Here is a 72,089-nt window from a genome sequence, read left to right on the forward strand (position 1 = left end):
CTCCCCCTCGAAAGGAAGAGCGAAAAGCAGGCTTAAACACTCCAAACTTTGAGCCTGAAGATTTTGCAGATAACGTACTTTCCCCCCGTGGCTTGCTTTATGATAGACTCCAGTTCAGAACCAAAAAGCAGCTCCACTTTAAATGCTAAAGTCTCCAGAGCTTTCTTTGATTCGCTGTCTGCATCCGAGGCCTTAATCCAGAAGGCTCACCTAGCAGACACAGATGTGGTGGATACCTTGGACGCCATCTTAGCGCCTTCTTCCCCAGCCTCAGTGATGTACTCTGCTGCACATCTGAGTTTTTCTGCTAGTATAAATGCCTCAGAATCAGGCCGCAGCTGATCTCCCAAAGCCTAAGCCCACTTAATCATAGCTTTCTCTACCCAAGCTAAGGCAATAATGGGGCGGAGTGTATAGCCCACTCCCTCAAAAACTGCTTTAAGGCAACCTTACACTTTCTTGTCTACTGGGTCCTTAAAGGCTGCACCACCTTGGACCGGCAGCGCTGTAGCTTTTGACAATCGAGCCACAGGAACGTCTACCAATGGGACTCCCACAATTTTACATGCTCCTCAGGCATGGGGTACATATTTGCAAACCTCTTGGACATAGTCACTTTTTTATCAGGGACTTTCCAAGCTTCCCCTAACAAGGGAGATCATACCTTCATCCGAAGGAAATGTCAGATTCTCTACGCATTCTCTTGAAAACACAATGAGCCTGCACCTTGTCCTACTCTGTTTTACGGACAGAATTAAATCCTCAATGCCCAGTACAGAAGCATCAGCCTTGTCCCTTTGTTCCCAAGTTGTCATCTGCACAGACACCATCATCATCCGAGTCTAAGGACAACAGAGGAGGTGTAGCTGAAGGCCACCTGGAGGAAGGACTCTCGGGGGTTTTTGCAAACTTTTCCATAAGGGAATTTATCTTATGTATACCTTGCGCAGTGTCCTGAATGACCTGCAATAACATGGGGTCCCCTTGCGAAGGAGCAGTGGTTCCCATAGAAGTCTGGGAGGAAGAACTAGGGCCAGGAGGCTTAAGTTATCTTTTTATATAAAGAGAAGTTACCAATATATCCCCTTAGCGCTGGTTGTAAATGAGGTCCTTTTTCTCTTATTGGTTGCCCAAAAGAAAAACAGAGAAACAAAATGCACAATAGTGTATTACAGTTTTCAATGTAAATGGACTTAACTAATAAGCGGTGATTTTTCTGACTCGTACCCTTTTTTTATGTCTACTAACTTGTAGCTTTGCCTGGGAGCGTCTGGACCGGCTCCTTGCTTAGAAGGGGATCGTGGGGGAAGGACCTCCCGCGATGGCGCCATCTTGGAAGGGTTTATAGACTGAAATCCCACTAGGCAGGTGAAGTCTATTACAGGTGTCCGGCGCAGCTGGACAACTCCAAGTGATCCCATAGTGAAGTAAGGCACTGGAGGGGAGGAGAAACACTTGTGGGAGCGGCTAAAGGGGGAAAAGGAGCCAATTCTGGTTTCCTACTCCGCTGAAGCAGGGACTTGGTCCCTTCTTACTCTTTGTGCGGGCGCCATTTTCTCTCCATACTGCGGAGCTGAAATCGGTCTGTTTCTTCCAAAAGTACACAGGGTGCAGGTTCTCCTGGAAAGCGCTATCATCGCGGAAGCTGAGGTCACCTACAGTAAGCAGACAGATAAGTACAGTGTATACATTGCTTTGTGCTTTTCCTGACATTGTGCATCGTGGGTTATAATGACTGACACGGGTGATGATGATGTTGCTGTGGGGGGGGGGCGTCATGTTTATTGTACTGCAGTATTTGCGGTGTTAAATTAACATGTGAACAGATGGATCAAGGGGACCTTTGCCCTGCTTGTGAAACTGCCCAGTGATGCGCATGCCCATAGGTCTGAGCAACAAGAACCTGTGTGGGCTGCTGCTTTGGGGAGGCCTATGTATGCCGTGGCTGAGGCTCTTAATAGGCAGAAGGATAACTTCGGTAAAGATAGTGGAGTGATCTGTTGCGCTATACCTTCGCTGAGGGATATACGGGAAAGTGCGGGTCACCTACCCACACCAGATAGTGAACAATATAAAGAGAAGTTACCAATATATCCCCTTAGCGCTGGTTGTAAATGAGGTCCTTTTTCTCTTAAAGTGGTTATGAAGTGGTCAAAGTAAACCAATCTCTAATAGAAATTCAAGATCTTGAGAGAGAAACAATTTTTAAACCGAAAAACAATCAGCATAAAAGAGATGACAACTTCAAATGGTCCTTCACTACCGACTTCTCATCACAACATAAAGAAGTAAAGAAAATAATCGGACATAAAGAAGTAAAGAAAATAAATCGGTAGACATTGGGACATATTACAAAAAAGACCCGATCATAGGCAAAGAAATTCCTGCTAATCCAAAGTGTGTTTTTAGAAGAGCGCCAAATTTAAAAACAAAACTGGTGAAAAGCCTTCATTCTATTTCACCTAAAAAATCCACTATTAGCTCAGTGGGTTTTTATAGATGCGGAGTCTGCATTGGTTGTAAGAATGTGAAATATACCTTTGGCCCCAAAATCACTGAGTTAATTATTAATGGAAAAAAACACACAATTAAAGAATTTTTAACATGCCACTCTGTAAACGTGATTTATGCAATAGAATGTACGTGTTCCAAATTTTATATAGGCCGGACCAGTAGAGCTTTTAAAGTAAGAATTGGTGAGCATGTCCGTAACATTAAAAAAGGCCTAGATGCACATGCACTTTCTTCTCATTTTAAACTAGTCCATAACTGTGATATAACCTGTATAAAAAGCTTCTATATATTGAAAAAGTTGGAATTAAATAGGAGAGGAGGGGACATCAGTTCAACATTGGCAAAAAATGAAATGTCAATGATTTTTAACTCTCACACACTGTTACCAGATGGCTTGAACAAAGATTTCGAGCTTAAATGGTTCATGTAACTAGTCCTCTGTTCAGATTTTGCACTTTATATAGGATTCTGCACTTTATAACCTTTTATTGGTGAATTGGGATTTTATCTTCTTTTTTAATGTTTTACAATTTTAGTGAAATGTATAAATTCTGTATGTTTTATGAATTGTACACTAATACCTCCCCCTTTTATATTGCTTTTATTGTTTCTCCACAAATTGCACTTTATATGAGAAACAAACTTTTACATTCCATTAAAAAAAAATGGCGGAAACGGGACTTGGAACGCAAACAAACCAAAAGAAACAGGCATTTCCGCCATGAGATCTCGGCAAATGGAACGCATGACGAAACCGGAAGTACGCGAGATGGAACGCAAACGCCACTTCCGGTCTCAGTTTAGCCGGAAACCCGGAAGTCACGACCGTTTGCCGCGGGTCCAGAAGAAAATATGAAATGGACTATGAACATCTCCACATTGAATGTATAACATGACTAGCTTGTAGGAAGTCCATGTCTGGTAATAGGAATGTTTGATGGGGTATAAATACAAGTATTGTGTAATGAACTCCATATGCCTTGATAAAGAAACGGACTTGTTTCGAAACACGTTGGCGGCTGGTGTTGAAAGGCTTGGTGGTACTGGAACCTGGGAGACTATCAGGGACGCCTGAGATCCCCCACATTTAACATCTGCGTTGTTGTCTACATCTTTGTGTGTGGACCACCCGACTTGGTGAGAGTCCACCTTGCTATTTTCTGTTTTATATATGTCCATGTTATAGAATAAAAACTGTATTGCACTATCCAGTACCTTCTTTTTTCTATGGGCAAGATATACATCTGACGTATCGGTGACGTGACCGCTCCCCTATGAAACGCTATTGTCTACAAGTTAGTAGACATAACAAAAAGGGTACGAGTCAGAAAAATCACCGCTTATTAATTAAGTCCATTTACATTGAAAACTATAATACACTATTGTGCCTTTTGTTTCTCTGTTTTTCTTTTCGGCAACCAATAAGAGAAAAAGGACCTCATTTACAACCAGCGCTAAGGGGATATATTGGTAACTTCTCTTTATATTGTTCACTATCTGGTGTGGGTAGGTGACCCGCACTTTCCCGTATATCCCTCAGCGAAGGTATAGCGCAACAGATCACTCCACTATCTTTACCTAAGTTATCCTTCTGCATATTAAGAGCCTCAGCCAAGGCATACATAGGCCTCCCCAAAGCAGCAGCGCACACAGGTTCTTGTTGCTCAGACCTATGGGCATGCGCATCACTGGGCAGTTTCACAAGCAGGGCAAAGGTCCCCTTGATCCATCTGTTCACATGTTAATTTAACACCGCAAATACTGCAGTACAACAAACATGCCGCCCCCCCCCCCCCCCACAGCAGCATCATCATCACCCGTGTCAGTCATTATAACCCACGATGCACAATGTCAGGAAAAGCACAAAGCAATGTATACACTGTACTTATCTGTCTGCTTACTGTAGGTGACCTCAGCTTCAGCGATGATAGCGCTTTCCAGAAGAACCTGCACCCTGTGTACTTTTGGAAGAAACAGACAGATTTCAGCTCCGCAGTATGGAGAGAAAATGGCGCCCGCACACAGAGTAAGAAGGGACCAAGTCCCTGCTTCAGCGGAGTAGGAAACCAGAATTGGCTCCTTTTCCCCCTTTAGCCGCTACCACAAGTGTTTCTCCTCCCCTCCAGTGCCTTACTTCACTATGGGATCACTTGGAGTTGTCCAGCTGCGCCAGACACCTGTAATAGACTTCACCTCCCTAGTGGGATTTCAGTCTATAAACCCTTCCAAGATGGCGCCATCGCAGGAGGTCCTTCCCACACGATCCCCTTCTAAGCAAGGAGCCGGTTCCAGACGCTCCCAGGGCCCAGGCAAAGCTGGGGTTAAGCGCTGTGCAGTGGGTGCAGACAGCCCACCCCTGCACACAGAGCGCACTTTTGTAAACACACTGGAAAAAACCTGCACTAAAGAACTAAGTTAATAAAACAATAAAAAAAACCTAGCTATTCTAGTCAAAAATCCAGAAAAAAAGCCGGCTGCAGTAGCAGCCGATCAGCATAGCACCCACTCCTGTGGGCACCTAAAATTAACTGGAGCATGATGGGATGCAGAAGGGAGGAGCCTGCATCCAGAGGAAAGCTTTCAGCATAGGTGCCTTGGCTCCTGCGGACCCTCCTATATCCCAAGGTTAGCTGTGTCACCGGGATGGACGAAAGAGAAATGGGGATATGAAGATAAAAAAAGATACCTATATGTGTGTGACATCGACTACATTCATAAAAGTCATAGTGCAAGCATCATTTGTCGATGTATGTTTTATCCTACACTTGGAGATGGGATTAACTGAAAGATATATTTACAAGTTCACACATCATTGTTTATGTAAGATACATGTAAACAGCCTTCTACTATATGACTATCAGAGAGAAGACGTCCGTCTCATCTGACACCCCCCCCCCCTTTTACATGAAAGGGTATGGATGTTATACTGCAGAGGTTTGCTTGTGGCTTTTCATATATCTTTCCATATGGACCATTGATCGTCGTGAGGACATGAGGCTTTGAATGCACATCTATTGCCATCTTTGAGCCAAATGTAAAAGTTGTTGGACGATTTGCACCCTACCCTTGTTTTTTAGGTTTCATAAAAAGTGTGATGGCCAGCTGTCCCCAGGATCCACAGTGACGCTGTATATCAGAGACCACCGCACCAGTTGGAACGCAGTTCTTAGCTTCTCCCTCCTTATTCAGGTCTGTACGCTTGCATGCGAGCGCAAGGTTTTTGAAATGCGCATGCAGACTGTTCGCCGGGAGCATGCACACAACATTGCGGAACGGGGGGGGGGGGTATTTACTCACCTATAGCAGCGGCCAGGGCGTTCAAATGAAAATGCTGGGTGTTCCTATGGAAATGGACCGGTGATGTGGGCTGCAGGGACGGGTAGCTGACGTCACTGGATGTCAACTGCCCTCCCACTTCCTTCAGAATCTCGGTTGCAACCTTAGATATGCCTATGCCTTCCACATCATTCGATAGTCGGTGACCATCGAGTGATGTTGGTATTTCCCCCGCAGGCTGCAAATGGATGTTTGTGACAAACATCCATTCACAGCCAGTGCGTGCGAACACACGCTGCAAGTGGGTGGTGACCAGGCCACCATTCGCAAAGTGGGATTTTGTATACTCGCAAGGCTGCGAATTTGCAGCCTTGCAAATCAACCAGAACAACCGCCTGCGGGGCGTGGCCTGGACATCCATGGAGTAGGCAGCAGATCCTCTGGGCTCCCTACACAAATCCTGCAAAATATCCTGTTTTGCTGCCCCCAAAGATCCTGACCCCTGCTACGGCTGTGGGATACCCTACTCACCGTTCTGCATCCCCGCTGCTAGATCTCCGTGGCTGTGTGTCTGCTTGACTGGAGGTGGAAGGGACCGCGGCCTACATCCACGCTGAAGCTCCGGGCACTGCTGCTGATCTCCTGTGCCCCTGAGGCATAGCTGCGACACTGCCGCTGCCCCTCCGGGTGCCACAGCGGGTAGGAGACGGGTGCCGGCCACTCTCTGTTCACTGTGCGGAGAGAGTGGGAAGTGCTCCCGTTAGGGTAGTGCTGCTGCGGGCCGTGCAGGGAGAGCCGGCGCCATCTTGCCCGCGTGACTCCGGGGCTGTGGCATTTGCGGCATAGCTCTCCTGTACCCGGCTGAAGCTGCCTCTCCGGGCTTAACACTTTTCACTCAGCGACATCTAGGTGGGTGTGTGCTACGGATGCCCGGTGACTCCCGTTAACTTCGCTGCCTCATACTTCAGTGGGAGACGGACCTGGGCAGTAACATCCTATTACTGGACTGGCCACCTATCTGGACGGCCGTGAATACTACAGCAACTCTTTCCAGACCTATATGCAGACAGCACTTTCCGGTCAAGCCCTGCTGTAAGAGGTGGGTGTGTGTGGCGTCTTTCTGCTGCTTTTATACCCAGTGGCTTAAGATGGAAGCTTCCCTGCACTGTATCCTGCAGGCTATTACATCCTTTGCGGATAGGCTTTTGGTCAGATTGTCTGATATACAGTGCGACACTATTTTTCGCTCCTACATTGATGCTGAATTTGACACCAAGTCTGAATACATTCTGACTACAGGATGTGACACCATATGCCCCATGGCTTTTGATCCTCCACGGGGTGATATTGTCTCTCGCTCCTACACTGACGATGCATTTGCTGCCAAGCCTGAAGAAACCGTGACTACATGCTGCGACACTGTATACCCCATGGCGTTTGATCCTCCACAGTGTGATATTTCTCGTTCCTACACTGATGATGCTTTTGTGGGCAAACCTGAAGACACCCTGTCTACATGCTGTGACATTGTACGCTCCATGGCTTTTGACTCTCCACTGATCCGGGACTCAGGCCTACAGGGCCCTGCTCTAGTATTTGGAAATTCCTTTAAACCCCTAACCTGCTATTTCATGCTTGCTGTCACTTGCTCAGGGTTGACCCACTTTTATATGCTATACTCTGCATTGGGCTGGATATGGTCGTACCACCACTGTGGAACTTATCCTAATACTCCGTTTGAAGTTGGCGAGAATCCTTTTTCTAAAATTGCTTCTCCTCCTGATTGTGTAGACCAGGCATGTCCAACCTGCGGCCCTCCAGATGTGCTAAAACTACACATCCCAGCATGCATTGCCATCATTCTAGCATTCCCTAATAGCCAAATTGTGGCAAGGCATGCTGGGATGTGGGATTAGCACATCTGGAGGGCCGCAGGTTAAACATGCCTGGTGTAGACGGTCTAGATTAATATGGTGCACTAAATTGTAACTCGGGCCCTTCCATCCTGGTTAATACACTGTTTGTTTCTTATATTCTCTATAGATCTATAAATGGCAGTATACAGTAGTTTCATTTATATGACTCTGACTCTATGGCATATGATACTTCTACCCACACTAATATGTCCAGTATATATTTACGTATCCTATTTTCTTTGCCCATACCAGTTATCCGGCTAATATCCTACGACTGTCTGGGGAGGATGGGGGGGGAGGGTTAGTTAGTTAACTTAGCGTAGTAAGGGTTTAGGGGTAGCATGGTTATAGGGCTCCAGGTACACCTAAGTTGGGGGTGGGTAGTACAGGGTGGGGGGTTATGTGGAGGGTTGTTTTGGGTCCTCTGGGAGGCTTTTCTTTTCTGGGGTTTATTCCTTATTAATGTAGGTAGTCTATTTAAGCTAGGCGGCGATATTAGTTGAGTATTTTCTGGTGTAGATCACTGGTGCTTAGAGAATTGCTATGTGGCATGGCCGTGCATTTATACCACCCGTCTATCTCTCTGCTATTGGGAACTCGGATGGCACCTCTGAGTGCTCGATCTAATATCTGCTCATCTACACCCTGTGAAGTTGATCTCCGTTCTGTATATATCATGTAAGATGTGAATGTAAATGGCTATGGTCACTACTATATATTACATGTATATCTGGCATCTACCCCATGCATGCACCTGTTGATCTAATGCTAAGCTGCTGTCTGTAGGGTTAAATGCCTGTTATTGTTACTGCAAAATCAATAAAAAAATACGTAATTTAAAAAAAGAATAACCGCCTGCACCTCCCATTGACTAATTAAGTAGCATACACATTGTACAATATTTTTTTTGACCAATTTCGTTAATTTTGGCCCTTCTGAACGATATTGGTCAAAATGTCTATGCGACGAATGATGAATGGTGATGCACATACCACCAGTTGTTAGATATCTTTAAAAAAAAAAAAAAAGCAAATAAACTGTAGGTAGATCGTTTGTCTTTCACCAAGATCTTTCGTCGAGGACATTGATGACCAATTTCCCTTGAACCCAATGTCTTTCAATGAAATTGGTAAAAAAAAAATTGTACAGTGTGTATGAACCTTTACAAAGGATCCTGGCGGCAGGTTATACAGGAAGCTCATTGCACCCTGTATGATGTCATTATGTGGGTGTGGCCACCTTTCACACCCCAATTTTCTCCCTGCACTGAATGGGCACGGTGTACATGGGTGGAATGATTAAGCTGGAAGTTCTATTTCTCAAGGGATGTTGCTATTGACAACCAATCGGAATCTACCACAAAACAGACAAATAAATCGGGCGTCATACCTTTGAATAGAGATCAAGTTATTAAACAATTTTTTGTCGACAATTAATAGGTCGTTTACTATTAGCCGACAGTGACTAGTTTCCCCCAATCACCCACCCACCCACCCACCGGTACATTGTTATTGTTTTATGTAAAGTTGAACAGCCAGACACATATCAATGAAACTGTGCTGCGGGTATTGCGGAGATGACACAGTCAACAGCATGTTTCAAATTTATTTGCACTTCAAAATTCTATAGAAACATCTCATAAACACACATAACCTCCCAGCAGCAATAATAGAAGAAACTTCATGTATTGGTATTAATTGTAACAATTAGGAGTTGTATCTCTGCCAACCATGGTGTTCGAAATAGATAACTAGTAGAAATTGTAAATAAACTGTTATAAAAGAGAAGTTTTTCCAAAAAGTGTTGCGCTCTATACCCACTAGACCAGGACAGGCCAACCTGTGGCTCTCCAGATGTTGTGAAACTACAAATCCCAGCATGCCTTGCCACAGTTTTAACACTCCCTTATAGCAAAATTGTGGCAAGGCATGATGGGATTTGTAGTTTGACAACATCTGGAGAGCCACAGGTTGGCCAGGCCAGCACTAGACAATATAGTTTACGAATTATGTCAAAGATTTCCCTTGAACTCTTGGGTGAACAATATAGCGCATTCACTTCTTTCTTCAAAGATTTCTCAGCTCAGTGGGACTGCCTGCCCTTTATTTGCCATGGCTAATGTAAACCACCCAAAGGTAGAGCAATAATGAGATTTATGTCTTACCTGGTAAATCTCTTTCTTCGAGGACATCAGGGGCCACAGAGTTACAGTGGATAGTAAGGAGATGGGAGAGCACCAGCACCCTAGAGGTTAAACTTGAACTGCCTCCCAGGCAGCCGGGCTCCTCCCCTCCTCTACCCCGCCTCCAGGCCAGGAAGCTCAGTTTTTTTAACAAGCCAAGGCAGGAGACAAGATAGAAGGAAGAGAAGCACCGCAAAGAAACACATTCTGAACATGTTAGTACCCTCAAATTTGCTCAACTTTAGCACCACCTCTTACAGCCCAGGACACCTCCACAGATCTAATGGAATGTGCCCGAATCCCCGCCGGAACCGGGAGGGAGGTGTCCAAATATGCCTGCCAGAGCGACTCCAGCAGGCAGTGGTTTGCGTAGAGGCGGGCCACCCTCTCATCCGAACACCATATAGTACAAAGAGAGAGAGAGTCTGACTAGTGCAACAGCCTAGAACGGTGCACATAGATGCGCCCCGGCCGGACAATGTCCAAGGAGGACCAAGCCGTAGTAACAACAGACTGTCTAAATGCCGGAACAATAATGGTTCACCTGAAAGCCGGACACCACCTAAGGTAGGTGAGAAGGGACGGTAGGAAAAACCGCCAGGTTATAACCAAGAACAAAGGACTTACAGGACAGAGCTGACAGGTCAGAGACTCCCCTGGCCAAAGCTAACACAGGTCCATCAACCGCAAGGGCACAAAAGGTGGGCCCTGAAGAAGACAGGATTAGAGAGATCCCAGGGGGCAACTGGGGTAACTAAGGGAGGCTGGATATGCAAGACATCCTGCAGGAATGTACAGACATCCGTCGACGGGGCCAACCCAGCCTCCAGACCCTTCTGCAAGAAGGACAGAACCCTAGCCAGGTAGTAAGTCCCGGAATCTGAAGCATAGAGTTCGCAGCAGGAAAAGTAAGCCCTCCATATGCGATGGTACACCCCCATCTAGGAAGGTTTCCTCGCCCTGAGCATGGTGGAGTGAAACCCACTGGGTCTTACCCAGGAGGTCTCGACAGCCACCCCGTCAAAGCCAAGTGCCTCAAAGCCGAGAGAGAGAGGCGGACCCTGAGAGCATGCCTGTGCCCAGGGGTAAGCGAATAGGAGGGGCTACTGACTGCAGATCCGAAAACCAGATCCGTCTGGGCCAAGGTGGAGCAACCAGAATCAACGTGCCACCCTCCGGCTTCAGCTTGCGAGACATTCGCAAAAGGAGGAAAGTGGTGGAAAGGCGCCAGTGTGGACGGCCACGGAGCGGACAGGGCGTCTACCAGGCAAGCCCCCCCTCCGGGTCGCAAGACCTGGACCCGCACAGTGGTGGTTTGAGGGTATGGCGAGAGGCCGTCAAGGCCACCTCGGTTGGGCCCCACCGTTGTACCAGCATCTGAAACATCACCCTAAGGAGGGTCAAGTCGTCGGCATCACGGGTCTGACGGCCGAGGAAGACCGCCACCCAATTCTGGACTACCAGGATAAAGATTTCTGAAAGAGCAGGGATCATCTCTGAAAGATGCCGGATGCTTCCGTCATAGTGGGCTGACTAGTGCCACCCTGGTGGTTAACATATGCCACCCTTGTCGCAATGTCCGACTGGACTTGCACCGGCCAACCCCTAAGTTAGGGTTCCGCCAGGTGAACTGCCCGGAAGGTTGTCTTTAGTTTGAGGACGATGATGGAGGGCTGGGCCACTAGAGTGGTCCAGATACCCTGGAACGACCTTTGAGAAGTGACCACCCCCCGAACACGGGAGGCTAGCATGCATGGCTAGGAGTGTCTACTAGTGGCGAGGTCCCGTCCAGAAGCCCCCAGGAAAGGGGGGCCCTGCTGGAGACCAGGCAAACTTCTGGGCATGGATATTGTGGGAGGAAACCGGAGTACCAGGAGTAAACCCATGCAAGTCTGGGGAGAATATACAAACTCCGCACAGTTAGGGCCATGGTGGGAATCGAACCCATGACCTCAGCGCAGTGAAGCAGTAATGCTAACCATTACACTATCCGTGCTGCTCCTTGGACAGTATTGTAGAGGGTTGGCATGGAACTGAGCCTATTCTGCCAATACGAAGGCCGATGCACCAACCCCAGGGACCCCATGCAGGCATGCACAGACACCTGCTAGGGGGACAAGAGATATCTGATCCTGGACTGTAGAGCCAGATGGCAATCCCCCAGAAGGGATATCCTCTGCCGAATGGTATCTAAACCGGCCCCCATATCTGGCGCTGGCCCAAATAAAAAGGAACCCTCAAAAGGGACTTTGAGTTCAGACCTTCCAAGAGCCCAGACACCGGTATGTGTGTGCAGCTATGGCCGAAGGTGACCCTCTGGAGGCGATTGGTGTAATTTCTAGAGCCGTCACCCCCAGGTAAAGTGTCACCTGATACTCAATAGAAGGCAGCAGGGTTTCCTCCGACACCCCTTATGCGTCCGCTGTGAGAAGTTGCTCACGCAACTAAGGCCTTAGCCACCCAAGCAGATGCCTGGGGCAGCAGTGCGTCCACTTTAGGGGCAGTCTCCCAGGGGACTATGTCCTCCTGTGGAAGGGGGTAAAAGGAAGGGAAACCGCCGATGGCAAGCTAAACTTCCTGTTTGGAATCTCCCAACTGATGACTTTAGTCGAGTTCACTGATTTAAGGAATAAACCCAGAATACACCTAGGGAGACACCCAAAGGTGTAGCCGGCTCAGCGGAGTCGTTTAAGGTAAGGACCTATTTGACAGCTGAGACCAAGGTTGGCACCTCAAGACGAGGTGGGGGGGATTCACCTTATCACAGGCCCCCCATCTTCCATACCGTCGTCGACGGTCCCCTCTAGACAATGCTAATCCCAGGTGTCCTCCTCTGTGTGTCTGCTGACGGAGGAGTCTGGATGACGGGGGTATCTGCGTCTACCTGCAGGTACAGAGCACTTCCACTGTGCAGGGAGCTACACCCGCCAAGGATGGGGACGACATTTCTGGGGACCTTGTCCAGAGGCAGATAAGCACTCACCCAAGGGATGATGCCGATCCAAGGCTGCTACTAGCTGCACCGGCAACGGAGTAAAGAACGTGGCCCAAGCAGGCTCCTGTTTTCTAGAGGAGGCTGTACCTGTGGGCATCGCCCAGGCATTGTAGCAGCCTGCGTATAAGCCGCCCTGTACTAGTAATGGGGCCATAGGCCAGCATTACAGGATGTACAAGACATCCGCGCAGGAGCCCCAGAGTCACTGGCACTGGTACCCCTGGAAGACGTTGCAGTATTATAGCACTGTGAACCGGCTGCTAAAGCACAGGTAAGACAATATACTACAATTATACCAGGCATACAATGGCATAAAAATAGGCAGGTAGCCTATACGGTACCACTGCACGGTATTCTCCTGACCAGCAGAGATAGTGTTCAAGCCATACACCGTAATCTGGTACTACGTATACCTTGCGGTGACGTAGACATTTAGCCCATATGTACGGCTAACACAGCATACTTCTGTTTTATAGTTTGCATTGTGGGAAGAAACCGGAGTGCCCGGAGTAACCCCACTTAAACACGGAGAACGTACAAACTCTGCACAGTTAGGGTCATAGTGGGAACTGAACCCACGACCCGAGCTGTGAAGTAATGCCAACCATCACACCATCCGTGCTGCCCCCACAGTACGCAGTAAGCTAGTACTAGGCACATATAGCAATGCCATAGGCAGGCAGCGATAGGCGGCCCTGCATACCTGGCGCTGCTGCCCACAAACCATTTCCCTGGTGGTCCAGCGGGAGCGAGTGGCAGACCAGTCGTCCGCTTGTAAGTGCAGTCGGCGATCTGCCCCGCCGAACTGCTGCAGCCGCAATGCCCCGCAAGCGCGATTGCGCGCGCTCCCAGCAGGGAGCGTGTTACCGTGTCAGGTTCCCGGAGTCCGGTGGCGGCTGTATGCTCCCCAGTGCCCGGGGGCCACTGCAGGTCCCCACCCATGAGTGGCGATGCAGCTCCGGACCCGGGTGATGAAGCCAGCAGCACAGGGGTCTGTGCAGACCCCCAGTGCTGCTGCTCTGTCACTGACAGAGTCAGTGTAAAAGAAAAAATTAAAAATAAAATATAAAAATGAAGTTAGGCTGCTAAAATAGCAGCCCCTCTAGTCTAGTAGGTGCATCTGGCTCCTGCCAGCAACCGAAAAAACTGAGCTTCCTGGCAGGAGGCGGGGTAGAGGAGCCCGGCTGCCTGGGAGGCAGTTCAAGTTTAACCTCTAGGGTGCTGGTGCTCTCCCATCTCCTTACTACCCACTGTAACGCTGTGGCCCCTGATGTCTCCCGAAGGAGAAAAAAATTTACTGCGATTGGCTCACTGTGGCCATCTTTAATTTAAAAAATGGTGCTGTGAGCAAGTCAATCATATCATTTTTAAATAGGTTATGCATACCACTCAGTCAATGGGCAGATCCCATGGTACCAGCCACTGCATGTCTGGCAGCAGTGGGTCCTGTAAATATTTGGAGCAGCGCTTTGTTCACTGGATCAGGATTTGCAGTTTTTTTTATTTTACTTACCCTGGGATAAGACAACAGATCATCTTGGATACTGGAGAAGAGGACTGACCGGTGCTGGAACAAGGTGAGCATGTAGTGTAAGACATGCATGTATTTATATAGTAAAGCTGTACGGTCTAGGATGTTGATACTTTAATATTTATTTTACAAGAGGATGACAGGTACAAGCAGGCCCTTAAAGTCCAAAATGCTACTTGTGGTACCCATGCGGGGCAGCCTTGCTGGGATCTGTAATACCACTGTGAAGAATATAACTTTGAAATCTATTTTTCCACAAAGCTGCTATCAACTGGAAAATAGGGCCCCATATATTGGTATCCGATTTTCACCATACTGTTACAGATACAGTATTCCACTCGGGCAGAACAGGTTGGCTTAGAAACCTCTCCAAGCTGCAGGATACACACAATGCATTTGTATCCTGTTAAGATATTAAAAAAAGGGTCATACAGTTACAGAATTATCACAAAGCACCATGCAAAAAATGAATACATAACAATACTTGTTAAAATTGATGCACCTAAATTCACTGCACATGGCAACACCGTGAGGGATACTCAGATCTGATCGCAGATAACCGCCAATCTGCGTCATTTACATGTACAGGGCAGGGTGGCGATTACCTGACCACAAGGCTCTGCAATTTAACAGCCCAGAAGTCTGAACAACCCCCAATGTTAAAAGGGACCAAACAACTTAATTAATTGGTTTTCACTTTGGAAAAATACCCCATTAGGAAAGACACTTAACGACACCTCGTCGCTTGCAGCAGTTGTAATCAGCAGTTCAGGAGCAGCTGACAGTGTACAGTACATTGCTTCTATTTCAGGTGTGCTCCAGTGCAGTCCATTATACCATGCAGATCAAGGTGTGTTCTTCATCCTTTGATTATTTGCCACTCTGTTACAAAGCACCAATGGGAAACGTTGAGAAAATAAGAGATAGAAGATACAAAACTATGGAGGAACAAATAGGTGTTAAATAGGTGTATGATAAAAAATAAAGGGGCAAATGCAGATATAAGAGAAGGAAAATACTTAGAAAGTGCAGTGTTATAGGGAATCCTTTGATACACAAGATGTGTTAAAGATCTCATAGTGGGCACACACGGTGCGATTTTTCTTGCAATTCAATCCAGATTGAGATTGAATTGAACGGTACGCAAAATGCATTTGAATTTTACTATATAGTACAGATCTTTGATTTACACTACACGGGAGCATGGAATGTGCATCGAATGCTGCTAAAAGCATTCGATTTCAATTCTATTTTGCTTACCTGATCAGTGACGCTATTTTGATCGGTGATGTAAGCAGCAGGCTCGAGGATGTTCGCTGAGGTTCGGGAGGACTCAGGCTCCTGAGCACTCCCGAGTTCCCCCGACCATCCCCGAGCCTGCCGCCTACATCACTGCTGCAAATGACGGCAGTGGAGCTCCGATGTACGATCGCTGGAGCGGGCGCAGACAGGAGGGGGTGACCCCTAAAGGTAGTGCGCCAGTGGTGCTCTGCTGGAGACACCACTGGCGCGCACCTACCGCATAGTGGTATGCCCGGAAATTTTCCGGGACATACCACTCAGGTGGTTAAAGCTTTCAGATTTTAGTTGACATTTTGCTCTTTTTTCCCCCTTTTGCTTCGTTCAGAGACCCTATTCCCGACCGGAGGTAAAAATCATACTTGGTGGTTTACTTGGCATCTCACACAAATGAGTTCTAATATGTATGTACAAATGCTGCCTTTCTCATCTAGCCTCCGCACATAGGGGGAAATATACTAAAGGGAATTTGTAAAAAAATTGGTTTATTTGTATCCAGAAATACACTTATTTTTGACATTTACTATCCCGAAAATATGGCAATTCGTATTCGTATTGATAGCACATCAATACGAATTGCCGTGTCAAAAATAAGTATATTTCTGGATACAAATAAACCAATTTTTTTTTACAAATTTCCGTAAGTAAATTTCCCCCATAAAGTCTGATTCAGTATGGGTTGTAGTTCTGTGAGAAATCACAAAAGTACAACCCGCTGCAGTAGCATTTGGGAGTTGCCTAGTACAGGGCAAGGCTGGCCAGCATACCAGGTCCCACCAGGGAATCCAGTAGCGGGACAGCCATTTTTTTTGTCGTAGCAGCTGCATCAAGCAGCCACCACACGAATAGACCACTAGACCGAATGCCGGCAACACTGGTCGCCACCCCTGCAAAGCTTGATTGCCGCCCTGTAACCACCCTTCATCATCCCATAGACCGCGGTCGCATTTTTTGCAATGTGTTCGTTCACATTTTCAAAAATCCCGATTTGCACATTTTGAAAATTTAGCAGGCCAAGCTGAACCGGGGCCGTAATTTATCACCAGCTCCCACGCAACGCGGCAAACACAAAGCTTTTTCTTTCCTCAATGTGTCTTATGTGCAATGCTATGAAATAAAAAACAAAAAAACGTAACGGTAGCTAAGAATCAACAACAAATAACATGAAGACTATTCATTATTCACGATGGGAGATGGACTCCATAAAGAGAAGAGCTGGAAGCAGTGTGGTAGCATGATGTGTTTACATTGCTTTCTGGTCCAGAACCAAAAAAAAAAAAAAAAAAACAGTTTGTAACAAAGAGGCTAATTAAACAGTAACGCCCTCTAGCTTGAACCATTGATCCACAATATCCCTTCCACCTGCATCAATGACCCAGCACACCGCCTAGGAAAACCATTTCCATCCTTACACTCCAGAAATGCAACAAATGTCTACGGGAACACATACACGGGTCAATCCTATTCGGTGCAAGGGATTGAACCGCATAGAAATTCTGGCAAAGGCACCAAACTGTAGTCTTGCAGATGGGTACTTGTATATTATCACGGCGCCCATCGCATACCACTAAATGTGATTTTTAATTGTACAAGCACCCTGATGGGTGCATACAATGTTAAATGCCCCCCCCCCATTTGTCAACACGACCCCCACTATCAATGCCAACCCGAAGCGTGACGAGCGCAGCGAGCCCGCGAGGGGCGACGTTACGCGTCCTCCGACCTTTTCATATCCCCACTATCCACATCGGCATGGAGTTGATTTTATATAGTGTGGTGAGCGCAACGAACCACCGAGCCCGAATTGTGGCGAGCCCTGCGAGGGGACGCAGAATACATGTAAAGTAATCCACGCCCCCTCACGGGCTCGATGCGCTCGCCACACTATCTAAAATAAACTCCACGCCGACGTGGATAGTGGGGGTATGAACAGGTCGGAGGACGCGTACCGCCACCGCTTGCCACGCTTTGGGTTGGCGTTGATAGTGGGGGTGGCGTTGACAATGGGGGTACATTTAACATTGTAAGCACCCATCAGGGTGCTTGTACAATTAAAAATCACATCTGATCGCATTGCATCACATGCCGCTATATTGCATGCAATGCGATCAGATGCAGTACGATCAACATCGTGGGCGCAGTGATAATACACAAGTACCTGCAGATGTCTTTAAGCCCAGACAAGGGGACACACATTTAATAGGATCTACACACACACACAGCCTTTCATATACAGAAATTTTGGTACTTCTGTAGTTTCACGGCGCCGCCGCGCGCACACTCTGGCTCAGAAACTTGGCAGACTGCCAGAGGCTCTGATTAACCGTGCGCGTGCCGCTCTAGCTCAGACAGAGTGTGCTCGCGCCGCTGTAGCTGTACTGACAGCTACGTAAACAGCGTGGCGGCCGGGCAGCAGCGCGCTGCCCAGGCAGGTCACTGTGGTACTTGTAGTTCCACAGTGAAATAGGCAGCGCCTGGGCACCGCTGACAACAATGGGGGCAAGTGGACACACCCCGGGCACAACGCTGACGTGCCGGGGCTTGTAAAGTACTCACCCCGGCACACCTCTGTGTCCCCCATGTACACGTTAAATTCAATGGCTTGCAGCCTAGATCTAGGCGCTAATGCGCCTGGATTCACACTCCCTGCAAGCCGCAAAGGAGGAGGGGGGCGCCTGGATTTAGGCGCAAAACCCTCTGAATCCAGGCGCCTTGAAAGCCGCTAAGAAGGAGGGGGGCGCCTGGATTTAGGCACAAAACCCTCTGAATCCAGACGCCTTGAAAGCCGCTAAGAAGGAGGGGGGCGCCTGGATTTAGGCGCAAAACCCTCTGAATCCAGGCGCCTTGAAAGCCGCTAAGAAGGAGGGGGGCGCCTGGATTTAGGCGCAAAATCCAGGCACCCTGGGAGCCGCAAAGGTGGTTTAGCATCTAAATTTAGACGCGAAAGCGTCTGGATTTAGTTAGGTGTAGGGGTACATCTAAATTTAGACGCAAAAGCATCTAAATTTAGCTGGGTTTAGGGGTACACTATTAAAACCCATCCACAGTGGCAGTAGTCGACGCAACAGCTGTCGACTGTGTAAATCCCACTATCCACGCCCACCCGAAGCGTGGCGAGCGCAGCGAGCCCCGCGAGGGGACGCTGACACCTGTGAAGCCCGCGAGGCGACGCGGATACCTTCACAGCTATCCGCGTCCCCTCGCGGGCTTCACAGGTGTCAGCGTCCGCTCGCCTCGCTGCGCTCGCCACACTAATCTATTCTCAACTCCACGCCGACGTGGATAGTGGGGGTATGAAAAGGTCGTAGGACGCGTACCGCTGCGCTCGCCACGCTTCGGGTGGGCGTGGATAGTGGGATTTACACGGTCGACAGCTGTTGCGTCGACTACTGCCACTGTGGACGGGATTTAATAGTGTACCCCTAAACCCAGCTAAATTTAGATGCTTTTGCGTCTAAATTTAGATGTACCCCTACACCTAACTAAATCCAGACACTTTCGCGTCTAAATTTAGATGCTAAACCACCTTTGCGGCTCCCAGGGAGCCTGGATTTTGCGCCTAAATCCAGGCGCCCCCCTCCTTCTTAGCGGCTTTCAAGGCGCCTGGATTCAGAGGGTTTTGCGCCTAAATCCAGGCGCCCCCCTCCTCCTTTGCGGCTTGCAGGGAGTGTGAATCCAGGCGCATTAGCGCCTAGATCTAGGCTGCAAGCCATTGAATTTAATGTGTACATGGGGGACACAGCGGTGTGCCGGGGCGAGTACTTTACAAGCCCCGGCACGTCAGCGTTGTGCCCGGGGTGTGTCCACTTGCCCCCATTGTTGTCGGCGCTGCCTATTTCACTGTGGAACTACAAGTACCACAGTGACCTGGCAGCGCGCTGCTGCCCGGCCGCCACGCTGTTTACGTAGCTGTCAGTACAGCTACAGCGGCGCGAGCACACTCTGTCTGAGCTAGAGCGGCACGCGCACGGTTAATCAGAGCCTCTGGCAGTCTGCCAAGTTTCTGAGCCAGAGTGTGCGCGCGGCGGCGCCGTGAAACTACAGAAGTACCGAAATTTTTTTCAACTCTGCTTTCCATGGGATTGAGCCTGTTGAAATGCTGTAGATTTACACCTTATTTAAATTACACAGTTAAGGCCCCCATACACTATGCGATTTGGGCACGATTTCACCCGATTCGGGCCGTGAAATCGGCCCAAATTGCACTTTTAGACATCCGACCCCAATCCGATGCGCACGGGACCGCAGATCGGACAGGCTGCACATAAGATTTGCTAAATCTTATGTGCAGCCCGTCTCCATAGCCGTGCTGGTGACGGCAGCGGACAGGGGATGCCGCCTAATATAGAGCCAGACAGAGGGAGCAGGGGGAGACTGCATAGGGAGCCAGGCAGGAGGAAGCTTAGCTGTTGCGGTGAGGTGACAGCGGGAGCAGGGCGCCGGGCAGGGAGAAGACGCTGGCTGCCGGGCACTGGGCAGCGGCGGGAGCCGGGAGAAGCAGAGCACGTGAAAAAAAAATGCCCATACAGATGACAAAGAAGCCATTGATTGGCTGAGACCTGAGAGAGGTCTCAGCCAATCAATGGCTTCCTAGTCATCTGTAGTCTGTAGTCCCCCTGCATGACTCCCTCCTCCTGCAGCTCCCTGGGGACTGCATATGATAAATCCATTTATCATATGCAAACCTTGGCACATCAAGTGCCTAATCGTGTCCCCTCCTCCCGGGGGGCTGCAGGGGAAATGAGGTCCGACTTGTCCCTAGGACAAGTCGGACTAATGTATGGGGGCCTTTAGTCTGGGCATCACTGGGATTTGATGCAATTTACCACTCAGACATATCCCTGATGACACTACAAGATGAAATGCATCGGATTTTATTGTTTGCGGGTGACCCCTGTTCTGTTGCTTTGGTAAGGTGGAGAACAAGGTCTTTCCGAATGAAAGTCATTTCACACCATTTTATTTTGGATTCTTGGTAACAGGAAATCTAAACCGGTAAGGCTGCCAAAAATACTGTATTGTAATGCAGGGTTCTAGAATGAAAACAAGTACGTTATATGTAGCAGGAAATAGGAAGATATACCCAACTAGGGTACAAGTCTATGTAGATAGTGACTAGTAAATAGACTATTCCCTACCAATAACCCCAGTCAAGTTCTACACCAATACTTACTTTTAATCCTCATATCTCTAAGTGGGCACCTTTTAGGAAACCAGTCTATGGGATTACTGACCGTGAGAAAAAAAAAACAAAAAAACTAAATTAAACACACACCCTCTCACAATGGACAAAATCTAGAAAATGACCCTGTTGGTGGTACCTGAGGCTTAAAGTTGAGAACCACAGATCTCCAGTACCCCTTCCACCTGCAGCAATGGCCCAGCACACTGCCTAGTACTAACACCCCTATCCTTACATGCACACCAGGGTTCTCATACTGTCTGACTCGCAAAGCAATGGTTTTCGCTGCTTTGCGAGCCAACTAACACCACCAGCACCCCTGCAAATGGATGTTTTGCATAAACATCCATCTGCAGACTTGTGCTGGGGACCCAAAATCATTTGATGGTAACCGACCATCGAATGATTTCGGGAGCGCTTGCTAATCTAACTCATTCCGGTGACTAAGTTCAGCGGGGCCCTGCTCCATTAACAGGGCAGGCAGCTGACATCCGGTGAAGTCAGCCGCCTGCCTGCGCAAGGCAGGAAACTGCCCCGTTTGCATGGGGATGCCCAGCATTTTACTGGGTGCACCCAGCATTTTGTGGGTACGCACAAGAAACTCTGTGAATGCCCCCCACCCCTGCTGCAAGCACCTCTTAAACTATGCAAGCCTCTAAGGGTGCACGCAGTGAAGACCTGCAAATTTGCAGATCTACAACATCGGTCCCAGTACATAGGTGCCATAAGTACAACATACAGAAATTAGTCATAGACAAGGGAACGTACGGCTTATAGCATCTAAACCACAAGCTTTAGGAAATACATAAAATCTGAACGCTTTCTCGTTTCCTATATAGTCACAACAGGAAGAAGGAGATCAGGACTGTGACAGCCGTTATGAACAGATTGGTTTATTTTGGAACTTTTTTACAGGCACAAATGACTGCGCTGAGCAGCTGTGAAGCGTTTTATTACTAAATTTAATAAGCAATCTAGAAAAGAAAACAAGAAAATTAACAGAGTTCGCATAAGATTCACCACGTCATACAATCACTTGTCTTTACCCATGGTGGACCATTCCAGATTCAAACTCCTCTCTGATGAAGATTATTGGTTATTAAAGAAAAAAGGGGTTTGAAGGGGGAGGTGCAGAATATTACAGACGTCAGTCCGTGTTCTGACGGAGCTGTAACAGTGATTCCAATCCCAATCTGCAATTAACTTTGTGAAAAAATCAGAGATTGTAAAAGGAAATCTAGAAATTATGAACATATTGCTATTAGATTAGCATGACTGAAGCATTTGTTTCAAAATTTATACAGAAATGTAGGCAAAAACACATGATCCATCTCCACGTGCATACAGTGTGGTGCAGGACTGCTGGTTCTTGCACCATGAAGAGCCAATTCTTAGTGGAGAACGGAGAACATCTCCAGATATAAAAATTTAAATAGCTTATTACCTTTTATTGGTTGCATAGTAAGAGCGCCCATCTCCAACTCCCCCCTTGCCACCTGCATGCTGCCTAGAGGCCATAATCTTGTCATCCATTCCAATGCTCCTGGGCCACATCACCTGTCTAGACATTTGCAGACCTTTTCTTCATTTGTGGCCAGATACCTCGAACTTTCACTGTGTGAGGCTGAAAGTGGCACTGGCCATACTGGTGGGACGCATAGTGATTTTGGACCAACGGAGTCTCGATGCCGCAGAAAGACTTATTTATCTTTAGGTTAATATGTGCTTAGCCCCCTTCTGTTCAGTTTGGGCATTTTGGATTGCAGAACTTACATCTACCCTGCCCACTATATTCTGTACCCAAGTTCTAGCATGTTATTTTATTGTGCCCTGTTTAATCAAAAACGAGTTTGTTCTATTTTTACTTGCTCTAACTCTTAGGTCCTCGTATGGCTCACCTCCCAGTGTAACCTTCGTAGTGTGCCCAACATGGCTAACTCACCTGGTACACTCGTTGATGGGATGCAAAATACAAGGACCTGACTGTTGGAACCCTACTCCTAGACACAACCACCATCTATTTTGTGTCATCTTTTCTGGCCGTGACCTACTTCACCATGAGGAACACAATACAGCTGCGTCACTTGGTACATCTCATGAGGGTAGTTATTTCGCAAAATGTCGGTACCAACTTAGCAGTATACAGTCACTCTACATGCTTTATTACTTCACACTTTTGTACTAGGGGCTTTGTTTTTGATGGAGAGGTGGACGCCTTTCAGCCAGCGCTCGCCAGAATGCTCCCCGCTGGCTGTGAGCGAGCGTCTCACAGACACGCGCATGCCAGTTTTCAGGGGGACAGGAACCCTGTCCGTCCCCACTTCAGGGAGGAGTGGGTGTGCAGGGAGGCGGTGGGGACCGGCGAACAGCGACGGGGAGCTCCATCGGAAGGGGACACGCAAGCGCACACACGTCCCCTTTTGACAGCTGGCAGTTGACAATCCGACTGCCAGACGGCAGCGGCTCCATCTCTAAATTGATCGCCTATACCAGGTTTTGGAGAAAAAAAAAAAAAGTATTACAAGAGGTGGAATGGTATTACAACCACAGAATACATGTGACAAGAATATTGTGTTATTTTCAGTCTTAACACGCAGCGGAACTGTACTCGGTCACTGCATGGGTTTATTTTATTTATCTAAGAAAGGCAGGAACAAAAAGTATGCAATATTCATGGTTTGAATCTTACATGAAACACAACTCAATCCGTTTTCTGCAGTAACAGCGGAGAAACAATTACGCAACACCACATGATGAACTCAACCTAAAAACATCATAAACACAAGTAAGTTATGAACAGGTCCATACAACAGGGAACCTCAAACAAATATTTACAGAACTGCAATGCAGTTTGAAAAACAAAAATAAATGGTAAAAACCTGCCCCATGCAGAGCCATCTCCTAGTGGAGAATGTATATACGCCTGGTCCCAAGGCATGTCTACCTAAATTAAACCATTTTCAAAACATTTGAAAAAGAAAAATATGCCCTACTTAAACAAATAATATTTACAAAACAAAAAGGACTATGCTTAAAACAAGAATTTGCTAAACAGTCCCCAAATTAAAATCAAATTGCATAAAAGTAACAGAAAATTTGGAATTAAATTTAAATGCCAAAAGCGGTTTCCTAAGAGAAAATAAATCTGCAGGATGTAAGAACACAAACTTTAAATTTTGCTTGATGCAAGGCTTGGCTAGCAGTGACTGGAACATTCCCAATACATCTAGGTTTGTGCAGAAGCTTGAGAATGATCTACGGTCTCTTCTTATGTTAGGGGAAGTAGACCCTACAAATTAAACACATTTATGTTACAATTATTTTAATGTTCTCCTTCACTTTAAAGGTTTGTTTAATCAGAATCACACGTGGTTAAAACAGACAAGTCTTCAGTGGAATAATCAGTTACAGACGGGGGCTTCTCTTGTACCGGCTTTGAATAACCCACATCTACAAGAGATTTTCCATGCGCAAAGTTCATAGGCTGCTTGGCTACAGTCCCAGAGATTCGTGATGATGCGTAGGACGCAAAGCTCTGACCAAAAGGTCTGTGCTTTGAGGCAGCAGTAGAACTCCAAGGTACGTCCGGAACTTCACACGCCATATCAGAGTCATCCAGATCTTCACAAGATTCAACTGGTACAACAGGCGTCATCGCGTTAGGCTGTGCCTTCTCAGGTTTTATGGTCTTTCTTGGTTTTTCCACTTTTACTTGGACAAGAGATTCCATTTCTTGATCTTCAGAAGTGGTCAATACATCACAATCTTCTTCTGTTGCTATTAGCTTGTAATAGGAGTCCAGTTCATTTGTCATATCTTTAGCAGGACTCATTTTAGCAGACCAGTTTTTCTGCTCAACGGGCTGCTGACCTGCTGCACAATTCTCCGCTTTATTAGTAGAGTTCTGGGCTCTGGCAGATGATATTTTAATATCTTTATACCCTAGATCTGGTACATGGCTAAACAAAGAAGACGGCAGAGACAGAGGAGCACTTTTAAATTTTTGGTTCAGTTTGGTAGTAGCATGGTAAGCAAGAATTGGTGGTATCACAGCAGGAGCTGAAGGTGGTGGTGGTGGTGGCGGTGGCATCACAGCAGGAGCAGTATTTACAATAGGTTTGTTTTCTGGTGGTTTTAGGGCAACAGTTTGTGCATTGGTCTTAGTTTCCTGCAAAGGTATATATTCCAATTTACCAGTCACTGGGTTCATTGAAAGCGAGGTGAATTGGGTAATCGGTTTTGGTTCAGTAGGTGCCTTGGTTTCTGCAGGTTTTTGGACACTGGTCTTTTTATCTTTGTCTTGTGAATGGGTGTACCCAGGCTTACTAGCCAATGTAGTATTGGAAGCTTTGCTATCCTTGCCTTTTTCAGCTTGTGATGTACTGTTTGCTGAACTACTTTGAACGATCATGGCTTTAGGGGACTCCATTTTGGCAGGTATCGTGTTAATTGGAGGCTTGCCTGTTTTGACAGATGACACATGGCTAGGACTTTGACTGGAAGACTTCACACTGTGCACATGCTGGACAGTTACAGAACGTGGTTTATGTATTTGTTTGCTAGGTTCACTGGTACCTTTAGGTGAAGGGTTGGAGGAAGAGGCAGCATTACTCGGGCTGGATGTGACACTACTCTTCTGAGAGCTGGAACCCGTCGGTTTTGTAGGTGCTGCACTTTCTTTTCCTTTGTTTGCCTCAGTCTTGTGTTCAACAGTAACTGCCTTTTTATTGAACAGCATGTCATATAGCTCTTTTTTTCTAGCAACCTCCAATTCATTTTTTCTCGCCAATTCATTTTTTCTCTCCAATTCATTTTTTCTCTCCAATTCCAGTTTCTTATATCTCTCATAGTCGTATTTCTTAGATCTCTCCAATTCCAATTTCTTATTGTTCGCCAAATCAGTATTCTGCTTTCTCTCCAATTCTTTCTTTTTCTCCAATTCCTTAATTCTCTCCAATTCCTTAATGGTTTTGGAAACTGTATTATCTTGGTCAGATGTCACACTGCTGGAGGGTTTGACTGTGGAAACCGGTGCTGGTTTCGAGGTGGACTGTTGTGTTGCTTTAAGAGTCACCAATTGTCCTCCAAAAGCTTTGGAAACCAAATCTTCTGGCAAGACCCCTGTGGGTTTACCTTTCAAAATAGGAATAGCTTTTGATGATGCGCTTGAAGATTTTATAGACAAGAAGGTATCGAGAGGAGCCGGCTTGTTTACTGCAACCACGGAAGGTGTTCTTCGTTGGGTAGTAGGACCTTGCAGATTGGGTCGAACTTTAGTTTGTGTTGTGATAGTTGTAGAAGTAGTAGTAGCAGCAGCAGTAGTAGTAGATAAACTGGTGGTTGATGTGGAAGAGAACTGGGTGGAGGAAGTTGAATTTTGAGGGCTACCTTGTGTATTGCTGGGCTTACCCATTAATTTTATTTCAATTCCCTTTGCCTTCACAGAATGAACCTTCGCATCATCATCATCTTTATCCTTGTTAGCAACACTCTCTACCTTTGATGTGCTACTATCCATTTGATTTTTATTCTCTGGGGTCTTCCAGACAAACTTCCCGACCGTAGAAGATTGAACGGGCGCCTTATCAGGAGTAGTATTTCGTTTCTTATCAGACCTGGCTGGAGAAAGAGATGATTTGCGTTTCGCATTTCTTTCCTCTTCCTCTCTTTTCTCCCTCTTAGATTTACTCTCGTCAGAGGGATAATTTTTGTACTCAGTAACTTTGCGTTTTTTCTCCATTTGTTTGAGATCTGCCTCCTGAGCAGCCATCAAGCACGATCTCTTCAATGCACGACGAAGTGTTTCGTAATTGTTGTTTACCTCAATGTGTTTCTGGGGAATGCAAAAAATAAAATAAAAATCCATGTCATATATTTCAATAAAAAATAAAAAAAACAGATAAAGTGCAACGGTTATATTTATGATAAAGAGATTAGTCTTTACTTTGAAACTAGTATTTTAACAATGTCTGTTGTGTGGATGTAGGCTTCTCGCTGCTTAGAGCATGTAGAAGACCTTCTTAGTTCTAAGGGACTGTGCACTTATCTTTACCTTTCCCTGAATTTTATAGGGGACAATGACTTGACATTAGACTGTATAGGAAACTGAGCACCAAATAGTTGATACCTGTTTTCCAGCAGCTCAGTGAGGGAAGGTTTCCCTTAAGTGAGGGAACTGAACTGCACTGAGACCACTTTGCCCAAAAGCATAATCTGCGGAGGCAAAGGTGTCAAAGAAGAATTAAAGTGTATGGGCATAGGCTGCATTACAAAGCTGCTCCTCAGAGGTGCCACATCTAGCAGCCAAGAGATTTCTGTTGCCCAGGTGGAATGGGCAGTCAGTTCTTGTTAGCAAGCCCAAGGCAGAAGGAAAGGAACCACATACAAACATCTCCAGTATACTGGATACCAAACATTCTAGTCCACACAACGAAGACAACGAAACTCAGAAACCACAATTAAATAACTGAAGCAGGCACGGCAGGGAGGGATCCCTGTGTCTCCTGAGGACCTTGAAGATAGATTTAACAGGTAAGACATAGATTTAACAGGTAAGACATAAATCTCCCTTTATTCTTCTGTCCTCAGGAGACACAGGGCTGATGCTGGGACAATCTAAAGCAGCACCCTAAGGATGGAGAGGAGCATGAGGTGCATTAACAACACTGCCCGAAAGTAGAGTCTCCACAGATAGGTATTAGCAGAAGACCAAGTAGCTGCTCTGCAAATCTTTTCTGCTGTTGTACCACCCGAACAGCCCATGAAGCACCCACAAACCTAGTGGAGTGAGCTCGAACGCCTGCTGGAAATGGGAGAGATTAGTCCAGTTAAGCCTGCCAAATGACAGAATGAAGTCAGCGAGCTATGGTCTGTTTAGTCGCAGGCCGGACAAACAGCGCATCACACTTTCTAGGATCCCTACTCTGTCTGACATAGATCTGATTACTACATCCATGGAAGATTATGCAGTAGAATCCCTCCTGACCCACAGAAGGCTGAGAAAAAATTTCCTGGTTTATGAAAAGGGAGCGCTTGTGCTATAAACAATAATAAAACAATGATGTGCTTGCCTGTGGAAAAAAGGGGGGGACAGGGAGGGAAGGATAAGGTAGATATATAAAATACTTGGGCTTTAAAAAGCCTATTGTTTGCTTACAGCCCTTTCGTGGCTTGTTTTGAGAGGATGCGGGCAGGCGGTTCAGGGGACACGCAGTTGCGGCGTCTAGCTACACTTTACCTACAATACCTTAGTATCTTTTCTTGGGTCAGTGCAGCGTCCGTCTGATGTTTTTTTCTGCGTCTTCTGTCTCCCTGTTGCCGCGATGTTCCGCTGTAGTGAGGCCAGAAGTTCGGATCGCGTACTTCCGGTATCGGTACGGGACTCCCGGCGCACACCTGCGCCGGGAGTCCCGTACCGATACCGAAATTGTGGCGAGACGCCATCAGGTCAACTTCTGGCCTGCCCCAATGTCAGACCAGCATCTGGAACACCTCCGGGTGTAGCGCCCATTTGACAGTGTGAAGAGCCCGAATCCTCTTCTCCGCCCACTGAAAAATGTGGGAGGACTCTACCATAGCAGAGCGACTGCCGCCCTGATAATTGATATAAAGGACTGCCACATTGTCGGACTGTATCTGCACTGGGTGTCCCTGGGGCAAGTGTTCTGTCAAAGAGCCCGGAAAACCACCTGTAATTCCAGCAGGTTAATGGGCAGCTGACTTTCCTGAAGCATCCAAAGGCACTGATAGCTCTGCCAACAAGTGACAGCCCTTCCAACTTCTAAGGCTGGCATCCATTGTGAGAAAGACCCACTCTGAAACCCAAAATGGCCTCCCTGCCATGAGGTTCTGATCCAGAAGGTACAATGACAGCGTAAGGTGCACTTCCAGGGTTAGGACCATCACCTGGGACCGGTACCTGGCATGGGATCTTAACCACTTGTCCAGAATTTCTCTCTGCAACTGACGGGAGTGAAACTGGGCATACTCTGCCATGTCGTAGGCTGACACCCTTAACCCCAAGACCCTCATGCAAGCAAGCACTGACACATGCCTATAAAAGAGAAGATCCGGGATGAGAGATTACAGGGTCCTGCAGCGGTCCTCCAGAAGAAATTTCGATTGGCGAAGTCCAGCTAAGCTCCGAGATGCAACATGGACTGTGAGGGAACAAATCGAATACTTGGGCAAGCTGGTCATCCAGCTGTGGGCCTGTAACAACTGTACCGCTATAGTGATTCTGTAGCACCACCGTGAAATGAGTAAGTCGTCCAGGTATGGAAAAATTCAAATGCTCTGCCTCCGAAGCCTGCTCCCCATGACCTTTGTGAACACATGGGAAGCAATGGAGAGTCCAAATGGAAGAGCACAAAACTGAAAGGGTCACCACTATACTGCAAACCTCAGGAATTTTTGATGTTGCAGGCAGATGAGGACAAGCAAATAGGCATTCTGGATATTAAGGGAAACCATAAAGTCCCATGGTTCCAATGCAAGGATGATTAAGGGGCAAAGTTGCCATGTGGTAAAGTCACTTGGTAAAGCTAAGGAGAAGAGCTGGGTGGTCGACGCTGAAATGTCAGAGACACCACATCGGCCTACAGCCGGCCTCCCACGTAATGCAGTGGGCTTAGAGTCTGTGCGTCTAGTTGCCCAGGGCAGCCTGCCCTTTGGCTTGGAAGGTCTATTGGTGTAGGAACGAGACCTGGAGAAGGACTGACCTCTACCCTTTGCTTGGATCCGAAAGGACTGAAAGGTAGTGGGATAAGGCTGCTGTGCAGGCATAGAAGGAAAGGCGGCAGTCTTAGTGGCCTCTACCGTAGCCACCATTTTGTGAAGCTCCGAGCCAAAAAGCACTGACACCTTATAAGGAAGTGCCTCTAGGACTCTATTAAGAGTCCGCATCAGCCATCCAAGAATGAAGCCACAAGGATCGTCTTGGCGCGATAACTGAGGCCAACATGACCGCATCTATGGCCAGCTCACCCATATATAGGGAGGCCTGCTGTATATTGGTCACAAGAACCACCAAATACTCCCCAGTTATACCAGCTGATAATCATGTGGAAAGAGCATCAGTCCATTACCCTAAAGCTTTAGCAACCGAAGCAGAAGACCGAGCCGGCCCGGCGATAGCTTAAAGAAATCCATAATCCATTCAGCAGAATCCATAAGGGACACCATATTGGGAATAGGGAGAGTAGAAGTCCCTCACCAGTCTAGCAACGTGTGCATCTACTGGAGGGGCTGTCTCCCATTGGAAGAGGGTAAAGTGAGGGTAGGTGCTTAAGTAAATTAAACCTTCTGTTAGGCCAATGACAACAGATCAAGTTGATCAGACATAGGGAAAAAAGGGATTTTTGTAAGAACTTACCGTTCGAATCCCTTTCTCTGATATGGTCCTGGTGACACAGCTCAACACTGGGATGTAGGAGGGTCCGAAGGAGCCAGGCACCTATCCTAAAGTTTTAGAGGGTAGGCTCCTCCCCTACTGCATCCCTGGACTCTTCAGTTCAATCTTTCAAAGCCACTGGAATACATTAACTCAGTACAAACACCTGCACATATTATATGCACATTTTATAACAGAAACTGTTAACTTTTAACCATTTTAACATGAACATCATGAAACTTCTGGCATACTTACTGAGCGTAAGGGAGGGATCGCTGTGTCACCAGGACCATATCAGAGAAAGGGATTCGAACGGTAAGTTCTTACAAAAATCCCTTTTTCTCTTTCAATGGTCCTGGTGACACAGCTCAACACTGGGACGTTCCAGAGCCGGTCCTTTGGGAGGGTACGCTCAGGTCTGCAGCTCTCAGCACTGCTTGCCCGAATGATGCGTCCTCCGACGCGAACTCATGGAATCTATAGAATTTGGCAAATGTGTGAACAGATGACCAAGTGGCAGCTCTGCAAACCTGCTCAGCTGTGGCCCCATGTCGAACCGCCCAAGAGGTGGCAACTGACCTGGTGGTATGCGCATTTATTTTGGCCGGTACTGGTCTACCCACCTTGGTGTATGCAAAAGCTATCACAGACCGCAACCACCTAGCAATAGTCTGCTTAGATGCAGGCCAACCAATTTTGTGTACGTCATACAATACCAACAATGTGTCAGTCTTCCTGACACTCTTCACTCTGTCCACATATATGCGTAAGGCACGCACAACATCCAAAGTTCTCAATTTGTCCCTTTTCTTAGAACCCTCTGGGGGTTGAAACACAGGTAGAACTATCTCCTGATTTAAATGGAAGGTAGATACCACCTTCGGTAAAAACTGAGGCACTGTTCTTAAAACAGCCCTGTCATCATGAAAAATTAAGAAGGGAGATTTACATGACAAAGCTCCCAATTCTGAAACTCTTTTAGCAGATGCTACTGCTAACAAAAACACTAGCTTCCACGTGAGAAACTTAAAGTCAGCCGACCTTAAAGGTTCAAATGGTGCCTTTTGAAGGCATTCCAAAACCAGTGATAGATCCCAAGGTGCTACTGGTTGCTTGTATGGAGGTTTCAACCTGGATACTCCTTGTAAAAAGGTTTGAATTTCCGGCAAAATGGCTATCTTTTTCTGGAAATAGATGGACAAGGCCGAAATCTGCACCTTCAGTGACTGAAGGCTTAGCCCCGATGAAAAACCATCTTGTAAGAATTCCATCATTCTTGATAGCTTAAAATGAGATGTATGAGCCTTTCTTCTCTCACACCATCGAATGTAAGTCTTCCAGACTCTATAATAATTTGCCGAAGATACAGCTTTTCTGGCTTTTATCATCGTCTGTACTACTGCCTCAGAAAACCCTTTTCTTTTCAAAATGGTGGTTTCAATAGCCAGGCCGTCAAAATCAATCGATCTGAATCCAGGTGATTGAATGGGCCTTGTCTTAGAAGGTCTGTTCTCAGAGGTAGACGCCATGAGTCCACAGACAACCTCTGAAGCCTCGAGTACCAGGACCTCCTTGGCCAATCTGGGGCCACTAAGATCACTGGAACCTTCTGCCCCTGTATTTTCTTCAGAAGTCTCGGTAACATTGGTACTGGTGGGAATGCATAAAGGAGATCTCCCTGCCAGTGAATAGTCATGGCATCCACTGCCTCCGCTAGTGGATCCCTTGTTCTGGCATAGAACCTGGGCACCTGACGGTTGACCCTGGATGCCATCAGGTCCACATCCGGAGTTCCCCACATCGAAGTGATTTGGTGAAACACCTGAGGGTGTAAGCTCCATTCCCCTTCCTTGAGCTCCTCCCTGCTCAGGAAGTCGGCTTCTATATTCTCTATTCCTGGAATGAATATAGCCGATACAGCTGGAACATTCTGTTCCGCCCATAGGAAGATTCTGGACACCTCCCACATGGCCAATCTGCTGCGTGTACCTCCCTGGTGATTCAGATACGCTACAGCTGTGGCATTGTCGGTCTGAATCCTCAAAGGGAGGTTCTGTAACCTGTCTCCCGCCAAGGAAATCACTTTCCAGACAGCTCTCAGCTCCAAGATGTTGATTGGTAACGCTGATTCCTCTGCCGTCCACAGGCCCTGAAGCCTGAGATCCAGGACTATTGCCCCCCAGCCCCTGAGACTGGCGTCGGTAGTTACTATCAACCAGTCCCAGGTCTGTAAAGACCGACCCCACTGAAGGGAATCTACTTCTGTCCACCATTTCAAGGATTCTCGAGTGTCCGAAGACAGCACTATCATCTCGGATTTCATGGTCAAAGTGTTTCCTGACCAGGCTGACAAAATGTTCCATTGGAACCTCCGAGAGTGGAACCTGGCAAATTGAAGCGTCTCGAATGACGCCACCATCTTCCCCAGGAGCTTGAGGCACCTCCATACTGAAATGCTCTGAGTCCTGAGAATTTCCTGGACTAGGGTGACCAGATCCCTGGCCTTTACCTCCGGGAGGAATACCCGATGAAGATGGGTGTCCAGTATGACTCCCAAGAATTGGAGCCTTTGTGACGGTACCAACTGAGATTTTTGCAAATTTAAAATCCAGCCGTGAGCCTGCAAAAAACTGATGGCCTCTGCCAAGTGACTCTGCAGCATGGCTGCTGACTCTGCTTTGAACAGGAGATCGTCCAAATAGGGTATTACTGTGATTCCCCTGAGCCTCAGCACCGCCGCCATCACTGACATTATCTTTGTGAATACCCTTGGCGCGGTTGCTAGCCCAAAGGGTAACGCCCGGAATTGTAAATGCAGGTCTCCTATGGCAAACCTCAACAGCGTCTGATGCTCCGGGTGTATAGGGACGTGCAAATATGCGTCCTGGACATCCATGGACGCCAAAAATTCTCCCTGGTCCAGACTCAGGAGTACTGACCGTAGGGACTCCATTTTGAAATGGTCTACCCATAAATGAACATTTAGGGATTTCAAATTTAGTATTGGTCTGAAAGACCCGTCTGGTTTGGGCACCAGGAACAGCGTGGAGTAAAAGCCTTTCTTCCACTCTGCCCTGGGACTGGGAACTGGTGTAACCACCCCTTTTTCCAAAAGGGAGTGAGCTGCTCTCACAAGAGCTGTACGAAGCCGTGCCTCCTTTGGTAAGGATGTGGGGATGAACCTCTTCGGAGGCGGCCCTCTGCAAGGGATTTTGTAACCTTGTGTTATAATATCTAACACCCAGGCATCCTGGCCTAGAGAAGCCCAAGCGTCCCTGAAGAGTGTGAGACGCCCCCCCACTTTTGTCACTGTCGGGCGAAGCCCCTGACAGTCATGCAGAGGGTTTATCCTCTCCTTTTGTGGCAGGCTTCTTGTGAAAAGAGCCAAATTTTGACTTTTGTGTCTTGCCTCTAGAGGACTGAAACCTTCCCCTGAAAGACTGTCCTCGAAAGGACGCACCACCTCTAGGGGAGGGCCGAAAGGACGGCTTAAAAGCAGAAAATCTGGACGTCTGCTTTGCTGAGGAGGCCGGCAGGAATGTACTTTTGCCGCCCGTGGCCTGCTTTATAATCTCCTCTAATTCGGTACCAAAGAGTACCTTTCCTTTGAAGGCTAATGTTTCCAGAGCCTTCTTGGACTCATTGTCTGCTTCCCAGGCTTTAAGCCAAAGCACTCTCCTGGCATTAATGGAGACTGTGGACACTCTGGTTGCCATTTTAATAGCTTCCTCCTCTGCTTCCACTGCATATTCTGCAGCTGCCTTAATCTTTTCTGCAAGCAGTAACGCACCAGGGTCAGCTTGCAGCATGGTGCATAATTCACCAGCCCACTCTATCATGGCCTTAGAGACCCAGGCTGAAGCAATAAGGGGCCGTAAGGTAAACCCCACCCCTTCAAAGATAGCCTTGAGGTTACCCTCCAGCTTTTTATCCACAGAATCTTTGAAAGCTGCACCGCCCTGTACTGGTAATACAGTAGCCTTGGACAAACGTGCCACTGAAGCGTCCACAACTGGGACCTTTTCCCAGAGCTCCGCATGAGACTCTGGCATGGGGTACAGACTAAGGAATCGCTTAGGCATCTGTAGCCTCTTATCAGGAGTTTTCCAAGCCCCTTCTAACAATTCCTGTAACCCCTCATCTGAAGGAAAAGTAACAGCCTCCTTCCGCTGTCGCTTAGAAACACCTTTAACAGGAGTCTTATCCTCCACAAACAGCTTTAAAGCCTGCTTCACAGCTACAATGAGATCCTCTATACCAGCAGCAGAGTTCTCTTCCACATCATCACCCTGATCCCAGGGGATGTCAGTATACTCTCCTTCCTCCTCATCTACCACAGTAGTCAAAGCATAAGACCTTCTAGGGGTCCCTGCCACATCATCCATTTTGTCCAGCATTTCACTGAACCTGTTGATCCCTTTTGCAGTATCCTGCATCACCTGAATCAGCGCAGGATCTGCCTGGGTAAGAGGCAAGGAGCCAGACGACTGCTGAGATGATGGCATAGGTCTCTGTGATTCTACCAGCCCATCACTCTGCCTGTCCAAAAGCTGCACCAAAGCGTTAACTGACCTGCCTAGGGCCCTGGCCCACGCAGGTTCCATCTGCTCTGCCCTATGGGGTTCACTGCCCATGGGTCTCACATCAGCGCAAGTAATACATAAGCCCCCCTTGGCCATCTGCTCAGGGACAAACTTTTGTGTGCAAACATTGCACGCGCTCAGTGCACTAAGGGCTCCCTCCCCCAAAACCACAGCCTGATGCTCAGACATGATGCAAGTGATAAATGTATATCTATCAGTATACACAGTGCAAACAATGTACAAGCGTTTATACAGAGGCAATGCACCCAATCACTTATCTGTCTGTTGGTTTCAACTGCGGGGAAGCGATGCCCAGGAAATCCAAGTCACTCTGCCAGGATCAGTAAGCCAGCTCAGCTCCGCTGCAAGCGTTCTGAAAGGCGCCAAAGTCAGAGTGAAGGAAGAGACCCCAGGTCCCTGCTGCTGCGGGGTCCGTGACCTTTTGGCGCCAACCACCCCCAGCCAGCCGCTCCTCAGGTAGGATTTCCTAGTTCCAGTGTCTCCCCCTCAACTGGGGATCACTTGGAACATGCCTGTCACAACGCTGCTGTCCTCTCATCTAGGAGCTCAGCGTGTAAGCTCCGCATAAAATGGCCGCCGCCATCACGGAGCGCCTGTCCCCCATGATCCCCACCTAAATGTGGAGCCGGTTTCAGGGTACTCCGGAGCCCAGGCAGCCTTTTGGAAAAGGCTATAAGCGCTGCACAGGGAGACCAGACAGTGTCTCCCCTGTGCACAGTGAGCTGACAGGACGCGCTTCTGTCAGCTCCTGCTGCGCTAGCAGTGTGAGGATTCACTATGAGAATCCTCACACTGTGCCTACCTAGCTAGGGTAAAAGTTAATAAAATAATAAAAATCCCCTAACTACTCTAATTCTTCGGCTGCTCCTGCAGCCCTTTAGAATAGCACCCACTCCAGTGGGCACCTAACACGAACTGAAGAGTCCAGGGATGCAGTAGGGGAGGAGCCTACCCTCTAAAACTTTAGGATAGGTGCCTGGCTCCTTCGGACCCTCCTACATCCCAGTGTTGAGCTGTGTCACCAGGACCATAGAAAAAAGGTTACGGCCCTCTTTATGTTCAAGTTAGACCTGGGAGGTGGGGGGTTGTTGACCGGTGTCTTCCATGGATAAGTCCTCCCTAACCGCCTTAGCCAAAGTCTCCAGGGGCAGTGGAAAACGAAGCAGAATCTGAGGTGCATAGGGACTGAGATGTAGAACCCCCTCTGTGCGCAGTTCCCTGCTAAACAGATCTATCCTGTAAGGCAGTCATGTCCAACCTGCGGCCCTCCAGATGTGCTGAAACTACACATCCCAGCATGCCTTGCCACAATTTGGCTATTAGGGAATGCTAGCAATGCATGCTGGGATGTGTAGTTTCAGCACATCTGGAGGGCCGCAGGTTGGACATGCCTGCTGTAAGGCATGCTGTAGGCTCTGTACAGAGGCAAAGAAATCACCCACGGCAGTTCCAACGCATGGGGAGACAAATCCGTCCGCCCAAGGAAAATTGCAATAGGGCAGTACCAGTAAAGCGGCGGGGATCCGGCACTGCCACCGGCCTGCCCCGCTACTGGCACTGCCTGCCCACTGCCCAGCTCCCCTGGTGGTCTAGCGGGAAGATTGAGTGGCCTGAGGAAGAGCAACATGTTTGAAACGCGTTGGTGATTGATTGGACCTTTTAATCTTTTTGGACTCACACTATCCTAACAACATTTTGAGGACAGATCACCTTTAATCTTGTCATTCCGGGTGAGGAGACTGGAGTATGACCCTGTGCCCTGTGTCCAAATTGTATGACATTTTAGAATAAATCTGTGTATACATCTGGATTGGAGCTGTACTTCTTATTCGCAATCCACAATAAAAGAAACCTTGATGTGAAAATAGGGATCACCTTTTAGGCGAGTGTGTCTTTATGGGCAAGAAATTTGTTATCTGAACGATACCTTTACATGGTTAAACTAGGCGAGTCCCATGCGGGTTCATCTGAGGATAAAGAATCTTTTCCTTTATAACACAAGAATCTTCTTTTGTCCCTTTATGGTTGGAGATCTGGCTAACCGTCTCCTCCTAGAAAGGATCATTGGGCTTATCCTGGGAACAGCGCAGTAGAGATTAAATTTTGTTTTGTCTTTGACAACTGAAATAGCTTTAAAAAGCAAAGTTAAGTTCCATGGAGCCACCAGACGAACAAAAAAAAGTGCAGTCTGTCTCTGAAAACCTGCACTTTCAAGGAAGACAGGCTCAGGCCCAACACAAACCCGCCTGCAAAAAAAAAAAAAAAAGAGTAAAAAAAAAAAAAAAAACCCCACAAAAAAAAAAAAAAAAAAAAAGGAAATGAAGTGTATTTAATTTTAAACCCTCTAGCTGGACACCGTGTGAATTAAGTCCACCAAACATGTTGATAAACCCTGGCAGAGGGTTACAAAATTCAGCACGGTATGAATGACCATAATGGTGAACCGCTTAGCTCTCAGGACTGAAGCCACAAGAGCCACCCCATCAAAGACAGGCCAGATCTGGAAAGCATGGGCCCAGAGACAGAAGAAGGTCCAGTCATAGAGGAAGATAGCAAGGCATTCATGGAGACACATAAGAGATCCTCCACGTACCTAGACCTTTGTGACCGACCAGGAGCTATAATGATCATGGTTCAGCCCTCCAACGTACTGAGGACCGTCGGTATCAGCAATATTGGGGGGGGGGGGGGGGGGGGGGGGGGGGGGGGGGGGGGGCGGAGAGAGATACACCAAACCACCAAGGCATCCATCAGAGTTTAAGTTATCTAGATGTGGTGCCCACCAGCCCGAGTGAATGTCCAGGTGGTTTAAGAAGTCTACTTCTTAAAATATTGAACTCCAAGGATGAAGATGCCAACAAAACCAGAAGTTGAAGCTCTGACCATTTGACAGTGTGACTCACCTTCTTCGGGTTACTGCAAATGCTGTCCTGATGGTGTGGGCAACGGGTATGGGTCATTGGGTTGACCAATATTAAGTCGACATACATTGTCACCTACGGAAGGTTGACACTGCTTCGGTCGACACCTCAAATAGATCGAGGTGCTTAAGGTTGACATGGATGGAAGGTCTACACAAACATTAGGTCGACAATTGCTAGGTCAACATGGGGTTTCACTTGTTTTTTGTCCCAAATGTCGACATGGACACCTCAGAGCACCGCGTCCCCTTGCTTCGCAATATTCTATTTTCTCTCCACGCTAGTGGATGGTAGGGCTTGAAATGCCCCCCGTCGGCACATGGCTTAAACAAGTGATAAACCTTATATGTGTTGACCCAATGTCTGTATACTGTAGGCAACGGTGTATCAGAATGTTGATACTTTTGCATCGAAAATTCTCCTGTATCTACTGAAAGTTGACATTCACAAAAGGTTAGAGCATAGGCATGGGTGACTACACCTTGTACCCATGCAAATATCTCATGGGTATATCCATATCACAGAGAAAAGCAGAAGCCAAATTTTCACACTGGGGTTCCCAAAGGTTGGAGTAAGGTATAAAAGGGATACCAGGAGCCCATGCAACTTTCCAGTAACAAGCGGCAGAAACGGTGTAAAACAGCTGCTCAGCATCTCTGTGATAGAGGGGAGAAAGAGGAATTGTCGCCCTGTGATGGAATACCTACCCTGACGGAAAGAGGCAATGGGAGGGGGAGCCCGCCCCCCCCCCCCCCCCCCCTACCAATATAGATCCCAGTGTAAATGGTTGCAACCTTAGTAGTTCACCATAACCCAACTGCACCGACAGTCCGGAGGGGGTACAGGTGTTCCTCCTCACCGGCAAAGAGGGCCGCTACTGTGTTTTTACCCTTTCCCCCTGTTGCGTCTTGTAGCGACTCCTGTTGTGTGCTCTGGTGCCCAGCAAGTTGCTTGCGTTGCGGCCAACAGTGCTGGGTGAGTAGCAATGTGGGCATCATGTAGGACTCAGCGCTGCCCACGTTGTCAAAATAGAGCAAAGAAAGAAGCAGGACCCCCCCCCCCCCCCCCCCAAAAAAAAAAACTGGTTGCCTGTAGCTGGGGGCAGGTTATAGGGGAGGAGCATGGGCTGCTGGGAAAGATAAAAATAACTATTTGGTGACCAGTCTCCGACGCACAGCCTATACCCAGCGTCAAGCCGGTGTCATCTATGGAGGGCAGGAAAAACAACAATGCACGTCCATAAAATACACAATATGAAAGTTCAGAATTTCTGTAGGTAGAATTTAATAAGAACTATAAGATGCATCCCAAGATTACATATATCCAGGACTCATAACCTAAAGCAGAGACCAACCTTGTAATTCTCATTGTGGGTATAAGCTTTCAGATGCTCTCCAGCAGCATTGTGATCTGGAAAGAGTTCTTCACATAGTTCACAGTAGTATCCACAAGTTGGGACCACGAACTCAGAACCTGCAACATATTACAGCAGAGCAGACAAGTAAGAGTACATTCAAGGTGCCCCCGCTACCCACCCATTTCCAAGCCAACTAAAAGTCTCACCTCTCAAGGAAACATTGACTTTCCGTTTCTTAACCGTATTTTCATCTTTCTTTTTATTCCAGGGTGTTTTCTGCACTTTCACGTTCTATTTGAATAGAAGGGAGAATATTTCATATTTATAGTCACAAAGCTACTAAACAATCCAAAAGTTGTACACAGATAGCTAAAGCCCCTCATTCCTCAGTAAAAAGTAACATTAAGAGCGCCCATAATCATTCAGTCATACAACAAATAGATACCTATTGTTAATGCCATACCTGTTTGTGTTTTTTATCATGCAAGTGCAGGAGGAACTCAAGCAGAGTCAAAAAGATGGTGTTGCATTCCTCACACCAATGTCCACCGCTGTCATAATATTCAAATAATTCTACTCGCTTAAAGACTGCAGGTTCTTCATTCTTAGGGGAAGTCTTGGGAGGCTGTGCGCTAGGGGAAGTCTTGGGAGGCTCTGCGCTAGGGGAAGTCTTGGGAGGCTCTGCGCTAGGGGAAGTCTTGGGAGGCTGTGCGCTAGAAGTCTTGGGAGGCTGTGCACTAGAAGAAGTCTTGGGAGGCTGTGCGCTAGAAGTCTTGGGAGGCTGTGCGCTAGAAGTCTTGGGAGGCTGTGCGCTAGAAGTCTTGGGAGGCTGTGCGCTAGAAGAAGTCTTGGGAGGCTCTGCGCTAGAGGAAGTCTTGGGAGGCTCTGCGCTAGGCCTTGGGCTTTTGGACTTGTCTCGTGACTTTAAACTATCCTCAGTCTTCGAGGAGCAAGACGAGCTGCGCTCGGATTTATCTTTCAAATCAGAGGTTGATTTTGGTGGAGGGCCCCTATGCTTGGTATCTTCTTCTGACTTCACAGAACTGCTGGATGAGCTGGATGAGCTTGATGAGCCTGATGAGCCTGATGAACTTGAAGACGAGTAGCCATCCCTTGATTTAAAACCAGAAGCAGGTTTTGAGCTGCTCTTGTGTTTGTCTCGCTTAGACACTCGGTCACTGCGGTTCTTCGTCTTTGCCTTGGAGCCACCAACGGCCTTTGACTCACTATCAGAGCCCTGGGCGAAAAAAGAAAAGAAAACACATCTAAGTAGATATTGGACATGTGACAAAGCTGGAACATACGAAATGCCTAAATGTCAAAGGTTTCCTTGGAGAACACAAATGAAGCTAATGGTCAACATTTCTCCACTTGTGCTTCGTTTTTATTTATTCAATTTAGGCTCAGTATATATTATTAAATACAATTATTTCAATTCACTGAAATAAACGGAGACCATTTCTCATACGAGACAAAACAAGGCAAACGCTCACCCTTGATAACGCAGGAGAGCTGGGGCTCCTTTGATGCTTTCTAGAGATTTCAGACACTTCAGCTAACTCAGTTGGGCTGGCACCTAGGATCTCTGCCACCTTAATGAGCTTCTGCTGCTTCTCTTTTGTTTCATCAAGTTCTTGCCACAGTGAGGAAATCTGCTTACTGGCACTAGACAAAACAGCATTCAGTTCCTCTAGTAGAGGGTCCTTCTCACCAGTCTTCTCCCTTCGCTTCTTCCTCAGCAAAAGATCTGGGGGAAAACATTGTGGACAGACGATAGTTTGGGTGTGTTATGGTAATAAGAGATGTGGAAGTATTTATTACCAACCTCCTAACATAGGCTTTCCTGTCCCACTAAACGGTATAATGGACAGTTTAAGGTAACACTTACTTTGATGGATACTTAGCTGCTCCACCTTTGCACTAAGGGTCTTCAGATTTTCGGTCTTGGCTTCACGATCTTTCTTGAGCTCATTCAACTCCCCCATGACCTACAATAAATGAAAGTGTCTTTTTTTCTCCATGTCAAATTTGCATGTGTACATATTATATAGCTACCAAGGGCCCCATAGCCAGCGTTCAGACCAACAGCTGGACATCTCCAAAGCACAGTTATGATGTAGAAAGAATGGTCATCTTCACTTACCTAGAACGTGGCATGACAGCTCGGGATGCAACCTCTTCAGTGAGTGGCACCACAACATATAACAGACATCACTGGAATGTAGCACTAACCAAACATTGTCTAGGTTGTTCAAAACCAATGTAAACAGTCAGGAAAAAAAAATCACATGATGATCAGAAACACAGAGATTGTCCTTGTTGTTTAAAAAAAATGACCTGAACCATTACATACAATGCAAAACGATCTACCAGAAACCATTATTTATAAAAAAAAAAAAAAACACATGGCAATTGTATTTTTCTTGTGAGAGATTCCGCAACAGTCTGCATTACAGAAATGTTTTCCTGTATACTTTTCCCTCTTCCCCATGTAGAAAATAGAAGAGTGTGTATCAAAACAAGTGATGATGTTTGTGTAAAAGGACAAAAAAAATGTAAAGTAAAAAAAAAAAAAATTCTTAACTCTTTCAGACATACTCCAAAATCTCAGGTTATTGCACAACCCGGGATTTTGGTATGTCTGAAAGTTTCAACCCAGGTGTTAAAACCAGGGTCTCCAACCCTTCTTTTCACCTGGGTTGAGGACCTGGGATATACAACCTGGGTTTACTCTTTCAGACATAAGAAAAACCCGTTTTTTTCCTCAGCAAGTTACCAGGTAGAACTGGTTCACTCAGTAATTTGCTGCTGTGTGAAAGGGTGCAGGCTGCACCTGGGAAAATTACCCAGCAGTCAAAATGCTAAGTAATTCCCAGGTAGTATGTCTAAAAGGGGTATAAGTGTATCCAGCACAGTGTAACAATGTAAACTCATATCACAGTCTAACCAGTTGATGTCCGTATTGCACTTATTTTATCATTATATTGTTTCCTAATATAGCTCAGTTTATCCTCCTTAATGAATAAGAGGCCAATGGAGACTATTACACGTGGGAGTTTAAGGTGTGCGGACGATCACCTTGCACTCAGAAATGCGCTCCTCTGTCGTAGCAAAGTATGGAGGATAACTGTTTCCGGTACTCTTTACCTAGAAGGGCGCCCATCGCATGCACTAAAAAAACGTGTGCGATGCGACCGACGCGATTTCCCATAGGGAACAATGTTAAATGTCTCAATTGACCCGATTTTCCTGTTCAATGCCTCAATTGACCCGATTTTTCCATAGGAAACAATGTTAAATGGGCCACAGAGGCTAAATAGGCACCCTGAAGTGTGAAATGGCCCCCACAATTGTTAATGCCACCCCACGATCAACGTGAACCCGAAGCGTGGCGAGGGGCAGCGGTACGCGTCCTACGACCTTTTCATACCCCCACTATCCACGTCGAGTTGAGAATAGAAAGTGTGGCGAGCGCAGCGAGCCACCGAGCCCGAAGCGTGGCGAGCGTACGCGGACACCTTCACAGGTATACGCGTCCCCTCGCGGGCTTCACAGCTGTCCGCTCGCCACGCTTCGGGCTCGGTGGCTCGCCACACTTTCTATTCTCAACTCCACGCCGAAGTGGATAGTGGGGGTATGAAAAGGTCGTAGGACGCGTACCGCCACCCCTCGCGGGCTCGCCACGCTTCGGGTTCACGTTGATCGTGGGGTGGCGTTAACAATTGTGGGGGCCATTTCACACTTCAGGGTGCCTATTTGGCCTCTGTGGGCCATTTAACATGGTTTCCTATGGAAAAAATCAGGACAATTGAGGCATTGAACAGGAAAAAGGGGTAAATTGAGACATTTAACATTGTTCCCTATGGGAAATCGCGGGATTTTTTTTACCTGCGATGACCACGATCAAAATCGTGGGCGTCCTGCTAGGTAAAGAGTACCCTGTTTCCTATTAGATTTGCAGCACAAGATACAGAGCCCGCACGCTATGAGACCGTCCTATTGCGGAACAAGTACCCTCCCAACAGACAGGCATCTATGTCGCCTTTATCCAATTTCAATAGTTAAGTACACAGGGCACGACGGAAGCAGAGTGCTGAGTGATCTAGTTCAGCACAGCACACAGCGCTGCACCAACGATGTGTGCCGAACGATCTGTCACAGCTAGTGTTCCCAATTCAGAGAACACGGGGATAACTAGATTTATACAGCATGCAGTATAGATCTAGTCAGGCGATAGCGATGCACACGATCCCAATACAAACGGAGCAATCTGTCCTTCATTTCTATGCGATCACCGCCTAGAAAGGGGGCTGCGATAGCCCTGTTAGAAATTGTAATCTCATTGGCACAGATGCGTCTGTTTAACACTATGGATACTCTCCTCACAAGCTTGGGCTTCATGTCCAGCACACGCACTTGGTCTGTAAACCTTGTTGGTAATACGCACACTCACGTAAGTCTGTACTGTACTGACTCCTGGCCTTTAAAACCAGCAGATCTTAAAACTCACAATTTAAGGTTAGGTGTACACCAGCTGTTATTAAGATCTGTGGTTATTCTTTACCGCTGTTCAACTATTATTTCTTTAATCGGTTGACTAATGCATTAAGTTACAAAAGGCTCTGTGTAAACTGCAGATTGGACAGTAGAACAGTAACTAACATGCTACGCTTTAGTGGTTAAGTTTGCGGTCTGTACTAGATCTCCTTTGTACACACGCTCAACCAGCCGAGGCAGGGACGATAGTAGTTAGAAATTCTGTTTTTCAGAGAGCTGTGGCGACTCATCATGGTAAAACCTGAATAATATATCAATTGGGACATACATGGTTATAGATAAAGGACCTCTAGTATTCAGGATGAGACTTACTTTGATCTTCTCAGTTTCACTTCTGCGATCTGCTTCCTCTTTGGACAATATCTCATCCTCTACAGCAACGCGTGGTCTGACATCATCTTTACTCATCTCTTTAGTGGTTTCAATGACTAGTAAATTATGGTGTGGAGCGGCAGGCATATGGGCAGGTGGATACATTGGCCAGTTGGTTGCGGGATACGTCGGATAGGGTGTGTAGGGATTATAGTTTGGTGGCGGCATTGAATATCCAGGTACTATTGGTGTGGGATTGTACGCAGGATACGTGGGAATTTGGGCAGCGGGAGATATTGGCTCCGGCACAGGGCTAATTGTGGGTGGCTGCACGGGTATTTCTACTTTGGGTGAGGGAATAGCCTGCTCTTTGGGAACAGACTCCGTTATTGGTGGAGGCGTTTTCTCTTTGGTGGTAGGTTCTGTGCGTGGAGGAACTGGTGGCGTCTGCTCTTTAACCGGCTGAACTGGTTTTGCAGTTTTTTCTATTTTTGCTGGTGGTTTAATGAGTTCTTTTTCCTTCTTCACTGTTTTAACAGGGGCCACAGGGGTCTTCGGTTTGGGGTCAGCAGGACTTGTGCTGGCCCCGCCCTGTGGGTGCTCTTTTGGAGACTGCGGCATCGTCTGTACTGGTTTCTTTCCATGTAGACGTTCTTGAGTTCTGACGGCGAGTTGTCCAATTTCTGATACGCCAATGTCCAACCCGATAGTCTTCAGCAAATCATGGATCTTTTCAAACTCCTGCTTGTTGGGAGCCCCAACATGTTCAGGAACAGAGGGTGCTTGGCTAGTTGACACCTTCTCCGAATCAGTGTTTTTGTTATCCTCTTCACCATACAAGAATCTTTCCTCATCTTCAATTTCTGAGATACTTCTTTGATTCTGATCCAGAGTTTTGCTAGACATTTTTGCATGGAGAGGGGAGGATTTGCTCTCCGCAGTCTTTGCTTGTTCATGTGGTAGCAGAAAGCGGTCATCATTTGGGGTCTTAACTTCTTCCTTACATTGTAGAAAGGGTCTTGTGGGATTGAAAGGAACACCCTGAGAGTCACAGGCACTCCTGTTAAAACTATGCAAAAAGGCTCCCAAATTGGTGTCAGAAAGGTCATGTTGAGGAGCTTTGACCACGCGGTCTGCATTAGCCATTGGTGTTGCTGGAGATGTATTACTGACTGTAACATGTGGAGAGTTACTTTTCAATCCAGATAAGAGAGCGTTGAAAACGTTACCAGTGTTCTGTGCTAGGCTCGGAACCGGCTTCTGGTCTCCTGGTATCTTATGACTGGTTGTGGTTTGTGGCAAGTTAGTCTTGTCAGGGCCCTTAGCAGCACTATTGGAACCTACGCCACTGCTTCTCACTGGAGCTGAAGAAGACTTAAAATCATTTAGATCTTTGTTACTTGAATGGTCAACCTGTTTTGGAAGAAAAAAAAAGAAAGAAATTACAAAGACAATACTCAACTGTGAACAAACCCACGAAAGTCTTGTTCAATACATCCATTGCGGATTTCTCTGGGCAGTGCTAAAAATAATTTTACAGCAAAAGATGGGAGGTGTTATACTAAACCGTAAGAAATCTGTAATTGATAACGTAATGTAATATACGCAGATTGATTCTGCACATTTGCAGTTTAATCCGGCTCTAGTGACATGTGAGAAAAGCACCAGCTACTAGTGAAGGGCTGGTGAAATAAATTCCAGTTGATGGAAGAAGTTGTGCGCAGATAAGTAGATTATTAAGACGAGCAGTTCTAGAGGAAGCAGAATGGGACTCAGGACCTACCAGAGGAGACCGGTCACTGCGCACAGCCTCCGGTTCAGGCCGTCTCTTTAAAATTGACTTTTTTGGCATGGGCAGCGGCTCATCTGGTCTCCTATCTGGCTGGCTTTGATAGGGATAGGGGAACCCAGAGATGGGACGAGACATTGAGTCATGGCCAGATGCAGATCTGAAACAATGCAGAGATTAGGACAAATAACTCAAACACGAACATAGTACCAGGCAACCTAACCTCCTGTCTGTACCTGAGCTGCAAAGGCCAGCATAGCCCTCATTAACGATCCACTCTCTCGTCTCTACATACACAAGGGGGGTCATTAACGACGGGATACGGTCATTTAGCAAATATTGTATTCCTACTTATTTTCCGTTCTGTTCATGCTTGTTAATCATTATTAAACTGACCAAGAATGAGGACAGAAAGACAGGTTGCTATGGGTTACAGGATCTTTTTGTATAGTTGCTAGAAGACCAGATTCATAGGGCCGTATTCAATGAGGCCGGCAATGGGGTTAAACGGCCTTTCGCCCTATTCACTGTTCCGGGGGAAACCCTCACTGTCAGGTGACGGCGAGGATTCCCCCAAACAGCGAGGCTCCTGGCTAACGCAGGGAGCCCGCTGCATTTAGCCGCGATGCCTCGCTGTTTTAGCGACCGCACACGCCATTTCCACGTCGCTGCAAAAACCCTGCGGCGTGGAAACGGCGTGTGCAGGGGGTCAGTTGAATACTGACCGTGCAAGCTGTGACAGCGAGAAGTCAGCACTGCTCGCTGTCACAGTTGACAAAAACCATTGAATATATCCCTTAAAGCCTTGATGGCTAACCTTGACATGGCCAAATAGCAAATCTGAAGCAGAGCATGCTGGGATGTGTAGTTCAACAACATCTGGAGTGTCACGTTGAGCCATCAAGGCCTTAAAGTCACCTGTATGGTCTAAAGCAGGGATGGGGAGCCTTCAGCCCTCCAACTGTTGAACTACATATCCTGGCATGACCTGTTATACAACCATGCTGAACCTGTTGCAAGGCATGCTGGGATATGTAGTTCAACAGCTGAAGGGCAAAAGGTTCCATATCCCTGGTTTAAAGGATAATACTCACATTGACGTTACTTAATTAAAATCGCTGACTTCTTTAAAGAAGACCTCTGCCTGACATTTTAGGGTTACTTTACTAAGATTGGAGTTCTTTCTAAGACGGGATGTTGTCTATAGCAACCAATCAGTTGTACCCCTTGCAGTTGCAGGTAATGCTAGCAACTGACCATCCCTGACATGCACCAACCGCTTTTACATTTTCATGGGTTGCCGGGGATTTTACCTGTCAGCACTGGGATTGGCCAGAGGGTGATCGGAGGAGAGGTGGTCACCGGATGCACTGGAACGGTAACTGGGTGAGTAGTGGCGCTGTGGAGGAAAAAGTCAGTTAATAACCGATGATACAGGCGAATGTCGGGAGAGGGTGGGCCCATATCTGAGTGTGGGGAGGGTCTATTAAATGGGAGTAGGTTCGACCAGTGTCAGGGACAGTACAGATCACAGACTGAAGGACAGGGGACTATGGGGCAGGTTAAAAAATAATCTGTATTACAAGATGGATTGTTTATGGGTCAGGCAACAGAGCTGCCCTTAATTTATAGGACTGGGAGGTGATGAGACATGTCTGTGAAGGTGCCCATACACTTGTCCTAAGGACAAGTCGGACCCAGTTTTCCCCAGAGCCCCCCAGGAGGCTCACATACGATATGGCACTTGATGTGTTGTTTTTTTAATGCTATAAATTGCATGTGATTAATATCATGTAATGCTCCCTCGGAGCTAATGGGGGGAGGCAGGAGAGTTTAAAATAAATATATAAATAAAAATACATTCAAAAGAATGGACAGCCGCAGATTGGCTGAGATCTCTTTCAGCCAAATCAGCGGGCACCAATTTTTTTTTATTTTAATTCGCCTGCCGCAGAGCGCCTCTTCTGCGCAGCGCGTCCCTGCTCATGGATTCGGAATACATCCACATTGTGCCGCTGACAACGACACAGGCCAATAATAACAGGATATGTTAGGAACATGACTAGGAAGTGGGTGAGTCACAGAATGGGTCATGTGATGGGGCATAGCCATAAATGGGAGAGGGGACTGGTGACATGAATGTCAAAAACAACTAAAGGAGGAGAGGGAGCAGGTGACAAGATGGAGTTTTCAAGCAGTAAATGGAAGAGTGTAAGGGGCTGGTGTTACCAATTGGGAGGGATACATGATCTAACTGGTGGGTGTAGACATTTACACAAATAACCGCAGGGGCGGGGTCACACAGGAACGTAGGGGCGGGGCACTCACCTGCTCTCTGCTGCTGCCCTGATGCGGCGGGGAGCGGTTCCGATCATAATACTGAGGTGACGGAGATCGACGAGGAGTCGTAGAGTGGTCGCGTGAGGGCGGGGAGCGGCGCGGGGTCGTAGGTGGGTGGCGGGGGGATGGGGAGCGGGGGGATGTGGAACGACGGGATGGGGAGCGGCGCGGGGTCGTAGGTGGGTGGCGGGGGGATGGGGAGCGGTGGTGCCTGGAGCGGGAGCGGCCCGGCCTCGAACGGGAGCGGCCCGGCCTCGAGCGGGAGCGTCGGTGCTGGCCTGCGTGCCTGGAGCGGGAGCGCCCGTGGGATCTGGAGCGGGAGCGCCGGCCAGGGGAGCGGCCCCGGGAACGGGAGCGACGGGCAGGTGAGCTGCCTCGGGAACGGGAGCGACGGGCAGGTGAGCGGCCTCGGGAACGGGAGCGACGGGCAGGGGAGCGGCCCCGGGAACGGGAGCGCCGGGCAGGGGAGCGGCCCCGGGAACGGGAGCGCCGGGCAGGGGAGCGGGCCCGCCTGACCGGAGATCGTTGCGGCCTGGTCGGAGAGTGCCCCCGGGACCAGCTTCGTGACCTGCTGCGGGTACTGTCACGACTCAGCAGAGGTGGTGTATCCGGGGACAACCCGCGCCGCATCGGCGTCCGGTACATGGCGAACACCGAGTCGCAGACCGCGGCGACAGCGACCGGAGCAAACGTTGAACTATAATGTTACAGCGCGCGCATCTGACGCCGCTACGCCATGACATCATCAGACATGCGGGACGCCATCTTTCTACACCCAACCCCGGCGGCTACCCATCAGAGTGGAGCGCCATCTTGATACACCCGCCGCCTTTCCTCTTTCCCTGCTGGCAGCTGGATCTGTTCTGGAACAGGGCAACAGGCGTTTGTTTGGAAGAGGCCGGATGGACGGCTTGTGTCCATGGTGATGGATGCAGGGGAGTGGAACGGCTTCATTGGAAGCTGGATTATGCTGCTTTCAGACCGCATAACTGGCTTTGACCCTGTATTTGGAAACGTTTCCAAAAACGGGTCTGCCAGATAAAACCCCTTTCACACCGCAGCACTTAAACGGTATATTACCGTTTAAGTGCCGATTTTTTGACACTGGCAGACCCGTTTTTGGAAACTTTCCAAATACAGGGTCAAAGCCAGTGCAGCCTTCAGCCCTCCCCTCCGTGCAGCTCCCCCCCCCCCTCGCGTGTCGACCGAGAGCATGTCGACGCCCCCCGCGCATGTCGACGCCCCCCGCGCATGTCGACGCCCCCACCCCACCCCGCGTGTCGGCGCCCCCCCCCCCCCCCCCCCCCCCCCCGTGTCGACTTACCCCGTGCCGGTACCTCCGTTGTGGACTGCAGCTCAGTATGCTCGGAAAGCACTTATGAAAAAAGTGTCTTCCAGAAAATGGCTGCCCCATAGGAAACCCTGTTTAAAAAAACTGTCTTCCGTATGGGGGGCAGCCATTTTCTGAAAGACACTTTTTTCATAAGTGCTTTCCGAGCATACTGAGCAGTGCCGGGAACCACAACGGAGATACCGGCACGGGGTAAGTCGACACGGGGGGGGGGGCGCCGACACGCGGGGGGCCGTCGACACGCGCGGGGGGCGTCGACACGCGCGCGGGGGGTGTCGACACGCGCGGGGGGGGCTCCAGTGCTGTGAATACTTAATGAGCGCTCATTAAGTATTCACTGTGCTGAATTTAGGACCCAGCTCATTGGCTGGGTCCTAAATACCGTTTCTGAGCCGATTTTTGCGCTAAAATACCGGTTCAGAAACGGGTAGGACCCTGCATTTTAACCGGTTAGAAAAAACGGCATTTTCTAACCGGTTAAGTGGGACTGGACCTTTCAGACCGCACACATTACCGTTTTAAAACGGTAAAAAAACGGCAATTTACCGTTTTAAAAGTGCGGTCTGAAAGGGGCATTATATATATTGCATAGGTAGTGTCTAGATCCCATGCAGTTTTGGTAATTTTCCCATCATGCCCTGGGTCCACGTATACCTGGAGGGGGAATATAAATCCGTGGCGAGCGAAGCGTGCGAGCGTAGCGAGCCCGCGAGGGTACAATGGTGCAAAAATAAAACAAAATAACCGACACCTACTTGAATTACACATAAATTAAAAAACGTTGTGAGGGCATCTAACAACTTCCGCCCTCACTGAACGTCACATCCTGTAACCTATACTGCATGGGAACTAGTCTCTACCATATTTTGCATAGTTGCCTATCTGACCCTCTCCTTCAGGGAGGAAATGCTCTGTGGTACTTGTGTATTATCACGGCGCCCATCGCATCGCATACCACTAATTAAGGTATGCGATGGGACCGATTTGAGGCTTTTCCCAGGCAGAGTGTACAATTTTAATATCGCGTTGCATCGCATGCCATTATAATGGCATGCGATGCGATGCGATTTCAATGTTAAATGCCCAGCCAGACCCGATTTTTAATTGTATCCCCACCCCGATGGGTAATAAGTATGTTAAATGCCCCCCCCCCCCCCTATTGTTAACGCCACCCCACTATCAACGCCAACCCGAAGCGGGGCGGCGGTACGCGTCCTCCGACCTTTTCATACCCCCACTATCCACGTCGGCGTGGAGTTGATTTTATATAGTGTGGCGAGCCACCGAGCCCGAAGCGTGGCGAGGGGACGCGCATAGCTTCGCCACGCTTCCGGGTTGCTACGCTCGACACACTATATAAAATCAACTCCACGCCGACGTGGATAGTGGGGGTATGAAAAGATCGGAAGACGCGTACCGCCGCCGCTCGCCACGCTTCGGGTTGGCGTTGATAGTGAGGTGGCGTTAACAATGGGGGGGCATTTAACATACTCATTACCCATCAGGGTGGGTGTACAATCTAAAGTCGGGTCTGGGGGGCATTTAACATAGGAATTAGGCATCTGGGTGCATGTGCGACTTAAAATCGGTCGCATGCGATGCAACGCGACTTTTGGTTGTACAATGACCTGAGATGGAAATCGGGGGCGATAATACACAAGTACCTGCTCTGTTCCTGGACTTCCCTAATAAAGAGACTGAAATGTCACCAGCGTGGCTACGTGTTGAATTACTGTTTCTAAGTCCTGAGTGCCTCGGTCTACAGGCTACATATTCATTGGGGCCCAGTGGCAGCTGTGACCTCACCGAAGGCACCAGGCAGGATGCTGGCATCGCACACTATATATATATATATATATAAACAGTAGAGTTAGATTGAGGGACCTGGGGGGACCCCCAAAGAAACAGGTGGCACTCGATCAGCTGGATGGGTACCCATCCAGCTGATCGAGTGCCGCCTGTTTCTTTGGGGGTCCCCCCAGGTCCCTCAATCTAACTCTACTGTTTGTATACCCATCCGAGGAAGGCACCGTGGCATATACCTCAGTGAAGAGAGTGCCAGTCAACCCTATAGATTTTATATATATATATATATATACACAAGTTTTGTTCAGCCCGGCACTCCTTGTATAGGTGCAACGTCCAGGGTGCCCTCCGGATAGAATGATATGATTCTTTAGCCAGGATGCAGACAGCGGCACTCTTCTGGGTTTTTAAAGTGCTTTATTTAGTGCTCCAACGTTTCGGGGTTCAAGGCCCCGTCTTCAAGGAGAACTATATATATATATATATATAATAGACATATATATATATATATAGATGATGTGGGACATGTTAGTAGGTGTCAGCTGTCCCTCCCCAAAGAGGGAGCATTGGAGGAATCAACATCTCCCCATAGAAGGAATACTGTAGGTAACATATCTGAAAGAAGCCAGGCAGCTTGTAGATGATGTACTCGGCCACTGGATGGAGCCACAGGATCACCGGTACACTTCCAGGCATTAATAATCTGACTCAAAGCGTCTGGCTCTCAGAAGAGTACAGTGTATGTAAATAAGGCTCCCTGAGTGAAGATGATGAGGTATGCAGGGGACCAATCCATCATTGCCCCTAGTCTGTACTGGCCGTTCTGTGTACTGGGGCTGAAATCCCCTATAATTGGGATCTCTCAAAATGGCCACCAGGCATCTGAGCTCTGTGCTGGGCTACATCTTCCCCCCGGTGTCAGGAACCAGAGACCATCTCCCCCGGCGCATAGACCTTTGGCCCACAGAGGGCTCTTCAAGAGTCCAGCAACCTCCAGAGAGCATGGGGAGTGTCTTCACAATTAGAAACGTGGCCGTCCACACAGTCCCGGAAAGCCGCTCCGGTCGCAAGAGGAAATTGAGGCACCGGCATAGAGCGCCTCCTGATTCCGCGACTGTGTCTCACCACAGGGCACTGGGCACATGTAGACTTGCGCAGTGATTTGGGACCACCCTTGCTAGGTAGCAATAGGGTTGGCTATCGACTATTGATGATTCAAGATCATCAAATGGTTTATGGTCCATGTAGAATAGTTTTGCCATCGATGGGGAAGAATCAGATGGTTTCTCTCCTTCGATGTCAAGCATAGAATAGTTGTTTTTTTCCGCCCCGATACCCATGAAGCCCCAGAAAATGGTAGACCATCAGTAGGTAAAAACATTGATGTCAACCATTGCATAGTAGGCCACTATAGATGGTCAGTTGCACTATTGCCATTGATGGCAATAGGCGATGGTAATGGCAACGATGACTAGGTAGCAATACAGAGAAGATGATGAAAGAGCAGGCCTCCAAGTATGCCAGTCAGGCCACACCCCCAATGGAGGGAAACTTATGTCCCCCTACCTCCCTCTCCCACTTCCTTTGCTAAATTAATTTCAGAGTTAGGGTGAATTGAGTTATGGAGGCTTTAAAACCCCACTTTGACTCCTTATTCCTGTCATTCCAGTACATACAACTCCCTGTCCGGCATAGATATAGTATTATAGTCTCATGTTTTGTCTCCTCATTTATCTCAGGTGGCTTATTTATCAAGGGGCATATAGAATCACTCCGTTATTGTTACCATATCGTTGGCTCCAAAAATGGAGGTTAGATTTTGCAAGCTTCATCCATTCTGCATATCGTTGAAGAGAGCAGGTTCAGAACTGTTATTTGGTTGGGAGGGTTTCCTGTCAGCTAACCTCTCCTATCCTAATCCAGCCCTTAATCACAGCTCCTTTAAGGCGTGCTTGCGAGGTTCCTTTATTAAAACTTGTGTCATAGATTAAATAGTTTAATCGTAAAAAAATAAATAACCCTGAACAATTGTGTAGATAGCGAGTGGCAGTTTATATTTGATCCCATTGTCCTATGGGGATTGGTACGAAATCCCAGCGGTCAAAATCCCGACCGCCGAAATCCCGACAAGGGGGGGGGGGGCGTGGATCAGCTCCGCTTGCGGGCACGCTACGCTCAGCACACTAATTTGTTCTCCCTCTATGGGTGTTGTGGACACCCATAGATGGACAATGTGCCGGGATTTCGGCGGTCGGGATTTCGGCAGTCAGGATTTTTGACCGCCGGGATTTCAACTGCATCCCCTCCTCTGGATAGGGCATTTTGGTGCTAGATGCGCAAAAAGAATGGTCGGATTAGTTATTTAAAAATCTAAGTGTAAACTGTTATTCTCTAGACCAGCGGTTCCCAACCTGGGGTACTCGTGCCCCTGGGGGTACTCTGCAGACCAGTTGGGGGTACTTGAAAATAATATTGGTAATGGCAGAAAAAGAAGAAATCTCCCATTGTCACGGAGACGAACCACGTCGCTACACTTCTGGTTCTGCCTGAAGTATCATCACCGTCTCCTCGTGCTTTTGTCTGACCAGCATTCCACTAAGAGCTACCCGCGCTGCTCTCGGACATCAGCGTTCATCTGCCCCGAGCAGACATGGGTGGAGGAATACAGCCGTACACAGCCAGCGGAAAGACACAAAGAGGCCTGATTTCTGACCTAACACTGCTCCTCCGCTATGCCTTAATACATGGCCACATAAAGCGCTCACTTCCACTCCACTCTTAAGTACTGTGGATATTTCCAAAGTTCAAGGATTTATTTTACTCTTACCTACTTTAACAAGCTGTATGATTGGGGATCAGTCCATCCACCTATGTTGGGAGCTGTTATTGTTTTTGGCTAAACCTGGGAAAGATCCAACATACCCTGAATCTTAGACCCATTTCCCTACTAACTACTGATGTTCAAATTTTGGCTAAAATTCTTGACTCGACTCAACTTGGTGATACCATCTATTATTCATCCTGATCAGATGGGGGTCTATGGCCAAGAAATTCACACTGCATGATCTTCGTAGACAGATTGGTGGGGTCATCTCAGTCGATTGATAATATTTGTGGGTGGTAAATTTCTGTCAGACCCCATTTTTGACTCAGAGCTACTGTATGCTTCACCTGTGGCTCGAGTATCAGAAGGCACCTTAGCCTTTCCTTGCCACTTTGTGTTGTGAATGGCATATTGCCAATTCTGTTTCTCGTTAACTAGCGTTAATTCTTTTTATTTGGTTTTATATGCCCTCTACAACATTGGGCATGGACGTAGCAGATGGCATTGAGGGACTTTAAAAAGCAAAAAGATCAAAGATTAAAAAGCCAAAGCAAAAAGATTTTGCTAAGCCTTTTGACACAGTGCCTCATAAGAAGTTGATAAATAAAATGGAGGATCTGGGACTTGGGGAATGAATTTGTAGATGGCTAGAGAACTGGCTGTGTAATAGAGAGCAGAGAGTGGTTGTGAGCGGAGCAGTATCAGATATGATACCAGTACTAAGTGGAGTGCCACAGGGGTCGGTAATGGGGCCCATTTTATTTAACATATTTATTAATGACATTGGGGTGGGAATACTCCGCAATATTTCCATCTTTGCTGATGATACAAAACTGAGCAGAGTAATCAGATCATCCGATGATGTCTTCACGCTTCAAAGCGACCAAAATAAATTAGATGAGGGGGCAAAAAAGTGGAAAATGAGGTTCAATGTGGATAAATGCAAAGTTATGCACCTTGGGAAACATAACCAGTGTGCTAGTTATAACCTAAGCGGGGAGGCACTGGGTAATTCAGAACTTGAAAAGGACCTAGGAGTCCATATTCGTAACGAACGGGTGTAGTGCTCAATGTCACATACAGCAGCAACAAACAGGGCAAATAGAATACTAGCATGTATAACTAGGGGTATGGAATCTAGGGACTCAAAAGTAATTATGCCACTGTACAAAGCATTGGTTAGACCGCATCTGGAATACGGAGTGCAATTCTGGGCCCCACACTATACATCTTAGAACTGGAAAAATCCAGAGAAGAGCGACAAAGCTAATAAAGGGAATGGAGAATTTAAGCTACGAGGACAGATTGAACTAATTGGGATTGATTACTTTAGAGAAGAGACGTTTAAGGGGGACATGCATAACATGTACAAATACATCAGGGGCCAATATAAGGAACTGTCAGGTGCCCTTTTTACTGCAAGGAAGGATTCTAGGACACGTGGACACAAGTTTAGATTAGAGGAAAAAAAGATTTTGTTCCCTAAAAAGGAAACTTTTTTTTTATGGTCAAGGCAGCCAAACTGTGGAACTCTCTTCCTGGAGAGGGGGTGTCGGCAGACACTATAAATACGTTTAAAATAAGGTTGGACAAACATCTACTGGTTAAAAACATCCAGGGGTACAAACAATATTCATAATCTGTGTTTAAGAAGATATCAAAATACACTAGGTATAACAAGGGATGAACCTAATAGATCAAACTCGCTAAAGGTTGAACTCGATGGACGCAAGTCTTTTTTCAGCCTTAGCTACTATGTAACTTGCATAATCATTGCCATGACTGGTATCAGCAACTTCAGCACTAGTAGTAGAAAGTGGTTCCTGATACTTAAATTGTGTTTCCTCCTCCTCCATTTCTGTATCAAACTGCACCACTACTGGACTTGTGTATTGCAGCACAGGACACCACCACTGGACTTATACGGCAACACAGGGCAGAACCAATGGACTTTTACGGCAACACAGGGCAGCACCAATAGACTTTTACGGCAGACTCATACGGCAGCACAGGGCAACGCCACTGAAGTTATATTGCAGCACAGAACACCACGTCTGGACTTGTATGGCAGCACAGAACACCATAACTGGACTTATACCACAGCACAGGATGCCACCACTGGACTTATACGGCAACACAGGACAACACCAATGAACTTATACCAAAGCACAAGACACCACTATGGCAGAGCACACAGGAGGTCACCCTGCCTTATGTAGACTTATGTAGAATCCAAAACCTGCGAGAGTCCAACAGCGGGACGATTACGTTTTGCCTTGTTCTGGCATCTGAGTCTGGCAGGAAAATCTGAACCAGACTCTGATCCCAGCTCAGATAATGAAGTTCGGGTGGAATCTAAGGGTCAAATTTCCTCCATATAGGCTGATCTGAACTCTAGAATGTTTCCTAATATACTCAAAGTCAAGTGGGAGTTGGATTTAGGGCTCCGATGAGCATTGGATACAAATCCTTGGCTCTTATAAATGTACAACTTATAACAGATATATTGTAGTTCGTATTGTACCATACTCCCACATCTATGTTGCACGCTGGGCTCAGAGAGAATGATTTATGTCCGGCACTGGGTTTTGGCATGTGTTGTGGAACTGCCAGGTGATTCTGCCCTCCTGGACTCAGGTGTGGCAGGATATAATACCGCTCATTCTCTCCCTGACCTCACCCCTACTATATGTCTTTTTGGCAGAGGCACATTCCTTATCATTGTATAAACATGTGCTACTGTGTGCCTTTCTACTCTGCCCATGTAATTATAGCACTGACTTGGGGCCGAATTCAGATCTGTTTGCTAGGCTGCATATGTACGCAGCCTATTGAACAGGTAAACAACACCCGGCCGAACGCTGCCTCCCCCCAGCCACCACCGCACAATCCCCTCTATAACATGCAAGTAGATGTCCTCTGAATTCGGGACGGGCTGCGACATCTGCAGAGCCCGGTGTTACAATGCTCCAGCCCCCTGCCCACCCCCTTCCCTCCCACTATGGAGTGAATGGGGTTTGGCCAATCTGGTTAGCGTTACTGGCTCACAGCACTGAGGTCATTGGGTTTGATTCCCACCATGGCTCTAACTGAGTGGAGTTTGTATATTCTCCCCGTACTTGCGTGGGTTTCCTCCCTCAATCCAAAAATATGCTGGTAGGTTCATTTGCTCCCAACAAATTACCCCTATAATGTCTGTGTGTGGGTGTATATGTGGTAGGGAATATATATTGCAGATAGACAGAATAATATGGCCACAAGCGCCACTGGTGTTTGCAAATAAATAGTGCACCCAATGTGGATGTAGATGAATGATACAGTCACCACAGTAGGGATTAGTTCCCTTAAACGAAATACCAATGCGTTTCGCTGGCTACAGCAGCTTTAAAAAAAAAAGCTGCTGTAGCCAGCGAAACGCGTTGGTGATTACCTTAAAAAAGGACCTATGGTTAACCTAACCCTTGCCAGCAAAAACCCTTGCCAGTGTTTATTCCATCTATACACTTGATTCATCCAAGGAACCCCACTCCTAAGTGGTTCACTACAAACTTTATTGGGAGAACAAAGTGGACTGGTCATACTACCACCATCCGTGGCACACAGAATTTCTTGGAGGTACGCCACCTCCTAAAGGCCCAGCAATTCGTTGTGGAAGCACCAGAATATCCCCACTCTTCCTAAGAGTACTAACCAATTGGATTACAAATCTCGTGTTCCTTGGACTACCATACAAAAATTACCCTTTGGGGTTTCCTCTCAAGGACTGGCATAAGAACATCAAAATGGGTGACTATTAACCTCCTGTCCTAATTGAATTTTAATATTGTGTATTACACTGTTTATAATTGTGTTGTATATTAAATTGTATATTTCCCTTCTCACACCTGACCAGGTTTTCTTTTCCATACAAAATATTGTTATAAGTGGTTACTAGCGCATCCAACCGTCCCCCCTTTTTTCTTGTGTAGGTGACTCCTCCTTTTTACTGGATTGCTGCTTCTGGCCAAGCACACCCATACCAAGCGCCTTATTAATATAGTTCATCTATATTTACTTTCCTTTGACCATATAGATTGTACCATATATACTTGAGTATAAGCCTACTTTTTCAGAACATTTTTTATTCTGAAAAAGCCCCCGCTCGGCTTATACTCGAGTGAGGGTCCCACTTGAGTCAATAAGTTTTCCCAGTTTTTCATTGTATAATTAGGTGCCTCGGCTTATATTCGGGTCGACTTATACGGTAAGCTCCACTGGGGCAGGGACTGATGTGAATGTTCAAATATAGTATAGTAAAGCGCTGTGAAATATGTATGCCCTATTTTAAGAAACTGTTAATAAAATAAATAAATATACCGGTCAATGTGTACTCTTCTTATATTTTTATTTGTGTATATATTTTTTATTGTCTTCTGTAAAAATATCAATAAAATACCACTTGATTAAAAAAAAAAAAAAAGATGAGCTCTATTGAGTGTGAAGTTACCCATAGCAACCAGTCAGATTCTATCTATTATCCTCTAGAACAAGGATTTCCAACCTTTGCCCTCAGCTGTTGTGAAACTACACATCCCAGAATGCCTTGCAATAGTTTTATCATTCCCTAATAGCAAAACTGTGACAAGGCATGATGGGACTTGTAGCTTCACAACAGCTGGAGGACAAGGTTGGCCAGGCCTGCTCTAGAAGGTGCTAAATAAATAAGACTCTGTTTGGTTGCCATGGGCAACATCCCATCTTCAATAGAACTCCCATTCCGCTTAATCCCCATACATAAAGGGCCTTCTGAGCGATATCTTTTAAGGTATCATCTAGTGCAGGGGTGGCCAAACCAGTCCTCGAGATCTACCAACGGTCCACGTTTTCCAGGTCACCTAGCTGGTGCACAGGTGTAGTTATTAGTAACTGTCACATTTCCCAGACCACCTAGCTGGTGCACAGGTGTAGTTATTACTAACTGTCACATTCCCAGATCACCTAGCTCGTGCACATGTGTAATCATTACTAACTGTCACATTACCCAGATCACCTAGCTGGTGCACAGGTGTAGTTATTACTAACTGTCACATTTCCCAGACCACCTAGCTGGTGCACAGGTGTAGTTATTACTAACTGTCACATTCCCAGATCACCTAGCTGGTGCACATGTCTAATCATTACTAACTGTCACATTACCCAGATCACCTAGCTGGTGCACAGGTGTAGTTATTACTAACTGTCACATTTCCCAGATCACCTAGCTGGTGCACATGTGTAATCATTACTAACTGTCACATTACCCAGACCACCTAGCTGGTGCACAGGTGTAGTTATTACTAACTGTCACATTTCCCAGACCACCTAGCTGGTGCACAGGTGTAGTTATTACTAACTGTCACATTCCCAGATCACCTAGCTGTTGCACAGCTGTAGTCATTACTTACTGTCACATTTTAAAACCTGCTGCAGTCATTCCTACTATAGATCCACAGGTTGCCTGGAAAACATGCACCGTTGGTAGATCTTGAGGACTGGTTTGGCCACCCTTGTTCTAGTGTGTACTCCAGGGTTGCCTACCCTCCCGGAATGGCCGGGAGGGTCTCGAAAATCGGGTCCTCCTCCCGGCCCCCCCGGAAAGGTGGGCAATCCTCCCGGAATCCCGGGCACCCCCGCTTAGCCCCCTGATTGCCGCTACCTCCATCCTGCCCTTCAACGCCATTAGCGGTTAAATAACCCTATCTGCCGATCTCCGCTGAGGGGGCGGGGCTAACGTGTCACAAACGTGTCATTATAGCCCCGTCCCCTCCACGGAGATAGGAAAAATGGATTATTTCCCATCCACACTCAAGCCCCGCCCCCGAAGTCATGCTGAAAGTCTCCTCTCCGGGCTTCTCCCAGAGAGGCGACTTCAAAAGTCGGCAACCCTGGTGTACTCTCAATATCATTACCGATGAACGCTCACGGGCATTGTTAACAAACCTTCCCATCTTCTCAACACGTTGGTGGATTTTGGCTATATAGCCAATTACCCGCATGTTCAGCGGCTCCCGGTGATGTCACAGAATTATATAATTTACCGATTTTGTTCGATGTGTTCGGTTCGGCCACCGGCGGCAGATATCATTAACTATATTTGCCACAGCCAGGGTCATCTATTGTATATGGGAATTTAGAGCCCACATTTAGGCCATTATTCTGGTTCACTCACAAAGGCAACTTCCTTCTCAAATGGACAAAACCTTGTGCACTGCAGCTAGGGCAGATGTAACATGTGCAGAGAGATAGATTTGGGTGAGTTATTTTGTTTCTGTGCAGGAAAAATGCTGACTGCTTTATTTTTACACTGCAATATAGATCTCACTTTGAAGTAAAACCCCACCCAGATCTAATTCTCTCTGCACATGTTACATCTGCCCCACCTGCAGTGCACATGATTGTGCCCATTTGAGAAGGAATTTGCCTTTGCGAGTGAAACAGAATAACCCCCTAAGTGTAGAACCTCATTGAACCAGCACCCCCAAAATGCATGAGGGACAAAAAACTAAAATCCATTCACGACTTTATCTATTGAATAACTTCAAATGTTCTGTATTTGCCAATGTACAAACAGAGCCTGTATTTAATCATGAAACCTTGAGTCTGCAGAAACGTTATCGTAGTTCCCTTGCAATTGTGCCCTGTCCCCGGCTGTTTGTGAGTCACCCACCTGGCAGCGGCTTCCTGACACTGGTCTTCATTTCATGCCGCTTGTAAAAATAATACTTGGTACAAAGATCAAACGTCAGAGAACCAGGAACCTTGTGAATGCGATCTGGAGAAGTGACTGTGGTGCGACAGCAAGTGTGCCAGGGGGAACCCACAGAAAGGTAACAGGGCACCAAGTAGAGATATATATGTATATAATGATATTATCATAGTATATATAGGTACATAGACACTGACTGTGGTATATAATGATATAATCATAGTATATAAAGGCACTTGGGCATCAGCAGAGGTATATCATGATATAATCATAGTATATAAAAGGTACATGAGCACTGACCATGGTATATGATTTTTCTCAGTATATAAAAGGTAGATGGGTGAGTACTTTTTATCTGGGCCCGCTGTCGGCAGCGCAGACTGGCTGTTCGTTCCTGGGGTTTACATAAAGGTAAATTGGTATCAATTGTAAAGTACAAAGTATATAAAGCTTCCACAGATGCCGACTGTGATATGTAGAGATACTTAGGCTGATTGTGACAGGCAATCTGCACGCAATGCTGATGTTCCTGTATATGGGGAATTATTTGTAACTGCACATGTGCAAACATTTTTATCCCCTCCCCCCCTGATCAATGCAAGTGGTTGTGTTCACAGATGCTCAGTTGCCAGCATGGGGGTCAAACTGAGAAACTGAACCTGCAAGTTTGAGAGTGTGGCTGTACCATGGTGTGTGGTGTGGTGTAATACCGATTGTTGTGTCTAAGGACACGACAATCGGTATTACAGCATACAAGTGGAGCCTTCTGTCAATAGACACTTCTGTGTGCCAATCAGAAACAGGACCATTATGTCATAATATAAAGATGGTGTGACTTCAGTTCCGGGCGAAGTGTGCAAATTGCCATTGCCAGAGAGTATAAATGCCAGCAACTGCAGCCCTTCTTGCTGCCAATTTGCACAAAAGTGCTTGCTGAAATTGAATAACCCCCTCTTGACATATGTGAGAGTGCCAGCTGCTTATAGATTGCTTAACTCACACTCTATGCCAGTGAGTACGAACCCATAAATAATGACACGGACAACGTCATTTCCATTGAAAATCAACAAACTTTTGTTGAAATATTTATCCAAAGAAGTATGGTGGCCAAAGAAAGAACGGTCAACTGTTTGGTGGCTTTACGCCTTACGCTTACCCAATGGGCCTATATCCCGGTGGACCAATTGTCCAGACTCCAACTCTCCAAGCTCAACACCACAATGGGCTTGGCCACATGGCCCTCGCCAGATGATTCACATAGGACACTGGTGTCTCGCCCAGACAGCGCACCTCCCTACAGGACTACCGTTCTGACCAAACCGATCTTTCACGCCACCTGTAGGTTGACAAATCTCTGCCGCAAAGAAAAGAAAAAATAAATGGGTCGGGATGGTGGGGAACAAAGGACAAAGAGGCCGATCCCTATGCTGGCTTGCTCTTACAAACCTTTACTGACCCCCCTACCCGAAGCAAACTCCTCTTCCCCCATTGGCTGTTGATTATTAACCCAATAACCCTACGAAACCTAACCCGTATTGTACTCTCAATTCTCCCTAGATGGTTTTACTGCACTCATGATCATTTCCTCATCTGTGCCAGATTCAGTCGATGTATTTGAATAATTAAAAGATGTGCAAAAGATGATAATTATTATCGTTTATTTATATGGCGCCACAAAGGATCCGCAGCGACTAACAATACACAAATGAGCAAAAACAGATAACGAATTACAGTACAAGAAAATTTAGGACAAGTACATGGTAAATGGATAGTTACATCAGGGGACAGGACACTGAAGCAATTATCAGAGTGGCAGATGTTTATATATTCTAAAGAAAGGCACATGAGGAGAGAGGGCCCTGCTCGTGAGAGCTTACATTCTAAAGGGGAGGGTTAGACAGACAGGGGTGACACAGAAGGGAAAGAAGTGGGCATAAACGGAAGTTTAGGATGAGAGATGGTTGGGTTTTATATTGGAGGGTGGGAAGAGGTCAGCTTAGTCTATGATATTTTAAGCAGAGAGGCAGTTGGAGATAGGAGTGAGGATAGAGGGAGAGAGATCAGGAGAGGAGAGGTAGATTTCAGTATTATCAGCATAGATGTGATATTGGAAGTCGAGTGAGCAAATGAGCTCACCCAGGCCCTTATTCTGATCGGTGCGGCCCGATCAGAATATGCGGCCAGGACCGTGCAGGCGAATCCCCGCCTTCCATACGGATCGCCACCTCCGTCCGTACGCGGATATGTGGCGGTCCGCATGAAAGTGGACGGGGATACGCCTCCTCCGTCTTGGGAGCAGCCCCTGCATTCGATGGTCGTCGAACATCGAATGCAGGGCCGCACGCTCCACCAGGTCCCGCCACCCAAGACCACACGGACACTTGTCCGTGTGAAATCATGTATGGGGGCGGGCAGCTGACATCCGGCGATGTCAGATGCCCGCCCCCTACACACGCGTCACGGCTTCATTACCATGCATACGCCCCGCGTTTGCATGGGAACGCCCATGAAACGCGGGGCGTATGCATAGGGTAATGAGGCTAAGTAGCCCCTCACGCCCCTCTACGCCCCCTGTGCGGCGTGTAAAGAATACGTGCGGCGAAATCGCCTGCACATGCGCAGAATGACCTCTGCACATGCGCAGACGATAACCATCGGCGGGACGACCGCATGCGGAGAAATCCGCACCGATCAGAATAAGGCCCCCAGAGAGGACATGTAGAAATAGAGAAGAAGAGGGCCCAGAATAAAATGTTGGGGGACACCTACTATCCATGGAAGAGCAGGAGAGGTGAAGTCATTAGCGGTACAGCTGGGCATTTCCAGAACTGACATTGCAAATACAAGCATTAACAGTTAAATTCAAAGTTTTAGCAGCTGTAGAAATGGTGATATAACAGATGAATAGCCATATTAAGCAGCCAGGAGTAGTATGTAGTGAGTATGAAGTGAGCTCACTCAAAGCCGTCCTTTAGTTTTCTGAGTTGCTGTTGTTTTCTGTCCTTCTATTTCACTTTGGCGTAACGCTGCAGTCATGATTAAATAATGCCGACCATCGCATTCCAAGATACCAAGTTGGTTATCAGTTTCTGTCCAGACTGAAGTTACAAGATGTAACTGTTTTCTCACTATTTAAAAATCTTCCTACTTTCAAATCTGACAAAATATCTATAGTCAGCTTTCAACAGTCAGCCAAGTCTATAGTAAAGGCCCCCATACATTAGGCCGACTTGTCCTTAGGACAAGTCGGACCCAATTCTCCTGTGAGCCGCCCGGCAGCTCCCCGGGAGGCTCACATACAATTTGGGACTTGATGAGCCAGTTTTTACATGTGATAAATCGCTTGCGATTTATCACATGTAAAACAAATGGGGAGCTGCAGGGAGGTGAGGAGCAGTGGGGGCGGGCGGCGGCAGTAGTGGGGGCGGGCGGCGGCAGTAGTGGGGGCGGGCGGCGGCAGTAGTGGGGGCGGGCGGCGACAGTAGTGGGGGCGGGCGGCGGCGAGTGATGCTGACCTGGCCGGGCAGCTGTGATCACAAATAGCAGCGCTGCCGCTGCTGGACGGGACGCGCAGTGGCGGCTATTAGATTTTAAAAATACCTGTCAAATGACCGGCCGTTCTGTGAGCTCTCAGCCAATCACAGAACGGCCGGTCATTTGACAGGGATTTTAAAAATCTAATAGCGCCACTGCGCGTCCCGTCCCGTCCCGCAGCGGCAGCGCTGCTATTTGTGATCACAGCATGCCGGCCAGGTCAGTGTGTCTGCCCGCCGTGCTCCCCCGCCCCCCGGTGTCTGCATGCATGACAGGTGGGCAGGCATATGCATAGCATACAGGGAGGTCGGATGATCTTATGTGCTGACCGTCCGACCTCCCTGATCCGGTTCGATGCGCGCGGGACCGCGCATCGGATCGGATCATACATCACACACCTGCGATTTTGGGGCGATTTTGGGGCGATTTCATCCGGTTATCGGCCCAAAGTGCCGAAATCGGATGAAATCGTCCCAAAATCGTATAGTGTATGGGGGCCTTAAGTCAGCCTTCTGTTCTCAATAAGTACTAAAAGCTGTTTGTAAGTTAATTGAGTTAAACCCCACCCAGCCAGTGCCCCTCTCCCACTAGCAATAAAACTAAAGCTGTGTACACACGGTGCAATATATTGCTCAGCGTCTCCTTTTCATCAGCGACCAGAGATGGTCGCTGATGAAAGGGAACCTCTGCCGGGGGAGCCACAGGGGGAATCAGCTGGTTGCAGGAGCAAGCTCCTGCAACCAGCGATCATAAGGGGGCTAAAACGGGAGCCCGCCCGGTGCACACTCCAATCGCTGGCAATATGGTCGCTCAGCGACCATATTGCCAGCGATATATGCCTGTGTGTACCATACCTCCCAACTTTGGAAGCCCAGCAGGCGGGATGCTGCTGCTGCGCGCTGCAGGCACTCTGGAATTTTCGGGGGCGTGACCTAATTTGGGGGCGTGGCCTATACTCACGCCTCTCCTGCGAGGCCACGCCCCCATTTTGCCGCTATGGGGGCATGACCCAGAGGCTCTGTGAGCCTCTAGCCATGCCCCCAGCCCCCTGGCTGCGGGAGTAGACGCTGTGCGCATGCGCACAGCGTTTATTCCTCGCTGCTTAGCAGCTGACAGGGGGGACTCCCAACAGCCCCCCCACACGCGGGACACTGCCGCCCGCGGGTGGGACAGCGGGACAGGCCCTGGTAATCGGGACTGTCCCGCTAAAATCGGGACTGTTGGGAGGTATGGTGTACGCACCTTTAGATAAACAAATGGTAGGAGGTTACATACCATCCCAGACACTAATAAATTCTAATTCACTTTAAATCTTAATACATTGGCACAATTACCTATGATATTGCAGTATGCAAGGCAGAGTGATGCTAACGCAATACTGGCAATTGCATGTGAATTTAAATACCTGTTATGAGACTCTGAAGGCATGCATTACACAGAGTGTACGTATAAAGAAGCGGAATCAGTATCAGAATTGGGTGCCTGATGACCTCTCGACAAGTCAGCATACTGACTGTCAGAATCCTGACGGTTGGGCAGGAGGCTTGACAACCTTTCCTGGGTGGCCGGGAGGGGTACTGCATACTTTCCAACTGTACCGATTTAGCCGGTACAGTACCAGTTTTTTTTATGGTCTGTACCGGCTAAATACAAATGTACCGAATGTACCGTTTTTTTTCACATTTCCCAGCCGCTCCTCTCACTCCAGTGATGCTTGTCGGATCAGGCACTGCGCAGGTTAAGATATAGCCAAGTGCACCCATTCCCAGAGCTGCATTGCGGCCTGGGACAGCGTGCGTCGCGCAATGACATCACGCAGCCCACGGCCCTGCTCCCGAACGGCAGCAGCGTCTCTGAGGTGGGAGGTGAGCGGGAGCCCCCAGCAGTGGCATATTCAGCTGGGAGGTGAGCGCTGATCACCTTATTCACATGGTAGGTGAGGGGGAGCGCTGAGCACCTTATTCAGCCGGGAGGTCAGGGGGACCGCTCAGCAGCATATTCAGCGGGGTGGTGAGGGGACCGCTGGAGTGCCTCTGTTTGTTCCCGTATCACAGTCTATTGTGCCTGGAGGGCCCCCTCGGCAGCTGCTTCAGGAACCCACGGGGTGCCTGGCTGATATAGTACATACATATTATATAATGAAAAAAATGGCCAATACACATTTGGAAAGGGTGCGTAACCACGCCCCATTATCATTGACCACGCCCATTTGCCCACAGCCCCGCCCCCTTTCAAATTGTGTACCGATTTCTGTCCATGAAATGTTGGAGGGTATGGTACTGTCGACCTTATGCTGGGTACACACCAAAATGATTTTGGCACAATCCCATCAATCTGGATCCAATTCAGATTGATTGGATGCAGATTTGGTCAAAATCGTTTGGTTGGATCTGAATTGGATCTGAATCCGATCCTACCTGCTGCAGGTAGGATCTGTAAAAGATCCATTCATCTGAATACAGAGGGGATCGGATTGTATGCAAATCGTATACAAATCGTATGTAAATTGTATGCAAATCGTATGATCTGATTTGCATCCAATCCAAATCGTTTTGGTGTGTACCCAGCATAAAACTTGTAGACCAAGCGATCCATACCCGTACTAAGGGCCTGATTCAGACCTGCTCACTAGGCTGTGTATATTCATAGCCCCGTGCGCAGGTTAACGATGCTAGCAGGAAACCAAAAGAGACATACAAATCTACTTGAGCCTCATAGTACTACACACATACTACATGCATAGTACATAACATATGAAGTCAATAGAACACACACAGCATACCTTAATTAATAGAACACATTCTAATCTACGTACATACAAAAAAAATCACTATTACTGAACATTAGGCAAATAGATAGTTGTTCTGCTTGTAGCTGCAGTGCCACCTGGTGGTATGCTAGTATATCACACTCTGAAATCGTGCAGGAAACTGGGCTCGAAAAAGTAATGTGTCCGTCATGATATACCTCCGCGGGAAACTAGCTCCAGAATTATTAGTTCCATGATCCATTTGTCATATTGTGAGCTGGAACTGGAAGCCGGAAGGGAGTGAGGTGAGTGTGTGTGGGGGGGAGTCAGCTACTGCCGGGTCGTACTGGTAGTGTACTGGAGAGTAACTATTAGAGACTCCTCCAATGTTATCAAACACAATCATATCCTACAGTATCTAGCACATCACTATATAACAATCATAGGTAACAATAATAAAATAGGTAACAAGAAATATATACATTTAATAAATCCTATATTAAAAAAGACTAACACTGATCCTCACCTCTATGGGGTGAATTCAAGTGTTGTGCAAGCCGGTGGTTAGTAGATGGTGCCCTCAACTATTCAAGTTTTGCTCTGTTTGCACATGCGCAGCCACCATCACTGCCATTACGGTTCTGTTGTTCTGTTATTTATACGGACTGTTAGCTACTAGCATACTTGCCTACTTTTCGATGCTGATCGACACTTCAGAGGGGTGCAATTCGGGAGGGGTGGTGCTAAAATAACATACCTCCCAACTGTCCCGCTTTCTGTGGGAGCGTCCTGCGTCCCGCAGTGTGGGGGGTCAATTGGGACCCCTGTCACCTGTGAATAGATGCCGCGCACAGCATCTACTCATGCCCACACAGCGGCGAAAATGGGAGCGTGGTGTCGTGGGTACAGGTCTCAAAATATTCAATACCTTTGGTGCGCGACAGCATCCTTCCTCGTACCTCCTCAATGATGGGAGGTATGATAATGTGTGGGAGACTGGGGAGGATGCTGGATACTAGCCCACCTTCCCTATTTTCATGAGCCTACTGGAAGGGTAGGTAAGTATGCTAATAGCAGTGGCGGACCTACATTTTTGGGACTCTGATGTTTAAACTGTTATGGGGGTCCCTGTGCAATTAGCAACACTAGGAAAGCATCCAACAAGGTCCCAATGTCTTTCTCTCACAGCACCCCCACCCCCTTCAATTACCTACCTCCAACCTCCTTTAGTAGTCACCTCTTAGGCAACCCCTTTTAATAATTACCTCACACAACCCCCACCTCTTTATTCCCCCCCCCCCATTATTAATTGCCTCCTTTACCCAGACTCCTTTTCACCTGTCATTGCTCCCATCCCCCTTCCTAAGACAGGCCTTCTCCAGCTCCGCCATTACTGGGAATGTCACAGAGAGAGGTTCTGCAGGCTGTGGGGAATCATTGTTTGAAACGTTTACACATTTCAAACTATTTGCAGAGCGTAAATCACAGAACTGAACCACAACTCCCAGCAGCTCCAGCTGTCCTAAGTGATGTCCTATTCTGTACTACAAGCCTGGATGTCATGGCGTTATTGGTGAACTATAACCATAAAGTAGATTTTTGATGTTAAAATGCACTAGTGAGCAGAGGGATAATTCTATCACTAAAATAACCTTATTTCAGGGTTGCCAACCCTCCCGGAATGGGCTGGAGGATCCCGAAAATTGGGTCCTCCTCCCGGCCCCCCGGAAAGGTGGGCAACCCTCCCGGATTCCTGGGGACCCCCACACCACCCCCTGATTGCGGCATCTTCCCCCATACCAGTTTAGATTTAAATGCGGCAATCCGCAGGTCGGGTGGTCTCAGAGGAGGGTTCAGAGCTAAAATGTCCACAATCGCGTCATTTTAGCCCCGCCCCCTCCACGGAGATCCGTGAATTGGATTTTTATGGGGCGGGGCTTAATGATGTAATGCTCAAGCCCCGCCCCCGAACTGCAGCTGTAAGTCTCCTCTCCGGGCTTCTCCCGGAGAGGAGACAGAAAAAGTCGGCAACCCTGCCTTATTTTAGTAACGCAAAATTAAAAAGCTGTGAAAATTAACTCATTAAAAAAAGTTGCTTTAGGGCTCGCTTCGGGATTCATTAATTTCATAGTAGATACCAGCATTCGTGGCTCTTTCGGGAGGTCACAGGGCTAAAATTACTAAAATCGTGTCAGGTAGTACCAACCCCTCAATGGAGAGCTGGAAATCCTGGCATTTACCGGAATAGGGGTGGGGCTTAATGACGACAAGCCTTGCTCCCGGAGAGGAGACATTTAAAAGTAGGCAAGTATGCCATAGGCTGGGATGCAGGATGGGTTGTGATGATATGTATAGGGATGGTATTTAGATAATTCCTCCAAAATATAACCAGCAGTAATATAAAAAGATACTAAAACTGGTAACAATAAACATAAGTACAGTCTAGTCCAGTCATGTGCAAACTTTGGCTCTCCAGTTGTTGAGAAACTACAAGTCCCAACATGCCTTGCAACAGTTTTGTTATTAGTAAAACTATGGCAAGGCACGCTGGGATGTGTAGTTTCACAACAGCTGGAGGGCCACAGTTTGGCCATGCCTGTTCTAGACAGCGTATAAACTGACATAGCTACGCAAAGGGTGCAGTGAGCAGAAGATGATAACGTTCAGAGGGCCCTGCTCGCACGATTATACAATCTACAGTATATATAAATGTAAAATATTAAGGTGTATTGTAAAGCAGAAATTATATTATCGGGGTTTGTAATCTGTTTTGGGTATATGATAGAATGTGAGGTAGAATGTCAGAAAGCTAAAACATTCATTTCTTTACAGTCGGAACAGCTAAACTTTGGAACTCTCTTCCTGGAGAAGTGGTGTCGGCAGACACTATAAATACGTTTAAAATAAGGTTGGATAAACATTTATTTGTTAAAAACATCCACGGGTACAAATAAGTAATATAATCTGTCTTTAAAATATCGGAACATACTATACAACAAGGGATAAGCTACTATAAACATAGGTTGAACTAGATGGACGCAAGTCTTTATTCAGCCTCACCTACGATGTAACTATGTAACACAGTACTGAACACAGAAGAATTCATGGACATTTATGGTATTTTTATTTATATCCTTTTATGTGTCTCCTGCAGATCCCTGTCAATGCAGTGAATGGAATGGAAGACGGTGTCGCTCGGCTGTGTGGCTCCGATGCATCAGACCCGTTGCCTGTCTGGGTTAACGGACATGTCGGGGTTTGCTTCAACCAGCTGATTTTGAGTTTGGTTCCTCATGTTATTCTGGCAGTAATCAGTGCGTGCTATGCTGGTTCTTACAGGTGAGCTCCGTGTATCTGTAATATATACGGGGCCCTCGTGTTCGTGTACACAGGGTATCTCCGGACATACGTGTGATCTCTTGTGCTCTCCGGACATACATGTGATCTCTTGGGTTCTCCGGACATACATGTGATCTCTTGGGTTCTCCGGACATGCATGTGATCTCTTGGGTTCTCCGGACATACGTGTGATCTCTTGTGCTCTTCGGACATACATGTGATCTCTTGTGCTCTCCGGACATACATGTGATCTCTTGTGCTCTCCGGACATACATGTGATCTCTTGGGTTCTCCGGACATGCATGTGATCTCTTGTGCTCTCCGGACATACATGTGATCTCTTGTGCTCTCCGGACATACATGTGATCTCTTGTGCTCTCCGGACATACATGTGATCTCTTGGGTTCTCCGGACATGCATGTGATCTCTTGGGTTCTCCGGACATGCATGTGATCTCTTGTGCTCTCCAGACATACATGTGATCTCTTGTGCTCTCCGGACATGCATGTGATCTCTTGGGTTCTCCGGACATGCATGTGATCTCTTGTGCTCTCCGGACATGCATGTGATCTCTTGGGTTCTCCGGACATGCATGTGATCTCTTGGGTTCTCCGGACATGCATGTGATCTCTTGTGCTCTCCGGACATGCATGTGATCTCTTGGGTTCTCCGGACATGCATGTGATCTCTTGCTTTCTCCGGACATGCATGTGACCTCTTGTGCTCTCCGGACATGCATGTGATCTCTTGTGCTCTCCGGACATACACGGGGCCTCTTGCATTATGCGTATAAGAGGGTCAAGGAGATAACACTCTGGATAGGTGCTGGATTCATAGATGCATGTGGGTACACACAGGGTCCTCTGACGTTCTCCAGTCACACACTATGGGCCGTATTCAATGCGGCTGGCGAGGGTGTTAAACGTTGCGGATCACTGAAAACAAGTGACCCTCGCCGTTTAACCCCCGCGCAGGCCGCTTACTGTGTTCAGTGTTCCCGGAGGAACCCTCTCTGTCAGAGGACAGCGAGGATTCCTACAAACAGCGAGGCTCGCGGTTAAGTCAGGGAGCCCACTGCATTTAGCTGCGAGCCTCGCTGTGTTAGCGGCTGCACACGCCATTTCCCCATCGCTGGAAATGGTGTGTGCAGGGGCGTCAGTTGACCGTGCAAGCTGTGACAGCGAGCAATCAGCACTGCTCGCTGTCACAGCACACAAAAGTCATTGAATTACACCCCTAAGCCTCTGACGTTCTCCAGTCTCACACCGGGCCCTCACATTCTCCAGCCACACACAGGGCCCTCACGTTCTCCAGTCTCACACCGGGCCCCTGATGTCCGTTAGCCACACACAAGCCCTCACGTTCTCCAGCCACACACCAGGCCTGACGTTCTCCAGCCACACACCGGGCCTTCACGTTCTCCAGCCACACACCGGGCCTTCACGTTCTCCAGCCACACACCGGGCCTTCACGTTCTCCAGCCACACACCGGGCCTTCACGTTCTCCAGCCACACACCGGGCCTTCACGTTCTCCAGCCACTCACCAGGCCCTCACTTTCTCCAGCCACACACCAGGCCTTCACGTTCTCCAGCCA

At 47.5% G+C, this 72,089-nt stretch overlaps 2 protein-coding genes and 1 long non-coding RNA gene across 7 annotated transcripts in view; 1 reads left to right on the plus strand and 2 right to left on the minus strand.

Moving 5' to 3' along the window:
- Nucleotides 1-14,518: 14,518 nt before the first annotated feature.
- On the minus strand, nucleotides 14,519-17,323 carry LOC146063195 (uncharacterized). The gene is made up of 2 exons (XR_014471552.1): nucleotides 15,125-17,323; nucleotides 14,519-14,817 (listed from the first exon to the last, which is right to left on the minus strand). It is a non-coding gene; the product is annotated as an uncharacterized LOC146063195 (long non-coding RNA).
- A 4,445-nt stretch (nucleotides 17,324-21,768) lies between these two features.
- LOC146063193 (uncharacterized) lies at nucleotides 21,769-48,885 on the minus strand. Of its 3 annotated transcripts, none has more exons than XM_083175348.1 (11): nucleotides 48,155-48,885; nucleotides 47,140-47,225; nucleotides 45,821-45,986; nucleotides 44,038-45,450; nucleotides 41,057-41,156; nucleotides 40,662-40,915; nucleotides 39,997-40,405; nucleotides 39,632-39,873; nucleotides 39,375-39,459; nucleotides 39,166-39,284; nucleotides 21,769-26,728 (listed from the first exon to the last, which is right to left on the minus strand). In XM_083175348.1, the coding sequence occupies exons 1-11, from the start codon at nucleotides 48,809-48,811 to the stop codon at nucleotides 24,248-24,250; spliced, it is 6,012 nt and encodes a 2,003-aa protein (XP_083031474.1). In that variant the 5' UTR covers nucleotides 48,812-48,885; the 3' UTR covers nucleotides 21,769-24,247. The 3 variants fall into 3 exon arrangements, with proteins under 3 accessions (XP_083031474.1, XP_083031473.1, XP_083031472.1); XM_083175347.1 differs by having other exon boundaries at nucleotides 39,632-39,924; XM_083175346.1 differs by having other exon boundaries at nucleotides 39,632-40,405.
- An 18,450-nt stretch (nucleotides 48,886-67,335) lies between these two features.
- The window catches only part of ABCC10 (ATP binding cassette subfamily C member 10), a 53,322-nt gene continuing 48,568 nt past the window's right edge, over nucleotides 67,336-72,089 (plus strand). Inside the window, exons 1-3 of one of the 3 annotated variants that reach the window (XM_083175351.1) lie at nucleotides 67,336-67,459; nucleotides 69,987-70,062; nucleotides 70,309-70,493. In XM_083175351.1, coding sequence (XP_083031477.1) covers nucleotides 70,333-70,493 — 161 coding nt within the window. In that variant the 5' untranslated portion in view covers nucleotides 67,336-67,459; nucleotides 69,987-70,062; nucleotides 70,309-70,332. Of the gene's footprint in view, nucleotides 67,460-68,665; nucleotides 68,746-69,921; nucleotides 70,063-70,308; nucleotides 70,494-72,089 lie in introns of those variants that run through there. The other 2 variants (XM_083175349.1, XM_083175352.1) reach the window with 2 other exon arrangements.

The sequence above is a fragment of the Crinia signifera genome, chromosome 3 (genome assembly GCF_055691185.1).
Source record: "Crinia signifera chromosome 3, ASM5569118v1, whole genome shotgun sequence".
NCBI lineage: Eukaryota > Metazoa > Chordata > Amphibia > Anura > Myobatrachidae > Crinia > Crinia signifera.

What these genes read in the sequence shown, in the direction of transcription:
- LOC146063193 (XM_083175346.1), bottom strand. Translation starts at nt 48,811, where the DNA reads ATGTACCGGACGCCGATGCGGCGCGGGTTGTCCCCGGATACACCACCT. An exon ending in GCCAATCCCAGTGCTGACAG is followed by an intron (nt 45,987 to 47,139) that starts GTAAAATCCCCG and finishes GCATTGTTTCAG; the next exon opens with ATCTGCATCTGGCCATGACT. An exon ending in GCAGTGACCGGTCTCCTCTG is followed by an intron (nt 45,451 to 45,820) that starts GTAGGTCCTGAG and finishes CTTCCAAAACAG; the next exon opens with GTTGACCATTCAAGTAACAA.